Here is a 72,089-nt window from a genome sequence, read left to right on the forward strand (position 1 = left end):
TGCAATCGTCAGCGGAGAAAAAAATTAATTATGCTGCATTGTATGTTTCTACTTGTAGCTATGCATGGTGCTAATAAAGGTAGCGGATATATCGAACGAGGCCCGTCCGCTGGATGTCGCCGAACCATGGTTGGATCGGTTGCTGCAGGAATTCTTCGCTCAGAGTGCCGCCGAGAAGTCGGAAGGGCTACCCGTTACACCATTCATGGACCCCGATAAGGTCAGCAAACCGGGTAGCCAGGTGCGGTTCATAGGGCTCGTATTGCTACCGTTGTTTGAGGCACTCGGCGAGCTACTGCCAGAGTTGACTGATTTGATAATTACACCTGTTCGGGTGGCCCTCGATTACTACAAGTAAGTTGTACTCACACAGCGAAAGCCAATGGACGATATAGTTCAATTGTTCGCTTCCTCCGTTTCAAGAAAACTCAACGATGCTGCCAACAGAACACGCCGATCGATCGCGGAAGCTGAGCAGTCATCGGAGAACAGCACCGGAACAGCAGGAACCGGCACCGGGACGGCAGGCACCGAGAAGAGTAGCCTTGGCGGTGGTGCTGGTACTGGTTCATCGGGTTCACCACAGCTTCCGCGGTCGCAGAGCGGCATCAGTGTCAAGTCGAGACGTAGTATTCCCTCGCAGAAATCTGCCTCTAGAATCTCTGTTGATGAGCCTATTTTAATTACAGCCGAACTGCATGATCTTCCGGAGGGTAGTGAGAGCGGTGACTCCGAGACGGCCACCGAAGTGGATGTAAGTATCATATGGGGTAGCATTGGTTAGGAACCCCCTCAATTAATCGATAACCTTCTCTTACGCCAGGTTGCGGAGAAAACGTCCAAGTTCAAGGTAGATACGGAGAGCAGCAACCGCAAACAGTCGCACCCGAGCTCTCGCAAGGGGAGCCGCGAGAAGCGCCCGTCAATGATCGGCGAATACTACACGACAGGTACGCGCATTCGTGGCTCCCACGGCAACATTCAGCATACTAATCGAACGTATTTTGGTTCAAATCGCGCCATTAGTTTAGACCAGTACAGTAACAGCCGCCGGATGTCCGACGGCATACAGATACAGACAGTGGTGTCCGACAATAGTGTGTATTACCATCAACGCCAGCACCGTAGCCTGGAGCATGACTCCACCGGTATGTACTCGTCGTCGGACAAGAGCACAAGTTTGAACAGTAGCAATGATCAATCGACGCAGCAACAACCGCAGCAGCAGCATCAACAACAACACCAACAGCCAATCGGGCCGCCGTCGTTTCAATCTAGTCATCATGCGCATTTACATCACCATCACTACCAACAGGCTGCGGCTGCATTGCATCAGATGCGAGCGGTGCAAGACTGTGAGAACATGAACATTAGCGTGCCACCGGCGGCAACATCGGGTAAAATCTATGCAACATTCAACAACAACAGTAGCAACAATAACAAAAACATCGGTAAGAAAATGAATTGGAGTCAGCAACAGAAGCTCGAGTCACTTCGGAATGGTAGTAATAACAATAACAATGGAAATAGTAGCGTGAAGGGAAGCGGTCGGGAGGGTATGAGTGGAACAGCTGGGAACGGTAAAAGCGGCGGTTGTAACGGTACCAGTGGAACCACGTCGAAATCAATCATATCAAGACTGAGACAGTTGACGGGGAGATTGAGCTTCAGTTTCGACCCGAAGGAGTCGAAGAAGCTGCAGGTGATAGCGACTAGTGGTGGGGAAGGCAGCAACGAATCTGAATCCGACGGATCGGGCAAAGGAAGTTGCACTCAGAGGAAGACTCGACTGTTGGAGAAATCGAAGACTGTGGACGTTGGGGGAACGGTGGCGATTTGCGGCGATAGCGTGGAAGGCGCTGGCGATTTCTGCGGCGCTGGTGGGATGATCCTGAATCAACCGAAGTCGATCTCGCCAATTCTTATGCAGCATCGGAACAGCGATGTCATCAACACCATCAATTCGGCTCGGAACCGAGCGTACAGCTTGGATGTCCCGCTTTCAAGAAATTGCTGTCGTAGTCTCAGTGGAAGTACGGCTGGAGGCGGTGGATCCAGCTGTGGAGGAAGTCAAAAGAGTATAACATTCTCGTTAAACAAATCGCTCAACGAAGAAGTGAATGACACGACAATTAGTTCTGGTGGTGGCGGAGGAACCGGCGGTGGCATTCGTCTTCCTTCGCTTGATGATGCCATCAGAAATGGTGGCAGTGTGGGTGAGACCATTTGACAACACCCCTACGAACCGTCGTTACAGGGAATCCTGCTAGTTTCGAGCTCACTGCAAACCGACTCTCTCGCCACACCGCTCTCGCATCAGTCTCATCCGCTGCAGCTGGCAGCGGCTGGCAGTAGCTCGGGTGGCAACTATCCGCGATCGTTACAGCGAAAACGATCCTCCCAAGAGGACGGTGCCATTAGCACTGGCACAGGTGCCGCTAGCGTTGGTAGTGGAATGCAACGAGCACCGTATGCCGAGTCGGAATCGATTTCATCCAAGCACACATCGGCCAGCTACTGGACCTGTCTGACGGAGCGGTTAAGCTCACTGATCTGCAAGTGCTGCGAGCGGACGCTTCCGCCGGCGGAAAGTGTTTGAAGAAAAAGCGCAGGGTGATTTCCATGTTGGGGATAGTAGCGGGTGGTAGGATGAAGTAAGGGAAGTAGTAGTTAACGGTTGGAACTGGTAAACCCTTCAAACTTTTTGCAGTCATTAGTGTTCTCAAAGTATCTCCTATCTGAATCTTCTATAACCTACGGGGGGTAACCAAAAAATTGAAAGGTTGTTCCCGAGGCTCGACCGCACAGTTGATGTAGGCTATTTGTTCCATTTTATTTTTGATTGTTTTTGAACAAAATATGCTGCAGTCGAAAACTTCAGCAACGGCCTTGACACTAATGACTTCAACCTACCCGTGGCGGACGCTTTTATGTTATCTTACTCGGGTACAGAGCACCCGAAGCTTCTTCTCCTTTTTTTGGTGATGGTGACTTTATATCTATCGACATATTTATGTTTGGTGTCCAATTTTCTAGTCCGTGTTAGGGAAACGCCTTGCCGTCTTCACAAATGTGTGTCAAAATAGAAGCTCATATTTCACCATTGAAACATTGAACCGAACCGAACCCCGTTAAAAAAATGGAAAATTTTCTGGTGACGATTAAAGAAACTAAAGATTATTTAATGGGGCATATTTCCCATTAAATATAATTTTTTTGACCATGTTAGAAAAATATCAGTTGGCCAATTGATCGGAATTTTCGCCATTGTTAGATATTTGTTGGCATGTTTTTTAAGTTCTTTCTAAGATTTATTTATTAGTTCCTCCGTTGTTTTTGCCATCCTCCATCACTCTCAGCTTTTGTTTCTGGATCACAGCTTGCTGTTTCGACACGGGCGGTCTTGACTTACGTTTCCATCATCATCTCCGCTAGATATTTTTTTCACTGTCTTGCTCGTTGGTTCGACCTCCCGGTCCAAAGACCGAAACAATTTAGAAACCTTTCCCCCCATCTTCTGCTTTCGCTTCAACTGCAGTTTAAGATTGCGTAGCACCGTCGGACGACAGGGCGGGCGTATCCGGCGGACTCAAAGTACCTGGCGATGTGCACTTTCTTCGCAACGGGATGAAGCTCCCAGTACGCAGAAACCTTGGAGCGCAGTTGCATTACTATTTTCGCCACAGCTTCCGTAATTCAACTGATAGCACTGTCAAATTTTGTCTGAAAACTCATGGGTTACTATGATTAACGATGCACATGTGGTCTCATCACTAAGTGTTGAGGTGGTTCTCGCTACCGACAAACACTGCTCCGCTAATTTCAACTTGTATTTTTTACCAACCACCAGCCACGATAATATTATCTGCCGTTTTGACTCGAGACCCTTCGTCTAGAGATTCCGGGCAGAAATCCAACCTTTTTCCAGCGAGAGAACCAACAACTCGGTCTCCAGTGTGACAACTGCGCGTTCGCTCTTATCATTCATGCACTTTTTTACACCACTTCCAGCTCCGGTCTGTTTTGTATTGATTCCATCCACAAAGGTTGCATCCACGTCGAAATAATCCCGGTCATTCCTCATATGGTATGTAGGGAAACTGCGGGTAATACGGACAGTGGGGAATATGGACAGGTGGTTGTTTTAATTAGTTACATTTTGAATTTGAGATTTCTGTTAATGAGAACATCTTCTACATGTGATTCTATAATATTTAGTGGTTACCCTATGGCAATGAATACTGTTCAAAAATGAAATAGGCGAACACAAACCAAAAATCATACATGATTCCGCGTGCGGATGTAATTTTAGCGGTTTCGATATTAAGCATTTTGAGTGGTTTAATATCAAAATTCAATTCGCTGATGGTTATATTTCGGTTTGCGAGTTAACAGAGAAGCGATATTAGGTATTTACGTAAAAGTAAATTCATTTGTGAGTGTAAAATTCAAATTATTGAAATAATCGTACTGGTAGAGTGGGGAGTTGCCTGTGGGAGTGAGATGGACTGTAAAAAGTCTGTTTAATCTATTCCTAAGAAATGCCCTGCGTCTATAAACGGAAATCAAATCGCCAAAGGTGGACTGTTTAGAACTGGCACTAAAAGCGAAATAGTTGATGGTCTGTCCGTTTACACTGCTGAAAAGCACTATATCACTTCTATGATTAATCGATTTTTTCATCATTTAACGGAAATTCGTGATGAGTTCAGACCTTGTTTGAATAAAATTATTCCTCTCACGAGCGATAAAATTTTACGCTTCGTATATTACAAACCAGTCCATATTCCCCCCACTATATGTCCATATTACCCCCATCGAAAATAATGTTGTACTGCATTAAAGTTTTGGGAAACATGAGTTTCCAAAGATATAATTGAAGTTCGTCTTAACATGTCCGTATTATCCCCACCTCCCCTACAGCCACTGTCATTCGTTCACCCTCCAGTAAAGACGTTACCGGCCATGAAGCACACTACAACACAGAGCACCACCTGCTTCGACGAACTTTGCTTTCTACTTAACTGCAGGATTCAATCCCATCGGCTTACGATACTCATTTGCACTTTATCCATTCTTTTCCAGGAGAAAGTTACGACAATTTTATAGTAACCCGGTTTCAAGCAATAGAAAACTCACTGCTTCTCACTTTTGTCGTAAATCCTCAACGTTTATGACGCAAGATTTGACATTTTTTCATTAGGTGAGCTGGGTATCGTTTTTATAAAATAGTTTTCGCGTTAATAACCATTTTGACGTGACAACGTTTCGACTCACTAAAAACAGGGTTTTTTCTCGCTATCATGTATAAATCATACGATTTCCAAATAGTAAACGATATCAAAACATTTCCTACAAGAATCTTCAGTTGGGAAATATTTTACAGTTGGATTCGCTTGTTGCCAGCCCCATACTTTTGTGACGTGACAACACCTGTCTTTCTGCGGTTTCCGACTTTTGAACATCAATGTTGTATTTTCAGTTTCGTTTCAAAACATACAAATAAACTTTGGTCTATGATTTGTCAACAACAGATGAATGTGGATTTCTGTATTTTATCAAAAGAGTTTATCACAAAATAGCAAGAACTTTGAGATCTCTCTTTCCCCTTCCAAAAGTCCATCCTGTAAGGGAAGGGGATCCTGAACCTACCCCCTTTGTATATCAGGAACGGTGCTTCCTACCGAATTTTAGGTAATGTCAAGTGAAAGGTGTCATAATGCTGACAATTTGATAATATGGTGACTTTTTTCGGGCCTTCTTTATTCTAGCGTTTTTGCACCATTTTGCATTTCGTTGCTTCAAAAACAGAGAAGAAATATGTTTGACCTGTTTGCCAAATTATTTCAATGTCCGTTTAGATTGTTAAACATTGTGAAACAAGGCAATTATAATTGCTTGTGGTATGTTCATCACAATAAGCTACATAAATTCAATCTACCTGTTACCTGTAGTACACGGCATGCCGTTATTTGGGAAAAGTTGGGCTGGTCCTGGACCGAGCCCCAGTTTTTGCATCGTGATTGTTTAACACGTTCACTCTGGTGCTTGCCATCAATGGCTCGCACAAGCCTGGTTCATCTAGTGGTGCTCACTACCGGGGGAACGCATTTGATTTTGCTATGATAATCTTTTGATAAACTTTTTGTATGCATTCGTATGCGTGTGCGCGTACCTGTGCAAGGGTATTTGTGTTTGCGTGTTTAAGGTGACTTTGACTTTGATCGTTGACCGTTGACGTTTGCGTGTGCATTTGTATGTGCACTTTCTTTGTCTAACTCCACACGCGTCGCTCTAAGGCTCAAGTTCTCACCACTCAAATACTATGTCCCTCTCGCTCAAATCCTATCTGCTCACTATCAAAGTTTATTCCCTTTTTCTTTATTTTTCGCGTACCCTTGGATGTATGCTATCGCTACCGTTCACGATCAAATCGCGGAATTTCATGCCATTTTCAGTCTATTAGATCCGTTTTTAACGAACCGGAAGTCACCATCCTTGATTTTAAAATAAACACGATATTCGACTTCCGCTGGTAAGACACCAGCAACCAATACCCAAATCGTATAGGTTTTCATATTTTTTTGTCATTTAATACTATTATCAGCAAACTGAAAGTCGTAACAACGTTATAATCTATATTGTGGAATCTATGTTCATCTATTGTTGACAAAGCATAAAAGAAAGTTCAATTGTATGTTTGAAACGGAACTGAAAATACAACATATATGTTCATAAGTCGAAAACAGCAAAAAGTCAGGTGTTGTGATTTCATAAAAGTATTTGACTGACAACAAGCCGTTCTTCGCATAGTTGTCCCATGTTACCTTTTGACAATTTTCACTTTTCTTCATAAAACGACGTTTTTATGCCTAATCTTCAAGAAAACCACAAAAAACTTATTGTTTGTTCCCAGCTTTTCGAAAAAAGTTGAATTGTCCAATGTTGGTAGTCTAGGCATCACTGTCCTACAATGTATTTTTAAACCGTATTCAAGCTTGGTTGATTCAAGTGAGGGGAACTCTTCACATTTCATTAGACAATCACATTTCATTAGACAATAGGTTACCCGGTGTATTGCCAAACTGAATTGCTTATAGCTTCTGGTGGACAAATATGCTAGAGAACTTTGATTGCGTTCTTCTCAGTTGCTGATTTTGGAACATGGGACAACTATGCGTAGAGCGGCAGTACATGGACTGAAAAGTCCTGGGATTTTTAATGAAAACAATCGTTTTTTGGGCAAAGCTGTATCTGTTCCTCAACATAGTTTCCTTCGAGGACAATACACTGGGTATAGCGAGTTTCCATCATTTCGATTCCCTTTCTGTAGTACGAAACATCTAAGCCTTCGAAATATGCCTCAGTGCCCCTCTGCAGACGGCCTATTGGACTCAAAAGTCTGGTAATTAATCCATATTGCATCCATTGTCACAAAACGTCGAAAGAAGTCCAGTCGATGAGGCTTCAACAACGCCAAACCATCTGTTGAATCATCAACGCGACGCTGGTTTTGGTCGACGGTCAGCAAACGCGGAAACCATCGCGTGGATAGCTTTTTCATGCCCAAAATGCCGTGCAAAATGTATCCCACTCGTTCTTTTGAATTGACTACGGCCTCAGTTAACTCGCGTAATTTCACTTTACTATCGTTTAAATTGAGTTTACTCGTTTTACGGTTTCTGGTTAGAGGCGAAAGAACAGCAAAGTTTAAAGCCTCTCAAAAACAAAGAATGGAATGGAATGGTTTCGGATTCGTAGCCTCGTTTGGCCTTCCAGAGCGAGGTGCATCTGCGGTTCTTGTACGGCACATTTCAAATTCACTAAACCATCGATAATCAGTTGTTCTCGAACGAGTAGAAGTGGAATAACATTTCGTCAACCACTGTATAGAGGAGGGGTTCAGGAGGTTTTCCCGTAAAAAAACAATGTTTGATCAAGATACGTTATTCCTATTTTTCTATTTTCTATACGAAAGCTCAGGTAGTGGCAGATGCACACAGTTGCAGCGATAAAAATAAAACAGTGAAATATTCGCTAGTCCGAGAGGAAACATAAAACACAAAACGAGCAGAGTATGCGACCTTTGTTGTTTCGGGCACAGAAAGATTCTGAGAATTTTCCTTAGAGGCGATGCAATACTTATACGCTAGCGACAGCTTACTTACTATGCAAGGGTGGAGTTTACTTCGCAAATATTCTCTTTTCGCTATCCCCCTTCGTTGTTTCTATTCTAGCGGCTGCATAAGTTGCCCGTTATTGACAGCTCTGTTCGGGAAAGCACAAAAAAGGACAGAACAATACAGACTATTGGATTGTAATGTATAGCATATCAAACAAATCCTACAAAATTCCGATTCCGATTCGATTGGTATGCAAATCGTTAAAATCCGTTTGCAGCAAAAATAGTTATTAACGTTAATTTTATTTCATAGAAACGTGACCTGTTCACTGATTTGGCACCCTTAATGTAAGACGTAGTCCTACGTCAAAAAACAATTCAATAATTGTGAAACGTCAAGCATTGTTCGAATGCACTATGTACCTCGTTTTGATTGTTCCAATTCGTGCTCCGCAAATGGTTACGACCAGAGTAGCAGCGGAGCATAATTCGGATACAAGTAAAGAATTATATTGTAAGCCACTCCCCTTGAGATTCTACCGCCAGTCCAATGACATAAATTTGGCTGGTGCTTTCCGAAAACATAATTTATTTTCTAACCACGAAGCAGAGCTGATATCCTAAGGCCATCGTTCTAGCATGCAGTAGCGGCAAAAGTGTCAGAACTGACAGAAGCGGTAGTGGTGGCAACGGCGAATGCATACCTTTCCGTACTGATCAAGAAGTCTATTAAACTATTGAACGATAAAATCTGCAGTCTGCGGAGACTTCAAGGCCATTGTTCCACGAATATCATCAGCATTGTAACTTGTGAATTATTTGTGTAGGAATGATGTTTTTGGGAGCGCTGGAGATGTAATTTTGCTAATAGTTCCTGAAAAACTTACTCGGATATTCGATAAGTTACCTAAATTGACCACTCTTGGTGTAGTTCTACGTCACTTCGGTTATGTCCCCGACATTACCCACCTGTTTTCTTTTTGACGTTTTGACTTTTTCATTATGTCTTTCGGGAACATATTGGGATACAAATTGAAAATCGAAAATCGTGTACATCGTGAAAATTGTCCAATTACAAACATTTTCATGATGCTCAGTCAATTCATGATGAATTGATGAAATTTTTGCGTCGATCGATTTCGGCACTCCCTAACAATTTTTTATATTGAAGAAAATAATATACGTTATGAAACTAACTATCGAACAATTGAAAAATCTCAACCCCTATCTTAACGGAAATACCCACTTCTGATTGGTCGAAATTGACGACACATGCGGCGGGTCCCTAACAGAAACATCAAAACCAAGCTGCCTGGGAGAAATCGGCATTGCAAATACATGAAAGTAGGGGGAACTTTTATTCCTACCGAAATGTGGTCCCTAACAGAGACATCAAAACCAAGTCACCTGGGGGAAATCGAAAATATGCGATACGATTAATTCTAACAAATAAAATTTGAATTCGGAACTTTAATGTTGGTTGCTTCGTGAAATTTCATATCAATGACCAATATCAATGTATTGTGGAAAATTTAGCACAAGTGTAAGTGTAAAATTGTATATGGTAGCAGTTGTGTTAAAAATAACTTGATATATGAAAAGATTTATTTCAATTTTCATAAATAAAAACTAAGGTGCGCTCGAGAACGGGTCGTTTGGTTTAAGCTGTCTGTTTTGTTGTGTTCATATTCACCCAAGGGAAGTTTATATGACGAGAGAAATTGAAAAAGTGAGGCAATAGTGATTTCCCATATGCCCTACATATAGTATTAGGTGTTGTTAGTCCAATTAAAATTCGCATTGGGTTGAATAAACACTCAATAGTAAAAATTATAAAAGAAAATTATCTTTTCCATTTCAAATATGTTTTCTCTATATTAAAGTAATACTGATGAGAAAAATTGATAATTGTGTTCGGTATTAGTAATTATCTTATATTACATTGGTAAGCTTTTTTTCTTCATTTCGTCCATACATATCACAGGAGGCATCTCGTGTAGGATCACAAAGGGCGGTTTTCATCATATCTCGTTCCACTTCGGTGTCTTTATCTCATACGCACTATCCAACGACTGTTTACCATCCTTCTGTCATCTTCACTCGGTGAACACTGGTGGAGTGAACAAACAAAGCCCAACAACCAAACAAAACGGCCCTTTTCAGAGCATGTTTACCCTGTTATAAACAGTTAAACTGTTATAAATTCTTCAAACATATCCAACATCAACAGATAGCCTAACGATATCCTACGTCAACTATGCGGTCGTGTCTCGGACACAACCCCCCTGTAATTTTTTTGTTGTTGTTGGTACTTTACTTCTTATATCAGGCTTTTCCAAACCAAATTATGGTATATGCATAGTATGCTCACTTGCAAAATAAACATTATGGCACATATGAATTTTATGCAAAGTATGCATTATCTCTATTCATTACGAACGATGCGTCAAATGGGAAAGATTAGATGATGGATTTGGGTTTTATATTCATATCAAATAAAATCATTGGAGCACATTGACTCTAAGACCTTCGAACTCTTCGAATGATAAATGTCTAAAACAAAATTGGCCAAAGGATAGGAAGGTAGAGAAGGGATATTATTTATACATTGTAAACTCATTTTGCATAAGATGGGTAAAACTGAAGAACACTTATAAAAAACCGGATAAAAGTGGATGATATAGAAAAAACTGGATGTTTTTAAAATTCAACTGGATGACTGGATCGTGAAAAAAAAGTTGGAAGAATCCAGTTCAAACTGGAACTTTTTTTTTTCGCTTGAAAAGCCAAGTTTATTCAACATTTGAAATATTTACATTATTGTTAATTTAAATCCAAATGACATTCTAAAGAGCCAATGTCTATTGTGTCATTGAACTCATTAATTATGTATTTCATCAACTTAATTCATGAATGTTTTGAATGAATGTTCATTCCGTTTCATTTAGATGCTGTTAATTACAAAAATCGCAATTAAAGCGCAAATAATAAATAAAAGTCGATTTAAAAAAATATCCAGGCTTTTTGTTCTTCAGCAGACGTTGCTGCAAAGCACTTGGCAGCCTTGACCTACCTGCTATGATGAACTGACTTGACTTCGCCGCCTACTTAGTTTGATGTGAAATTGTAGCCGACTAGTCGCTGATGATGGTATATTTGGACCAGTAAACCGCTATATATTATTTTTTGGTCCGATGACAGATTCTACTCCAGCACTTATGGCTTCGATTATCTTGAACTGGAATTTTGACAACCAAAATTAACTGAAAAGGCAATGAAAATGAACGAATGGACGTTTTAGTCGCCGTTGGAGATTTTGGATGAGTTTGAACGTTTCGACGGAGTCGCTGGTCGTTTTTTTGCTCTCGATTGTGTGGCCAACGGGGTCAACACGCTTTTCCGTCGATTGTGGAGTCGATCTGCGATGACTCTATTTGAATATGTCGAAGTGTCACGAAATTCGTGAGATCAGTATCAGAGGCGCGAAAAAGAACGTACCTCTTACATTTCCAGTGGATACCTCTGATTTCCTTGGGAAATTGAAACACCAACAAATCAATTCGAAGCCCTTGCTCACAAAATTTAAAAAAATACTTTGTATATGACGCACTGGATAGTGCAACCAGCAACATCTTTACCGAAAAATTTTCACCATTTCAAGTTAAACTCTCAACCCTAAACACGTATCGTTTTGACTGCCAAGAACAACCGTTAAAATCTACTTCCCTTTCACTGAAGCTCATGCTCCAAGGGTCCACGTAAGCCTAGTAGACGAATTGAACCGTAAGGGAGTCTAAAATATACTAGAATGGAAGCGTAAATTAATAGTAAGCTAACTGACCAAAAAAGCACAGCGAGTGTTGTCAAGTTTGAAGCATCTTAAGATTAAAAAAACGAACAACCTAACTCATAGCGAAAGCAAAACCATAAAAAAAAAAGTGTAATACTCTGCTCTCGTTGTATCCCGAATCTTAACAGCGTAACAAACAGAAACCAATCCCTATTCGTATAACACATATCATTTTTGGATAAAAATGGGCACAGACGGAAACATTTATTAGCTGTGTGGATGTTGCAGAACAAACATTTTACGAACTGAACAAGCGAGCAGGCAGGGCCGAAATAGAGTGAACCTAACGAGAATCCGAATTTACTTAACGGAGGTGCACTCAAACCGTTTGACCGAACTGGCAAAAAAGCAAAAAAAGCAAGCTTCCTCTCAAACCACACGTGACTTCTTCGAAGCGTAAGCTTTTAACACCGTAAGTTAATTTCCACCGAAAACCTCTAGATAATTTCCAATAATAACACTAGCTGTAGTTTACCGACCTAAATTATTAACTACAACAAAAAAAAACAATACTTTTAACTCTTTATTAACAACAAAAACAAACAAAAAATAGTTCATGTTGCAGGCGACATTATACATAAATTGTCTATATTTAAACACAGTGGAAAACAAACAAACAAACACTAGCGAACTGGTAGCGAATGTGCACACAAAACTAGAACACAGATAAGAAAGTAGATGTGATGAGTGTTACACACAGCAGCAGAGTGTTGCACAATGCCGAAATCGTCCCCCTCTCATTGATGTTGATGTATTTTGGGTTAGTTTTAGGATAGTTACATAAAAACAGAAAAAAATACTAGTTGAATCTAGAATGCAAAATAAACGCCGACAGTTTAGTTAACTGAATACTGAATACAAAACCTTCGAAAGGAAAATGTGACAATTATCCATGAGACTAATGAGCGTAAGTGAAAAAAAAACAAAGAATAAAAAAAATCGGAAGAACAGAAGTCTTCAAACTCATTTAAAAGCCTAACGTAAGTCTAACGAGTCTTCTGCTCATTAATTCGTAGATTAAAGAAACAAAAAACAACAACAACAACAACTGATAGTCAAATTAGTATCATTCAAATTGTGCCACAAGTAAACAAGAAGAGAATCGGATCCTCTCAACAATGGAAAAAAAACACATTTACCCACCACAATGCGAAAGAATTACTCAGAATGGAGTCCTTTCTATCGATTAACTTTAGAGAATAACGTTTTATTTTTCTCAACTTCACACGGACCAAGAATTGTATGTGTGTATGGATGTGTTCTCCGGCGTTTTTTCTAAATCATCATAACGCGTTGCTTGAACGAAACAAAAATGTAAAATCCTCCCTTCACGCATTACTCGTGTAAATAGTTTCGGAAAAAAAACCCGATAAGATATTCACATAAACATCAGAGATAAACCATAAGTGTTGCAAGAAAAAAAAACCCAGAAATCGTACACTCATACTCGTAGACTCGTAAAGGAATTGCTGTCCGGTGGCAGCAAAGTTACACCGGATACTCCCCCCCCACGGTGGACACGAATACAGGTGCGACTCGGTGCGAAGCGTGAGGGACGCGTGACTGCTGTTACTTTCAACCACTGATCTTAATGTTTTAAGCAACCGAATTTGAAGGAACCACGAAAATAAAAAAGAAACGGAAGGATAACCGCGGGAAGACTGTCGGCATTTTGGTAAAATTTAGACAATTATTTGGCTTAGATGTAGGATTTAAAAAAAAACAATGCGATGAAATTTAACAAATGAGCAAACAGACATATGTTGTTGGGTGGTTAGTCCGATCGGACAGATGGGATAATGTTGAATTATTAGGTCTAATATTGTTGGTTAGGAATGGAACTCACACGGTATAAACCATGGACACTAAAGAGTAAAGATATATATATACATATACATGTAATGACACAAATTACTATTTAAATCAACTGATAAGTTATTATCGAGGAGATCAAATGAAATATACTGACATGAATGACTAAATGGGAAAACAATATTGAAGAAATAAAAAAAAAATGTAAGTGACAAATGTGTATTAACCTAACCGTGGCGATGTATCACACCCATATGTAGCGACATTTTACTTAACACGTTTACGCCGGCGCTGTAATTTATGCTCTTCGCAATCTGGCGGCAACGCTTAATGCTTTTCGTTCTTGCAAAAGGCATTTCCCTCAGTGGCATTCGTATGTTGTTACATGCTACACAATGACACAATAACGATGAGGCAGTCTAGTGCGAGCCACGCGCCGGCGTGAACGTATTAAAAGATGAGTCGATGATTGTTGCTTCACTTTAGATTGATTGGTAAATCGGCTATAGTTATCGAAATGAAACCAAATTTTTACAGTGGTTAATGCGTTCTAGAATCATTTTGAATGAAATGTGCAACTGACGCCCTCTATCAGAGCCTGTATTGTCGTTTCCGGTATGTTTTTCTCAGTTTTTTCCACTTCCTGAAGTGGAGAGTTTGCGGGCGCGTTTTGGCAACACTTTGCTGGCTCATAAATAGATGTCAACGAGTAAGAGACTTAGGTGTAGTTATAGATTCGAAACTAACCTTCGTTGATCATTATAATACAATCACAGATTTATTTATTTATTTATTTTGTGTTCAGTCTTCGATGGACTCGTACAGACTAATCATAACTTAAGCTAATAATTTAAGTCTACATATAAAACATTGTCGGGTGATATAAAAATCGAATTGATCACAAACAACACTAAAGGCCTTAAGACAGGAACAGAAAGAGCTGTTGAATCCATAATTAGTCCTGTGTCTAGGAATGGCGATCAAAGCAGAGTGTCGCAGCTGTCGCGGGGGTACGGTAAATGATATTTCTTGTAGAAGATCAGGACAGTCAATGTTATTCGTCAGGACGTCAAATATGAAGAGCCGCTGTAGTCTCAACCTTCTTACCGACAGGAGCTCAAGATTGATCAGACGGCAACGATCTTGGTAATCAGGAAGGTTTGAGGGATCATTCCATGGCAGGTTCCGAAGTGCGAATCGTAAAAACAGCTTTTGGATACGCTCGATTCGTATTATCTGGTACGCGTGTTAAGGTGCCCAAACCGGAACAGCGTATTCTAAGATGCTACGTACTAAAGCGCAAAAAAGCGATTTGAGTGCATACACATCAGTTAGCTGAGCAGCATTACGGCGAATAAAACCAAGCACGGAGAAGGCTTTTGCCGTAGTAATGGAAACGTGCTCGTGAGATCGAAGTTTACAATCCATTATCACTCCCAAGTCGCGAATAGACTGTACGCGTTCCACAGAAGCACTGTCGATCCGATATTGGTGTGAGGATGAAGATCGACTGCGGCTAAAAGTGATCACTTTGCATTTGTTTATGTTCACACTCATACCATTCTCGTTGCACCAGTTCAGGACGATGTTGATGTCGGTTTGCAATAAAAAAGAGTCAATTGGAGATGCGATGACACGAAAAATCTTGAGGTCATCGGCAAAAAGCAGCTTTTCGGAGGATATACGAAGACAGACATCGTTGATGAAGTGGACAAATATCAAAGGGCCCAGCACACTCCCTTGCGGTACGCCAGACGGTATGTTGAATGTGCTGGATCGTGATGAGTTGAGCTGTACAAATGCCTTTCGATCCGTTAGATACGACAATAGCCAGTCCGCAATCCAAGTCGGAAAACCTATGTGTTGCAATTTATGCACTGTGTAAGCGTGTGGTACCGTGTCGAAGGCTTTCGAAAAGTCGATATAAACAGAGTCTACTTGATTTCGCCGTTCGATCTCAAGAAACAGAAACTTGGAGTAGCACATTAAGTTGGACACAGTGGAACGATGTGGTATGAATCCGTGTTGATGATCTGAGATAAACGGCAGTGTTGCGTTTAGTATGACGTTATGCATCAGGGATTCAAAAACCTTTCCCAAGCAACTGAGAATCGAAATTCCACGATAGTTGACGACATTGTACAAACTGCCAGATTTGTGAACTGGAATCATAGAAGCGGTTTTCCATAAACTCGGGAAGCATCTCTGTTCAATTGAGCTGTTGAATAGCATCGTCAAAGGAACCGCCAACGATGCCGCACATTTTTTAACTAACAACGGCGGCAGAGCATCCACCCCGGCTCCTTTTGAAGCATCCAGTTTAACCAGTGCACCGAGTACTTCTTCGTTGGAAAAGCTGAAGATCGGAAGGTGGATATTATGAGTTGGTACGTTGTTGAAACATCCCGGCCGAGGTACAGGTGAAGTAGAACAAAACACACTTTGGAAGAAGTCAGAAAAAAGATTGGTGGCTTCGTCAGCTGTACTGGCTGTGGAGTCATTGTAGACCACATTGATTGGCACGAGGTTGGTAGCCCTTTGTCCTTTAACGTACCTCCAGAACATCGATGGGTTTTGTTTCAAGTTAGATTCCAGTCTGCATATATATTGTTGATAACTGGAAGTGTGTAATTCGTTGTATGATGATTCAATTTGACGCAACCAGTCTTTATTCACATCTGATCTGAGAGCAGAGAATCGTTTACGTGCTTTCCTTAGTCGGTTACGCAAGTTGCGCAGCTCAGCTGTCCACCAAGGTTTCCTGCTAACGCTGCTTAAGTTACGACGACGGCGCGGGACATTTGAGCGAATAATTTCGTTAAGTTTGTCGTAGAACAGAAAAACATTTGCGTCAACAGACCGTTTGTTAAGAAAATGCTGCCAGTCGATGGACGAAAACGCGACGTTCAGCGAATCAAAATTGCATCGCCTGAAGTCCATGTCGTTCTCATTCGAAGCTGGGAAGATTTGGTGGCAAGTGACCGAGCTTTGTAAGTCCACGAGCAGGATGAATGGAGGGTGATGTGCGTCAATGGGCAGCAGTGGTAGTGGTGGCTGAAATACCTCAGTGATATCCGGAGAACTCGTGAAGGCTAAATCCAGAAGCCTGTTGTTCGAATTGACATGCGAATTCACTTGAACCAAGCCACACGACGAGATGGGATCAGCTAGATTTGTCTCTTGTTCACTGGACGCGTTTGATGGTAAGTATCCGTTGATGTCCTCCTCGAAACACCATTGTAGATGAGGAAGATTATAATCACCAATAAGCACGATAACGTCGTTCGGTGATGAACGATCCAATAAATATTGAGCAGTCACGGCGTGAGCTGAATATAGCCCAACATCTGAGCCCGGAGGAATATAGACAGCAGAGATAAACAGCGAACGGTGAGGAAGTAATATTTTTACAGCAACCTGTTCTAGCTGATAGCAAACAACTATGGACACCGCCGTGCAGTGCAGTGTCGGTTTCACAGCAACAAGGACGCCACCTCCTCTCGAGTGGTTACTAGTAGCCTCGTTGCGATCGCACCGGAATACGGTGTAGTCCGATGTAAGCTCTGTGTTGCAGATATCGGATTTGAGCCACGTTTCGGTAAACACGATTATATCGTAGTCACAGCACGATAGTTTCAGCTTTAGTTGTGTCGTTTTAGTGCGAAGGCCTCTGACGTTCTGATAGTATATAGATAAAGAGCTGTGATCAGGTTGAGGCACTCCGTTGCTGACGCTGATCACCATGTTCGAACACAGGGCCGGGACGACTGCGGCAGGAACCGATGAAATATGGCTCGACTGTGCTGAAAGGATAAGGGCTGTCCATAGAGCCTGTTTGTGCGCGTCCCGGGTTGACCACATTGACAGATTTACGTGCTGGTTGATCGTTCTTTACAAGTTCTAAGTCGAGTTTTGACGAGATGAAATATGACCGTTTTTTTGGTCGTGATCGAAAACACGAATGTTAACTCCTTCTGGCCAGTACCAACCATCGCCGACCACGTTGGATATAGCTTTATTAACGGTCACTTTGAATGATACAAACGATAGATCATCCAAACATTTTCCACGAGGAACCAGCTTGACCACCTTGACCAGCGTTGAGTCCACGTTTGTGATGTCATGAATGTGTTGTTTGATGTCACTTTCTTTCTGGTCTGTGGTGAATGGTGTCACGTAGTAATCTATTATATCGTCAGTAGTCTGCCTAACTTTGGCAACGCTTAGAGTTCCAGTTCTGTGCTGATTAACATTGTCAGTGTTTTGATTGTCGTTGATGGGTAGGGTATGACCGGAGATAACTGAAATAGACCGGTTACTATTTCCTCCGTTCTGAGCGTGAGGTGGAAGTTCGTTGCCGGATAATTCACAGGGCTTTTCGATTGGTGCTGCCGGTGTGGATGCAGTCGCCTGAGAATTGGACCTGGAATGATGATTGGACAAAATTTTCACACGTCTATTTCCCACAACGAGTTTGTCAGGTTGTGCAACTGAGCTGTTGACTTCGTCCAGAACTTCGAAAAACGATGATTCTTCACATGATCGCGAGCGGTTAATAGGATCAATGGTGTCATCTAGGTTGAGCTGATCGATGTTGTTGAGAAACGTTGACTTTTCGAACGATTGGCTGGTTTGTCTGTGTTGCTGTTGTGATCCAAAGAGTGTTTCGTTGATAGTGCGGAGATTGTCGCCGTAGTTGCCTAAACGTGTGTCCATGGAGTCCGTGCGTATTAACAGCTCACGTAACGCTTTGATGATAACTTTCTCTCGATTGTAAGTAGCAGGGTTGAAATGCAGTCGACAGGAGTCGCAAAACCAGAGTAGTCCGACTTTTGCTGACCATGCTGAGTAGTGGTGCTTAGCTAATCCCACACAAGTGTGGTGAAAAATAAGGACAAACGAACCACTGCACGTTATCACCTTTCCGGAACTCAATGGTCGTGAACAAACTTGGCACGTATCCATATTACAGAGCAAATTTGAAGATCACAATGTCAGTTGAATTACAATGTCTCACTGGACGACGGTGACAACAGTTGTTCGCAGCGCCTACAGTTATGCTGTCACAGAGAGACAAGCTTCCAAGATTTCAGCGCTACCACGATTTGCTACCAGGTGGCACTTCGAGACGATCAGAGATTTCGAACGGGTAGAGATAAGCGATGGCGATGACAAATTATAAGAATATGCAAAACACAAGGCACAAAAACACTCATACACAACAATACAGCACAATAAATAAACACAGGAATGTGATATTGTTGACTTGTTATCATGCGTCCGAACACGTCTGATAATATACGACACGGAAAAACCTTCGTATTTAGCGAGAAAAAATGCGACGAAAACAAGCAGTGAACTGACGACACGAGAGCTTCGAGATGATGATACCTCTACATAGAACAAATATTAGGCTGTCAAAAAAGTCCTGCGGTATTTTTTTTGAATTTTCATTTGTTCATAAAATTAGTTACAATCATCTGTTTTAAGTCAAATATGCGCCGTTTTGTTCGATGACTTGTTCCCAACGAGATGCCAACTTCATAATACTCCTGTTCTAGAAGCTCGCTTCCTTATTGGCAAAAAAATCGGATAGCCAATTTTCATAGGCCTCTTTTGTGGCTAACTTCTGACTACCTAGCTCGTTCGCCATGGACAAAAACAGGTAGTAGTCACTTGGTGCAAGGTCCGGACTATACGGCGGATGCAAAAGAACATCCCATCCGAGCTCCCGGAGTTTCTGGCGCGTCACCAAAAAAGTGTGTGGCCTGGCGTTGTCCTGATGGAAGACAATGCGGCCTCTGTTTATCAAAGATGGCCTCTTCTTCATGAGTGCTTCAAGCGGTCCAGTTGTTGGCAGTACAGGTCCGAATTGAGCGCTTGGCCATAGGGAATCAGCTCATAATAGATTATTCCTTGACAATCCCACCAAACACACAGCAGAACCTTCTTGGCCGTTAATGAGGGCTTGGCCACCGTATGAGCCGCTTCAGCGGGCTTCGACCACTACCGTTTGCGCTTCACGTTGTCGTAAGCGACCCACTTTTCATCGCCAGTCACCATCCGCTTCAGAAACGGGTCGATTTTGTTGCGATTCAGCAGCGATTCACATGCGTCCATACGGTCAAAGATGTTTTTTTTTGCGTCACCGTGTGTGGCACCCATACATCGAGCTTCTTTGTGAATCCAAGCTTCTTCAAATGGTTAATAACGGTTTGATGACTTATCCCCAGCTCTTGGCCGATGCTAAGGCTGCTACTATGCCAGTCTTTCTCGGCTAATTCAGCGATTTTGTCGCAGTTTTCGACGACAGGCCGTGGCGCATCTTCGACGACCTCTACACCAGAACGAAAACGTTGAAACCATCGTTGTGCGGTGGAAACGGAAACTGTATCGGGTCCATAAACTGCACAAATTTTATTGGCAGCTTGAGATGCATTTTTGCCTTTGTCATAGTAGTACTGTAAAATATGTCGGATTTTCTCTTTATTTTGCTCCATATTTGCGACACTATAACTCACGAACGACTTAACTAAACAAAACACTGTGAAGGACTATATTATAGCGCGCAAAAATACCTTTCCAACAAGCTATAGTATGACTCGATACAATGAATACAACTAGAACTACGCGCTTACAACGACACCTCGCGGAAACACCGCAGGATTTTTTGACAGCCTAATATTATGTTGAGCTTTATTAAACACTTTAGCTGCCATTTCCAGGATTCGTACACAAATAAAAACATTTTCCGTAACATACGTCAGATCAATTCTCTAGTATTGTAGTATTTTATGGTCCCCCTACATAACTTCACACGAAGACAGAATTGAATCTGTACAAAAACAATTTTTATTATTTGCTCTTCGTAAACTAGGCTGGTCATTTCCCTCCATATGAGGCAGGTTGCATGCTAAATAGTATGAAAAGCTTAAAAGAACGTCGCAACTGTGCCACAATTCTATTATTATTGACATAATATCATAATATCAGATCTACATAGCTAAACCATGTAATTAATACAATTAGATAGAAATTTGAAAAAGGAACACAATTTTTTCATTAATATTTCCGAATTTTAGACATCCGAGTGTCGTAGTGATTCTCAGAGGGTTCGATATGAGCGTCGTTGTGATAACATCACAGGGATGAGTTCCAATATGCACATATGAAACGGCCTCCAGATATGGAAGGTAGGTGCGAATACAATGAATATGTACCCCCGAACAATCAGCAGCAGTTAGTTAGGGCCGGGAGATGCGTAGTGGGCTCTACACAATCTCCCCTAACGACTCCAAAAAGGCGAGTTGACGCCGCCATAAGCGTCTCAGCCCAAAAAAAAATCGGTGTGTCTGATCTCCAGGAGGAGCAGCCCAAACAGCGTCTGTTTCGGAGCGAGCGGCTTAGAATGAAATGCTGTATCCCGCCAGCTGCACCTAAGATGGCAGCCCCATCAGCAGGATGTAGGTATCGCAACCCTGGTAAGGCAGCCCATCCTAACCACGAACAACGAATTTAGAAATACGGAACGGATTAATCGGCAAAGACCTAGGCAACGAACACGGAACACGAAGAAGGTAAATGATTGGAAGTTAGGTACTTGGAACGTCAGATCTCTAAATGAACCGGCGCGAGCGGGCTCGCTTGCTCGAGAATTACAACGGCTGGGAGTAAAAATCGCAGCAATTCAGTAGGTTCGGTGGCCAAATTCCGGAGGAAGGGAATTCCGTGCAGTAGATTCTATTGCACACACTTCTTTCATGTACCAGATCTACTACAGTGGGGGTAAAGCAGCGGAGCGGGGCGTTGATTTCGTGGTGCTGGGAAAACAGAAAACATGAGACATCCGGCGATGACGTCAAAGATGATTTCTACTAAAAACTAGAACGAACCTATGGCGAGTGCCCAAAACACGACGTGGAAGTCGTCACCGGAGATGCAAACGCACAGGTTGGGAGGGAGTAATTGTTCCGTCCGGTCATTGGAAGGCACAGCCTTCACTCGTCAACCAATGAAAACGGCCTGAGGCTGATAAACTTTGTCGCGACCAGTGGAATGGCCATATGTAGCTCCTATTTTCCACGATTGAATATTCGGAAACATACCTGGAAGCACCCAAATGGAGAAGCCTGCTCCCAGGATGTTACTAATGATAGGTCTTTCCGCGGACCAAATATTGACACTGACCATTATCTCGTCGTTTGTAGGATCCGCGCACGGTTGTCGAACGTGCTGAAATCCCGCACAGAGAGGACGATGCGGTTCAACATACAGCGGTTGAAAGCTGATGGCGTGGCAGAAGAATACGCCAGAGAGCTGGATCAACGGATCGCAGAACAACAGAAGGAACCGGATATAAATGGGCTGTGGAGTACTATTCACGCGTGCCATTGAAACGACTGCGAGAGAGGGGTAGGTACGACGCGGGAAGACAGCGTAACGGCTGATTTGAGGCTGAGTGCCAGAGAGCGATAGACGAGAAGAACCGTGCCAGGAGCCGCATGCTCACTGCGGCTACGCGTCAGAACAGAGAGAGATACAGGAAGGCAAGAGCTGCCGAAAATAGAGTCCACCGTCGGAAGAAGCGCGAGTACGAGGAGCAGGTGCTCGCCTGCCCAGAAGACAACTTTGCTAGAAACGACGTGCGGAGCTTCTATAGAACAGTCAACAGAGTCAGAAGCAGGAATTTCCCTGCGCCAGTGATGTGTAATGACAAGGACGGCAACCTGCTTACTGAGGAACCGATGGTTGCATATAGGTGGAAGGAGCACTTTCAGGCGCTATTGAACGGTGAGAAGCAAGATGAGCAAAACAGGAACAGGATGAGGATTATGGATGACGAACAAGCTGTGGAGCAATCATGGAAAATATACCGACGTTGACGGATTTTCTAACCTACTTGGAACAGCGAGCCTACATCATGGAAACTTCTCACTTGTCGTCGACGAAAATTGTAAGCGAATCTTCATCAAGACAGCACGCACACAGCAACGGTTCTACTTAGATGAACAGGATACAAATGATCATGTGTGGCCTTTGTGGTGAATCTGGACACGAACAGTTCTTCTGTGAACATTTCAAGGCGCTACCCGTGACTGAACGTCTTAAATGGGTTACGCAGCATAGTCGGTGCCAGAATTGCCTTTGTGAGGTACACGAAAATCACAACTGCTCATCTGGTACTTGCAAGCGCTGCAATCTGAGGCCTCATACTCTTCTCCATGAAGAACAACGATACCAGACCCCTCAACACTTCCGTGGAGTGCGCAATCATCTATCCTACAACAACGCATCTTGTTCTGTTTTCCTGGCAACTGCAATCGTCAATGTGATGGATGCCTGGGGAAATCTTCGTCCAGCTACAGCTCTTTTGGATTCAGGTTCGCAAACATCTTTCATCACCTCATCATTGTCGAAGAAGTTGGGATTGCACAAATGCAAAGTTGACCTACCGCTCACAGGGATCTCCGGATTAGCGACCAAGATCCGCGAAGCAGCATCGCTGACAATCCAGTCCCGAAATTCCGACTTCCGAGAGCAGACGGAATGCGCCATACTTGATAAAATTTCTGAACCTATCCCATGTCGAGCGGTGAACGTCGTTCAGTGGGAAGGTCTAGCGGATCACGAGCTGGCAGATAAGTATTTTAACATTCCAGGAAACATCGACCTACTCATTGATGCCAGCATGTATTATCACCTGCTTGAATCGGAAAAAATATCGCTGGGTTCATTTAAACCAATACTGCAAAAAACGAAGCTGGGCTGGATAGTAGCTGGATCTCACGAATCGGGTGAGCAAACAAGCCAATCTCATTCAACTTAGGAACTCAAGTGGAAACGAAGAGAAGAAATCGTAGATGCAATGCGATAAAACGTGACGTAACGCTCACCCACTCGATGCAACGCAGATCAACGCCAACCAACGAAGCGCAATGAAAAACAACAAAACCTTGCAAAGTACAACAAAACGCTGCTCTAATTCAATCATCGCAAAACCAAACGCAAAATCACGTCGAACCACATCGCTTACATCAACTCGTCACGGTGGGCGGTAGCTGCACTACCCAACGAACAACAGCATCTAGACTTCAGCAACAAATCATTCGGAGCAATAGATTTTATTCGCTTATGGTGGGCGGTTAGCCACGAGCATGGGATTTTCATCAACGAGCATAGATTCCCCGCCATATAACAAAAAAAAATTTGCTCAAATTTTTGTGGCCGGAATGTTTCGGCCAACCGAAGAAAACACTTCAAAACTCGCTAATAACCCTTTATTAAGGCCCATTTATACGTTGCTAGTAGCTGGCTTCACAATGAGCAGCTACTGACCCGGTGAACTCGCTTGACAAATGGTTGACTCGCCTTGTCCGTTCACACAATGTGAGCTGCTGGCAAGAAACTAGATACTACGGCACAGGTTTTCCAGAGATGCCAGGCGGTTTTTCAAATGTCCATCAAATCGTCAGAAACAGCAATCAGATCCGAATTTGTCAGATGATTGATCCGAAATCGACTTCTTTATTGGCAGTTTTCGTCTTAGATTTTCAGTTGAATTTATCATTACACAATTTTATCGCTAAACACACACTGGCCGTGTTTAAAAATACTTTGTGCTGAATTTCTTTGAACTGAAGGTACTATCCGGAAAAAGCAGAAAGAAAAAAGGATTCGGTCCAGGAATTGGATGCAAAAAAAAGGAGCAACAAATACAATATTGAAGTAACTCTACGATGATGATCCCCGAGAGTACAGAGCAGTGTTGAGAATAACACCTGAAAAAGTGAAAAAACTGTTGGATTTAATTGCTCCACAAATACAACGCAAGATACACTCATGAGGGATGCTATACCTACATAAGTGAAACTAGAAATGTTGTACCTTTCTTCTGGAATATCGTTCAGATTATTGTCGATATTTTTTTAGAATCTCGAAAGCATCCATAGCTAAAATAATTCCGAAAGTATGTAGTGCTACAAATGGCAGTCTAAAAGATTTTTCAAATTTTGAATTATTTCGCCTTGACAGCAGCTTCGTGTACCAATTTGTGAAATGAAAATGATAGTAGATTTGCAGGAGGAATGAATACGCCTCAAAAACTAAAATAATGAATGAAAATCTACTTTTTTAAATGGAATATGTATTCTGTTTTTTAGAACAATACTTTTTTTGGAAGTTGTGAGTGAATTTCGAATGAAAATTGTGCCCGATAATGATTTTATATTTAGAATCCCAAGAAAACTATCTCAAAAAGAAAACGTGCCCCACCAGCGTGCAAAACAAAATAAAATGAGTAAAAAAACTTTTTAAGTTAAACGGTTTATTTGTGATTAAACATAATAATGTACTAAAAGCTAGAGAAAATAATTAGGCAAGTTGCAGTTAGTAGTTATCACACCTCTCCTTCATTAGTCTAGGGCATTGATAAGACTAAAATAAAATAGTGGGACATATGATGAAATCACTAATTGTGGATAATGAAAATGAATGGATTTTATAATTTAAAAAGTTTTTGTTTACTCATTTTATTTTCTAGTTTTTAGTACATTATCTGTTTCATTAGAATATTTCTCTACAATAAAGGCATTGTACTGTATTCTATCAGTCAAAAAATTTCATTTGATACCGATATTGAGTAGATTGCAGAAAATACATAGTGTGTTCTCCAAGTCAAGTTCGTTGGTTTGATACACATATCTCAATCAACCTTTTTTTTTGAGATGATATGGAATCAGCGATTTTGAGCGGAGGCCAAATTGGATTTTTCAAGATAAGCAGTTTTAAAATGACAGCAGTTCCTATCCGGTCAGTTCCTATTGGTCAAATTTCTATTACTGTGGGACAATCCTACAGACATACATACATACATACGAACAGTTCAAGCTAAATAAAACCGTTTAATAAAGTATATTGCTATTTTGTGATTGCGGCCATCTTGGATTTTAATTTTTCATGATCTACTGTGATCTACTATTCAAGCCCTTTCATTTGATACCCATATTAATGGTGTTTTGACATAATATGTAGTCCGCCATTTGGTAGAATTTTGATGGATTTGCATTTTTCATAAATAACCGTGTTCTGCTAGTCAATCCCTTTCATTTGATACCCATTGTTACGGGGGTTTCGGAGGTTCTATTCAGCACGCGTTTTTATCAATGTATAGCGAGCTCAAAGCTGTATTTATTAAGAGAAACAATAATTAAACAAGAACTTTACATTATTAGGTTTTACCTACATTTGATCTCCTCGTTTTAAATTCAAAGCACGACAGGATGATTCAATTATTTAACAATTTGGGAATTCAACTTTATTTTGGGTTCTATCTCTACTCCTTTTTTGTGATTAGCAAAGAATGTGTGGTACGAGAGAAGTTTTCAGAATGACAGTGATGACAGCTAGCTGTCAATGATTGTCTGGGTGCGTCATGGAGTGGCACCGTCCGGATGCGCAGGTTCAGATCAAGTCATCAGTGGCGTAGTTTGCTTCCCCCCAACACCCATATTAATGAAGTTTTGGGAAACTATGTAGTCCGCCATTTAGTAGTGGCAGCCATCTTGGATTTGCATTTTTCTTAAATAACTGTATTCTGCTAGTCAAGCCCTTTCATTTGATACCCATATTGATGGGGTTTTGGAAAACCCACATTGATGAGGTTTTGAGGAAGAAAGGGATCCGCCATTTTGTAGCGGCCTCTATCTTGGATTTACAAGATAATGAAATACGCAGTTTTGTAATGACTACAGAGATAAAGGTGTGTTCCAAATTTCAGATCAATCGGTCAACAAGAAGGGGGTCAAATTTCTACTAATGTGGGACATGTTACAAACATACAAACAGATTACAGGGCAAGCTAAATAAAACCGTTTAATAACAACGATTCCGCTTAGAAACTATGAGGGTTTTATTTGTTTTTTCAATAATTTTCAAGTCTATAATAATCTTCGCATATTTTCAAATATCTTAAAAATAGAGACATGTAAAGACAATGTAAAGATTTGGCATCCCTGATTCGAGCGCTAAATTCTGTTTTTGACGTTTTGAGGGATGCGAGTGCGAGTAAATTCAAAAAAATTTGAAGTAGCTCGCACGCCGAATCACACATGACACTAACTGGCATGATGTGTTCACACGGTGTGAGTAGCTGTACTGCAGTAACTGACTAGACCGACTCGTATGCTTACTCGCACCGTCTGAACCCGGCTTTAGGCTAGGCGCAAATTGAGAAGCGTATAGCGCTCGTAAGCGAACGCGAAACTACCAACACGACTCATACGTGCCACGAACGTAGCGTGGTGGAGCGCATATTGAGTCGCGGTTTGGTGTAAATAACATGCCACTCGCATACAATGACTGATTAACACAGAGTTGCGCGATATATTTATTTACTAACACAATCACCCGACCAGCACAGCCATACAGTGTCAAACCCACGGCGTTATATGATTGTTCACCAACACAACTACCACAACCGGCATGACCAGCACGAGAAACTGTGGTTCAGCCACAGCGTCGCGCGAGTCGTGTCTCACGAGCGCTCCACCATCTCGCGTCATCTGGCCAATTTGCGCCGTTCTATCTGTTTTCATTAGCCACAAAAACAGGCGCTATATCGCGCCAAGTTACTCGCGCTATATGCGTCTCAATTTGCGCCTTGCCTTAATATGACAAACACTACAAAACAAAAACAACTGAAAACACTGTCTAAACACTACACTGAGAGGAATATTTAGTAAATATAACGAATTTTTTGGTAAATAATACCAATCTATAGTCATTTTCGACCGTACTAATAAACACGTATGTCAAGCAAAACCATGAATCGTAAGCCCAATATCGGCTACATTTTCCCGCTGAAAATGCACGTATCAGAATTATATCCATATTATACCTCCGTATTGCATTATGGCAACAATGAAAATGGTTAATACGCGTTTTTCTCACCAGTTTTCAGATATGACATTATTCAGGTTTACAAATGTTATCGAGTAAAATGTACTAAACTCTTGTAGGGATGCGGGTTTGTTGACAAAATGTACAAAAAATTTGTACATTCTACTAATTTTGCATTACCAAATGTATTTGGTAGTTTTCGACCGGGAATTTGTAGAACTAAACACTAAACGTAAAACACTGCAACATTCCTGCAAAGAAAGGGAACATTATTCGGATAAAACTAGCTATTGATTAGTACTTACCTCATTATTACCTGTAAACAAAAAGCAATTTAATCAATGCTAAAAAGGTGATAGAAATCCCAGCCGAATGGCACCCGCCATGTTTTTGATGCCAACATCTCACACGTCAGAAGTATTTGTTTTCTTCAAAACAGCGATCCGCGTTGACGGCAGTGAGCTTCGTTTACTAGTTTAGGGGAGCGTCAAAGAACAGCTGATTTTTAGTCGGAGTGAACGTTTTCAAAATTAAAATTATGAATGAAAATTAGCTTTCCCATATCAAATTAGTATTCTGTTTAAATTAAAAACATTTTTGTTTGCAGGTGGGGAAAAAGTCTCATACGAAAGTTGTTTATGAAGACAACTTTATATTATAAAGAAAAAAATCAGCAACAATGTTGGAATTGTATGAATTGTTGAATGAAAGTCAGAAATACGTGTTTCTAATAATTGAATAACATAATGTGAAAGTTTTCATTCAAATTTTCAAATTTGAAAACCGGCTTCGTGTCTTCTAATCTGGTAGAGATTGCACTAACGATTTTGGGACCCAAATTATGACTCAAACTTGAAGTCGCTACCAGACGTCGACGTTATCACGAATTACCAATTTACCACCATCTGACATATCGTGATGTCGATGATGAACTTTTACAGCAGAAGGATAGTGAGATAGGCGGTGACGGTAGGTAGAGTGAGATAGCGATAATCGTGTCATACACCTGAGAAATCCACTTACCTTTTAGCAGAGACAAACAATAACAAACAATCATATGCTTAGTTTGACAGAAACAATATCGCTATAATATTCAAAGCTCAATTGTTATAGCGAAAGTTCGAGAAGAAACCCGACCAGAAGAATAATCACTATAGGCCATATTATTCAAACGACCAAAGGGAATCGTATAAATAGGGCAAAGCATGTTCAGTAGGCTCAGTTTCAAATAAACCATCGATCGATACACTTGAACGGTGAATTTGATTGGTGACTTTAGTTCGAGTGAATCTATCTGCGAAATTCATCGAATCTTCAGACCTTAGCCTCTGCTCGGCTACAGCCTCATATGCCCAATCCACAAGAAGGGCCATCGACTCGATTGTAGCAACTATCGAGGCATTACGTTGCTCAACTCTGCATACAAGGTGCACTTCAGTATCCTGTTCTTCAGATTGAGACCGCTAATAGAATCCGTCGGCGAATACCAGGCTGGTCTTCGACAGGGGCGTTCCTCGACGGATCAAATGTTCACCCTGCGACAGATTTTCGACAAGTGCCGGGAGTATAACTTGCAGACTTACCATCTGTTTGTAGATTTTAAGGCGGCATACGACTCAGTGAAAAGAAACGAGCTGTGGCAGATTATGCTGAAACACGGTTTTCCGACGGAACTAATTAAGCTGAGTCGTATGACACTGGAAGGATCGAAGTCATGCGTACGGAAAGCTGGCGTGACATCAGCCCCGTTCGTAACGTTAGATGGACTGAAGCAGGGGGATGCGCTCTCCAACTTACTGTTCAACACAGCCCTTGAAGGAGCAGTACGAAGAGCAAACGTGCAAAGAAACGGTACGATCATCACGAATCAATCACGAAATCGCACATGCTCCTTGGTTTTGCGGACGACATTGATATCATCGGTATCGACTGTAAGGCCGTGGAGGAGGCCTTCAGGCCTTTTAAGAGGGAAGCGGCGAGGTTGGGACTTATCACCAACTTGAGCTTGAGCTTGAGCTTGGGTAGACTGTACAATTCGTAGTTGCTCTCCGTCATTGACCTGAACCAACCAAATTGCACAAAGAACCCACAGAATGACGCTTGGGACTAGCAAATCATTCTCGTTGTGCAATTTTCGGTGATTCGAGCTTTAAATGGTCAATAACGACGCCGGCCACGTCCTTACAGTCACCAGGGGAAGGGAAGGAATGTTAGTATGATAATCGCCGCCCGAATGCCAGAAGGGTCACCTCTATAACGTGGTTCCCTAGCGATTATCAAGGAAGGGATTTTTGTTAGTGGGAGGAGGTAAGAACCAGGATTCACGGTGGTAAGTGATGTGATTATATTGGCGCGGACCCTAAGTGACTCAATTAAAAATAAATCTGAAAATCGAATGTTTAGAGTTACAATGGATTATTAATATACATAAGTTACCTAAGTTACCTAAGATGGTAACCGGAAGAACTCCTCTATGATGGTTCCAGTCGACGATATATTATGAGATTGTTTGCGCGTAGTGCTCTTTTATGTTTCCTGAAGGTTAGATAATGGGCTACTTTAGAAGATAACCAAAAGAACTCCTATACAATGACTATAATCGCCGACTTATATATGACTTTTCGCGCATAATACTCTTGTATCCTCGAAATGTGACGCCGGAGATTATTGTTAAGCTATTTGAGAAGGTACCCGAAAGAACTTCTCTATGATGAATTAAATCGGCGACATATTCTATGAATTTATTAAGAATTTAACAATTGAAGAATAAAAGAATTTAAAAATTGATTCAGGAATTTTAGAATTGAGGAGTTTAAGAATTTTAGAATTGTAGGATTTTAGAAATCCAGAATTTTAGTATTCTATAATTTTATGATTTCATAATTTTAAAATATATGAATTTTGGAATTTTACAATTTTAGAATTTTTAAAATTTGAGAAATGAAGAATGTAAGAGCGTAATATTTCAGAGATCGATCCACATCTCTCTTAAATTTTGTTCACCTTGTTCACCTTGACCTTTCCTCTCTGGGAGAGCCCGAATCGGTTTCATGATTCCTGTTGGAATTCTTGAATACCCATTAACCACAATCATAGCACAAACTTATAGAGTATGTAACGAAATGAGAGTCATTTCATCCAAACACAACACTAGAATAATAACGAGAGAATGACGGGAGAATATGCTGGATGCATCTCGTCTCTCTATTCTATCTCTATACTTAGGTATGAAATATAGAAAAAGAAAATCAATTTGACACTCATTCTTTGTGTGGACACCGACTGGACAACATCGTTGCTGGACGGGCTGGACGGCGAGGGATCGAGTGCCTTTCTCAAGGCAAGAGGGCGGAGGGGGTAGCGCTGGAGTAAAATAGAGTAGTGTTTTCAAAGGGCCTTTCTCAAGGCTAGAGACGAATGAACTGCAAAAGTTTAAAGTCTCTCTAATTCATTACCATTACCATTACCATCAATTTGAAATACAACTCTGAGAAGAGCAGTGATGCATCATGATGCGATAATTTCAATTGGAAAAAACTGAAAGGACTGACAATGATATTTGATTGTAACAATTTCTGGATCCCGCTGGAAATGCAGAAAAATAAAAATAAAAACTATGGATGGGTTATACCTATGATATAACCGCAGGGTTGACGTAGGACTGCCGTTGGCTTAGTAATCATTTGTGTTTTTTCAATTAGCAATAATCGCACTTCGAATGTTCCTCACTGTGTACGATATCGCCGTTGCGCAGTGCTGTCGATTAAATTATTGATTAAACTAGTGAATGAATGAAATAATTTATGAATTCAATTGCAAACAAATCCCAATTTAGGCCAATTCATGCATTATGGTAGTGGTTATCGCAGCAAATAGCTATCAACATTTTGCCTAATCATCAAACGGTATGCGTAGAAGTTCAGTGAGCTGGCCACATGAAGGGACATGCAGTCTTGAAAAACCGAGCCAAAGCGTTGCATTTGTACCTGCTTTTGTAGACCGTGTTAGCAAAACGCATTTGTAACAAATCAGAACGCAGAGTTTTTGTTTGAATAATGTCTGACTTTCTGAATTGTTCGATAGTTAGTATCATTCAATATATAATATTCTTCATTGGGATAAATTGCTTGGGAGTGCCCATATCGATTGATGCAAATGTCTCGTACATCCATCAGGGACTGACTGAACAATAAGCGCTCGAAATTGGACAATTTTCGATGTCTAGCGGTCCATAAAACACACTAAGCTATTAATTTTGCAGGATGCAGCTCTGTTTCGATTCGATAACGGCTCTGGGATTCTTTGCACTCCAAATGCAGCAGTTTGCTTATTGTCGTGTCGCTTGAATCAAAAAAGAGATTCATCGATGCACAGAATTCTCTTTCAAATTCACCATAAGTTTCTCGACCTGAACCATGGTGTTCGTAAAAAAAATCCGCACAATTCGCAAGCGTTGTTCAGGTGCCAACCTATTCATGAATTGGTAAATCAATCTAAAAACGAAATGTGTTCATGTGTTCAGATATTAGTGGTATTGCAATTCTTCTTATTCCGTGGCAATATCAGTTCCAAAAAAAATGCAATTATCAGCAGCTTTGCCAATACGTTTATGATGTAATGCAGATTAGGTAAATAGCGATAACGCATTGATAAGAATCGGCTGCAGTAAACAAAAATCGCCGGTTCACAGTACAAATTTATTCACCACGATACGCGCGCCAAAAGTTATCTTCGTTCAACTTTGGGAATGCAATCCATACCGATTGGATTTTACTTTGCACCGACCCACTCGATAAGATAACGAAATTATCACCAGATCCATCATTTCGGAAGTTTTTCTAGTTCCCGCAGTGCCCCGAAACCATGAACTTGAACAGGATCACAGCGACGGATATTCAATCCCAGCCATACGTCGCCGCGGAACCGCTAAGGCCGATTCCGCGCGCGGAAATGGTCTGGATCGTTCTGGAAGCCTTGTTCGATTTGATCGTTTGCTACTTCCGATGTATCCCTCTGTGGATTCGTTTGGTGCTGGACACATTCCACCCACCGGCGCCGAAAACAATCAGCGGTCAAAATGCTTTGATTACAGGCGGAGCGAATGGAATTGGCAGGGCGATCGCCACTGAATTGGCAAAGGAGGGATGCAATGTCATCATCGTGGACGAGGACCAGGTCAACGCGGAGAAAACTGCAGCAGAGCTGAAGGCATTCAATGTGGATGCTTTCTCCTACAAGGTACTATAACGCTGGGAAAGTAATCAGATGTATTGATCAGTTTTTTTTTTCTTCAGTGTGATGTCGCCGATTACGAACAGGTTAAGGAACTTCGCGGCCAGGTGGAAACGGACGTCGGTTCGGTTGATATACTGATCAACAACGCTGGTATTTTGTCTTTTCTGTTACCGAACGAAAACAACCCATCGATGATACAAAGGATGATGGAAGTCAATGCTTTGGCTGGATTTTGGGTTTAATCAATATGCTTTTGCTGTGAGGCATCCTCTCTACAGTCGGTATGTCTTTTGCAGACGGTGGAGCAGTTCCTGCCAGGGATGACACGCCAACGCAGAGGTCATATAGTTGCCATTGCGTCGGCCTCGTCCTACTTCCCAGTCGGATGGATGAAAAATTATGTGACAACAAAGTACGCCGTTCGGGGTTACATGGAAGCACTGGATGAGGAGCTATATCTTGCCGGACAGTCGGATTATGTGAAAACAACGACGGTATTTCCTTTTGTAGTCAACACTCGGAAGCAGGTTATGGATGCGATAAATCGGAAACGGTAAGAGAATTTTAGCTATTGGTTGAAAACACTCGTGAATTATTGAATCTGTGATGTTCCAGGGGTTTATCCAAGATGCCAAAATATTCGCCCGAAGAAACTGCCGCAACGGTGCTCAAAGCAATCAAAAATAATCAACGCAAGGTGGTCGTACCTGATCGATTGAAGGCCTGGCAGTTGAGTTTCTACGAGTATGAATCTTGCTATTATCTTTGAACGAATAATCTGTAATGTTTCTTTTGTTTTTTGTAGACATATTCCTATCGAGATTCGGCGAAAGCTCGATCTTGCCGTGATGAAGGAGAAACCAATTGTCCTAGACTAATAATATAAAGATATTGAATATTGATTCCTATATTATTTTTAGAATGCTTTGTGTTAAAATCATTCCTGGTATAGGATTTTTTTCGTTGAATGAACCCACATACTTCTTCAATGTCTACAAGTTATCCATCGGGGGTCAATCTCATCATGAGTGACTTCCAATAAAGTAACTGTTTAGGCGTTTTGAGACTTGAATGCGAATGTGTAACTCGAAGAGACTTCCGTTATTCAGATGCATTTCAAGAAATTGCTATTCGCGTTGATTTAATGCCACTCCGAGTTTGGGAAACGGCAATAATGGATTTTCAGGTGGAATGAAAATTACAAATGTAAATAAACTTCTCCGAATCGAATCTGTACTCTATGTTAAAGAGTAATGCCGGATTTACAATCCTTCACAATGAGCGCGATTTTTTTCTTCAATAACGATTTTTATTCGTCAACCAATCAGAGCAAAGCGCGAAATCACCCATGACAGTGCGAAAAAAGATAGAACTCTCCAAGCTTTGGCTGCGAAAATCGCGTTGCTTTGATGAGAGACACTACATACATCAGACAGGTGGAACAAAATATGCTTGATGGGTGGAACAATATATCGAAATAAATGTTCAATTCTATACATATGAGACACTTCATAAAGTGAGAGCTGAATCGATTACCTATTGCAAGTGTTTTGCTGCATAATCATAATTATTTTTACGCATTTTTGTTAATATTTGATTGAATTCGTTAGTTTTTCAATTATTAATTATCTGGAGTTATATACTTGCTTTCACATTTCTAGCGATATGATTTTGTTCCACCAATTTAGTACGACCTTGTCCATAACAAATAATGGCAGTATGATTAGGGAGACGCAGGTTTGACAGACAGATTATGACAGATCATCTCGCGATATCGCGCACCATTGTAAAGAGCTGAACTGAAAAATATCGCGAGTGAGTATATCGCATGCGATTAAAAGCCTGCATTGTAAAGAAAGCATAACACGTTTTTTTCGCAAATTGTGAAAAGATATTAAACGAAAAATGTGATCGATAATGTTTTCAAATTATAATCATGAGTCTCAGTGAAAATATTAGAATAAATCCCTATTATTCTGAGCAGTGAATGAATTGAGATGATTTAAGTCACGGTGTTCCCGAAGGCGACTGGCGTGACTATAGAATGTCACTAGATGAGATTGGAAATCATGTCCTCATATGTTATCGCCTCGCGTATCAAATAGAAGCTGAAAAGTAAGGTGGCTTTCACAATAAAACGAGAATCTTTGCTATCTCACGTCATTCGCCGCGCAGAATAAAGGGGAAAAAATCGACAAATGGTTGAGTAAAGGCGGAATTCGACCTATTCAACATGATACATGCTACAAGTAAAACGTAAACAACAATGGATATGATACTTGCGCGTTTTTTTAAATGTTGTTTTCACCTCAGCCACTACATAGTGGTGTGCGATCGCGCACTACTCCAACATATGTCTTAATGTTATTATTTTTATAATCAATAATTTTGTTGCTCCATTATTCTGGTGAATTATGATAATCGTCAATAAATGACGTAGTTGCCCCAACATTGTCGTGCTACACACGCCGCACCGATCCGCAAGCCATTGGATAAGGACAACATCGCTCAACAATACCAATTATGTCGTAAAATGATACACTCCAATAAGCAAGAAGCATTGACTTGTAGTATGCATCAAATCGAATAGGTGGAATCCCGCCTTAAGGGTCAGGACTCCAGGTTTCAAGCAATCTGGTCCTGGTTGGACCATGGCGACCGATAGTGGACTTTTCTAAAAATCATTTTCTAACTTTATGATTGCTATTCGGATTTAGTCGGTTCTTTCTATGGCCCACTACAGAATATTAATAAGAAACTATTCTGTTTTATAATATGAAGACGGTATAACGGTAAAATTGGGTGCTCTTTCAGTCTTGAAAAAACTTATTACAATATATTTTATTTGAATATAGAAAATGCAGAAATGCAAACAAATTCAACGCCGTGCCGATTTTGCCTAGACAACCTTTTTAAGCCAGTTTATTGGATGCTAGAGGTTGCTATGCGAAGCGAATTTTCCAAATAATATCAGTTGTTTTGCTCATTGATTTCAATTGCACTTGTTTCATCACATAGAACAATTTCTCACAAATATATGTGGATCAAAATAAAGGAGTAATTAAAACAGCTTGTTTTCTTAGTTCTGGAATCGCGCTTCTTGAACAAATTTAGAAAAGAAATCCAAATGATTATAGTTACCAAATTTGTCACGCTGTTCTGAATCACACTGCATTTCAATGAGTTCCATCTGCATTTTTCAAGGGAAATTTTCATCAAGGAAACTGAATGGAATAGAAAAAATGTTGAGAGTTCCTTCATGTGCTTTGAAGTTTTCAAATCTGCGGGAAAAATCAGCCTTCATTGCCTGGTACAACGTTATTTCTAGTTCACGATACTTTGAAATTTTTCAGTGTCAGAAAATGGGCAAAATTAAATCTTAAGTTTGCTTTCGTTTTGACGTATTTTGACGCCACCAATGTATGGCTCTGTATGCATGCCATGTTGAACGCTTGTTTGGTGCTGATGCTGACGTTGTACGAACGATGTGTAGAGATGCGATTCCACTGAGACAATACTAAATGTAGCATGATACTTACAAGTATTGTCATTGTTGTTGTTTTCATGCGGTGCCAAAGATTGATTGATGTAGTAATGAGATGTGGAATGATGGTGCTGGTGCAACAAGTATATAATCGACTGTAGGCGAGTGCATGTCAATTGAGAAAGAGGCCTTTTTCAATTCATTGACATGAAACACTGTGACATACGATCAACTAGTATATTGTTCCGCGAGGGCAAACATGAATCATCAATTGATTATCGTCAACTAATTCTACAATAAACAAAACCATTTCGGGGCGACCAAACCATTCTACTAAACAGTTTCTAAAATCTCGCAGCTTTATATAATAGTATCCGAAGTTATAAACAAGCGACTTGTATAAAATAACAGCGTAGTTCTACGTCAACAATGCGGCCGGGTCTTGGACACAACCTCCTATAACTTTTTTAAGCTGGCTGAGTTGTTCAGATAGCTTGTAACGATTCTGAGAGAGCAGAATCGGTGACGTGATTATTAGCACGTCACTTGCTTGGACTGTTGTATCCAGTTGCTAGGAACACAATCCACGAGGATAACGAGGATGTAATCATGACGGTGATGGCAAGCTGAATCCCACTGTTCTCGATCCTTTTCCTTATCTCTTTTATTCCCTAAATAAAACTTCACAGTCCTATCCCTACATCAGCTGTCATTTGTGAAATGGCTCTCCTCGGCGAAAGCCCAAAACGACAGCCATGACAGGGCGAAGAGTCCTGATGGTGGATACGCGACGAGTGACGTTTTCTTCTGGATTGAGCCGTGAGCGAGTCAACACGTTAATCGACATCCTCATTTGATTAGTTTGTCGAAATTTGCCTTCTCCATTGTAGTTCCGCGAGTGGAAGTGGTGTACTAAGTAGAGGCATCCGTTGATCGCCGTAGTCAAACGAGCCAACCCGAAGGGGTCGTGGGTGGACCGCGAGGATAACCGCCAAGAAGTCATCGAGTCCCCACAAGTGGAAGCAGCTTCCTTCAAGACGTATCCTGAACCGACGGGAGCGGTTGGTGGAGGTAAGCCTGAACCTGATTGTGACCTGAATCAGCGTCCTCACCGAGCGTGCGAGGAGCGATTAGGTACAATCAGTTCCTGTACTTGACGGGTGAACGCTGTGTCAGCGTGAAATTCTCTCTTTTCGTTGCAGACCCGCCCTGCCCTCATAGCTCTACCGACAACGCGAGATGCTTTCGAATAAGAGAGATAGAACGAACAAAAGAAATCCGCACATGCTTTTGCATGTGACCAATTAAGTTTATTAAATTAATTAGATTAGTTATTACTATACGAATTAATATACACTGAATTCAAACACGATTTACATCTGCCGAATAAATCGAGTTTACTCGCCCAACGTGGGGCCCGAACCCACGACCCTGAGATTAAGAGTCTCATGCTCTACCGACTGAGCTAGCCGGGCTGTCTGTTTTGAGTACTATTTTTAACATTTGTTGCTGCATTTGAAGTATCTGTGTATTGAATAGTTGTTGTTGCTGAATTAATTGCTGGATAGAGCGAGACGTATCGATACTATTTTGTAACGTCTGCTCTAGTAAACAGAGTTCGCGGTTTGACGTGTCGAGAATTTCGCGCTTCTTTTCGTGTTGTTTGTCGGTTTTGATAAAGCTTGCAGCACCAGATTCATGGCTATCGGCAGCATCGTCATGTCTAGCATTGTGTGACGATACAAGATCAGCGAAATCCTCACACTGCTGAATCAAGGTATTTTTTTTCTTTTTCTTGATTTTTATTTAAACTTCGTATGCGTTCGAGTCGATTTATCAAGTGGATTAAACGTGAATTGAAAGTGTTTAAATCGTCACTGCTTATGTGAATATCTTGTTTTGGTAGACGTTGTTGAATATCGGATAGCTTAACACGTCATTCAATAATCTCAACACATCCATTATGATTTCAGATTTTGGTACACAACGGAACAATGCAACACGTATTGTATGGAACTGATTGAAATGAACTTGAAAGAATTGCTATTCAAAGTAATTGTTAAGGTATGAATTCAACTTTAGTTTCCTTTTATTCTCAATTAAGTTTTATTTGTTTCTTTGTTTTTTTAGGTTCTATATACTCCTGAATCACCGTTAGATTCACCGAATTCTACACTACATCGACGGACGTTACCTGATTAGGGCTTTGTAGCCACTCAATCTTCCCCCTCCGGCTTTCAAGCACGAACCCGCTCCACCCTCACAGGTCTATGGACGCGACGAGCTGCTGAAAACACGCGACTGAGGTTATCCCGATAACGCGCCGTAAATCACACACGTTGGGCGCCACTGTAACTCGATTTATTCGGCTCATGTAAATCGTGTTTGAATTCAGTGTATATTAATTCGTATAGAAATAACTAATCTAATTTATTTAATAAACTAATTGGTCACATGCAAAAGCATGTGCGGATTTCTTTTGTTCGTTCTATCTCTCTTATTCGAAAGCATCTCGCGTTGTCGGTAGAGCTATGAGGGCAGGGCGGGTCTGCAACGAAAAGAGAGAATTTCACGCTGACACAGCGTTCACCCGTCAAGTGCAGGAACTGATTGTACCTAATCGCTCCTCGCACGCTCGGTGAGGACGCTGATTCAGGCTTACCTTCACCAACCGCTCCCGTCGGTTCAGGATACGTCTTGAAGGAAGCTGCTTCCACTTGTGGGGACTCGATGTTACAGAAGTATTTTTGGCATAATCCGTGCTAGGATAATTGAGTAGTCAGCGAGCGTGTTTTGTATAGAAGCAAGCTACTTAGTAGCGGTAAAAAATGCTGCTCGATCAAAGGTTTGACATCGGATAGTGAATTTCTGAATGAGTGTATGGAGGCAGCGGCTCAAACGATTAGCATATCACGAAACGATTTGAGAACATAGCAGAAGATTTAATTTAAAGGTTGAAAGTAATATCTGTTGACACTGTATTTTATTCAGTGGCGATGGATGAGAATACAGATTTTTTTGATACAATCTATTAGCTATATTTTTTGGGACATACCTAATGAATTTGAAGCGACGGAAGAATTGATATGTCTTTTTCTAAGAAAGGAACAACAAAATGCATCGATATCTTCAACGCACCGCGAATAGTTCAGTGAAAATTCGATACATTGTTGAAGAGAATTTCAAGTGCAGTTGCTCCAAACCAAAGCAGTGTACTGCTGAGGAGCAGATCAGTACAGCAGTAGGAAATACTTTAGAAGAAGTACCATCAAAGTTTCAATCGTTTCAGCATCTTCGCAAGATTCCCAAAACAGCAATATAGCAGAGTATTCCCGAGCGTACAACATTGAGCTATTCAACAAGGGAATCGCCGGTATTAACGTTTCACCAATAATGACGAAAAGACTTGAACAGGCTAGTTACCCCGAACAAAAATTCAATGAAATTTCTAATGGTATTAAAAGAAATCTATTTTCCTTTTCACATGAAGAAGACGAAGAGTCGAACTTTAAACAAAAAGCAAAAGAGTTTGATGAGAGAATCAATCAGCTCAAAGAGAAATTCGACCACACAGAGACAATAAGATCAGAAAAAGTTAGAATTTTAACAGTTTTGCCTAAGTCTTGGTTTGTGCAAAAAATGGAAGAAGATTTTGGCGTTAATAAAGATATGGCAATTCAAGCCAAAAAAAACTGGCAAATGAAAAGGTATATTGTCACACATAGCAAATATGGACCAAGTTTAAGTGAAGATGTTAAAAATAATGTTTCGGAATTTTATAATGACGACGATATCAGTCGATGATTACCTGGAGAAAGACTATGTTTCTGTAGCCAAAGATGGGAAGCTTCAACACATCCAAAAAAGGTTATTAATAACATCATTACGGGAAACCTCCAACAGATTTAAGGAACTTAATCCAAATTGCAAAATTGGATTTAGCTCTTTTGCATCAATGCGTCCGAAGCATTGCAAATTGCTGAGTAGTTCAGGAAATCATAACGTTTGTGTTTGTACATTCCATGAAAATGTAAATATTATGCTTCATAGTCTCAAAAAATATTCATTTAACATTGAATGCAAAGAATATATGGAAAAAATACCATGTAACATATCAAATAGTTTAAAATACTATTACCTTCGTGAATGTAAAAAATGCCCAACAATGGACGATTTGGAAACTGGTTTCTAGATGAGCTTCAGGAACGCAATTTAATTGAAATCACTTATGCACAATGGATACTGGTGGAAGCATTTGTATCGTATTTTTACGAAAAAATAGAAAAATAACTTACTCATGATTACATTAAAACACAACAGTCCACATTTCTTAACAATTTGCAAGAAAATGAGGTTGTTGTGATTTGCGATTTTTCAGAAAATTATTCATTTGTGCTTCAAGATGAAGTTCAAAGTCATCACTGGAACAATGATCAAGCAACAATCCATCCATTCGTTGTTTATTATTTATTTATTTATTTATTTATTTATTTATTTATTTATTTATTTATTTATTTGAATCATCTGAGTCACATTTGGTCTAAATGATTATTTAAAACTAAACGTCACAACTACATCAATGCTTTAGTCATACAAAATAAAAACGATACAAAATACAGAATAAGTCATCTATGAATGAGTCGTCTATAAAAGGTGTCCGATGAGATATTGAAGTCAAATAAGTCGAAAACTTCGTTGAAACGGACTGACATGAAACGGACAGGATTATGCAACGCATAGTTCACACTGCGTCCTTCGAGATACAGGAAGTTTCTGACACGAAGAGTACGTACTCTTATTGTCAGAAACAGAAAAATTATATTGATTTGTGTCAACAGTACAGGGCAGTCGATTCCTCCGGTCAAAAGTTTAGCGACAAACATAGCTTGAACGTTGAAACGCCTTCTTTTCAGCGTCTCCAGTCCCAAATGTTGACAACGCGCCTCGTATGGTGGCAAGTTTAGAGGATCCCGCCACGGAAGGTTCCAGAGAGCATGTCGTACGAATTTCCGTTGAACAGACTCAATCCTTGAAATCCAATTTGCTTGAAATGGGCACCATACAACTGCGCTAAGTGCACCCGTGGCCGAGTGGTTAGCGTCTCACATTATCATGCCGGGTGTTCGGGTTCGATTCCCGTTCTGGCCGGGGGATTTTTCGTCAAAGAAATTTCCTTCGACTTGCACTGTGGTCATGCGTATTCAAGAGCTTGCCCCTCGGAATACATTCAAGGCGTGTTATTTGGCTTAAGAAATCTCGACCAAGTATTAATAAATGACGCTAGTTAATGCATACGTTGAGACGGCAAAAGTTCCACAAGGGAACGTTAACGCCATTCAAGAAGAAGACAACTGCGCTACACTCCAGTATGGATCGAACTAGGGAGCAGTAGAGAGATCGGAGACAGTGTGGATCACGGAATTCCCTTGTAATTTTAAGGATGAATCCTAACTGCCGGTTGGCTTTAGCGATTATTTCACTGAAGTGTAGTCGAAAGCTGAGTGCATTATCGAGTGTCACTCCAAGGTCTCGGATATGACTTACTCGCGACAGAACTTGGCCACAGATGGAGTAGCCAAACACAATTGGCTTTAGCTTACGATGGAACGAAATGGTACTGCATTTCGTGATGCTGAGCGACATTATATTTCTTGAGCACCATTCTTCAAAACAGTCGACCATGTTCTGAAGTCTAAAGCAATCAAGAGCGTTCCTGATAACCATATATATTTTCACATCATCGGCGTAAAATAAGCGGCAGCCAGATGGAAGTAGTAAGGACACTTCATTGATGAACAATGAGAACAATAGTGGGCCTATGTTGCTTCTTTGAAGCACTCCCGAAAGATTGGAGAAACTCGCAGATTGCGCAGATCCAATTTTGACACACATCCACCGATCTGTTAGATAAGAGTTCAACCATATCGTGAATCTCGAGGAAATGCCTAGTTTGTTCAGTATAGAGGTTCTCTGGCAAATTTAAGCTTTGTAGTTATATCTGAAGTTTTAAGTCATGACACAATAGCTATGCAAGTATTCATTTCTAAATTGGTAACATTTTTGAAACAACAAATGCAGGTAAAAAGAATAAAATTCATGTCGGATGGTGCCGCATCCCAGTATAAAAATAGGAAAAATTTTGCGAGTTTATGTCAGTTTAAATCGAAAAACGACATTGACGCTGAATGGCATTTCTTGGCAACATCACACGGCAAAGGACCTTGTGATGCAATTGGTGGTACATTAAAACGAATGGCAACAAGAGCTAGTTTGGCTAGGCAGCATGAACACCCGATTACGAGTGCAAAAACGTTATTTGACTGGGCTAGCATGCGAAAGGAAGACTCCAAGGTCTCGGATATGGCTTACTCGCGACAGAACTTGGCCACAGATGGAGTAGCCAAACACAATTGGCTTTAGCTTACTCTTACAAAATTGTCATTTGAAGTCACATATATGAAAAGATGATCAGGGTGTGGAAGAGTTGAGTAGCATGTATGATAACACCAAACAAATTCCAGGCACCCAAAAGTATCATTCTTTTGTACCTGTATCCGAGAATGAAGTAGCAGCAAAGTTGTACTCTAACGACAGTGCAGCAAGTTATCATAATGTGTATAGAAATATAAGAAAATAGTGAAAAAAATTAATTATGTACAACAAAATTGTTAGTTGATAAAAAATAAATGCTAAAAATTCTAGTATTAGTATTAGTATCTCTTAAACTCAGATAAATATAGGAATTTTTTGACCAAATTGTAGAGAATTATATTTTTTCCTTTTATAAATGTTCTGTTCTGTTGGCGCAACATGTATAACATGTTAAAAGTTTGTATTGAGATAAAAAAAACATTTTTTAATATCGCTACTTTTTATATTAACCCACATGTGTTCAAATGATTTTCAACGTAACTCCTAAACATATATTTTTACCATGATGATGTATTTGGAAAAGTTGTTGAAAATTATAAGCAAATTCATAAAATTTCATGAACATGACGGTATAACACGACAAACATATTAAAAGGGAATATTTACTATAAAAAAGACAATAAATTAGAAATATGTTTAAAAATATCTGGAGAATAGCTGCATTTAGAAGGAGATTTATAATGAGCTTTTTAGTGTTAAATCACATCAGGAATCATAATTTGTGGCTAATAATGATTTTTCGAAGTTTCGAAAATTCATAAAAATTCGATGTTCCACAAAGTTCGTCAAAAATATTTTTACCATCTTGGACCCATTTTTGTAATTTTCTACATGACTTCTATTTTATTTGAAAAAATCAAAAAAATTAAAAATATGTATTTTGGATATTGCAAATTAAAGTTTTTTTGTAAATAAAAAAAGAGTACTAATTTTTTTTCAGAGTATATTTTTTTCATGTTTAAACATCAACACTCTATAACTCTTCCTAAGACACTATTTCGGTACGACTCATAGTTTTTGAGATATAAATTATCAAAGATTTCTCGTACTAAAATCGATACGCCCTTTTCAAAAGTTATGCTTGAGTCAAAAAATTCCCAATTGCTGTGGAAAACTCATATTTCCTTCAACCCAAACGGAATACAAACTTTCATTCGAATCAAAAATACTCATGTTTTGTCATTTGTCGATTTCATTTGGAATTGCTCATTAGGTTAAGGCAGTATTCTAGCCTAGAAATTTGAAAAAAAATCAAAAAAAAATCCTTCATATTTCTGTAGTTTAAGCATTCAAAAATATATCCTAGAAGAGGCTTATCGAAAACCCTGTTATTTAACGAGTTAGAGCCATTTTAGTGATGCGAGATCTAACCTGGTACGACCATAACAATGAACTTCAAACGCGTTTTTTCTCGAAACTAGTTTTTTCAAACTGGCGTACACGAAATCTCAGGTTCTACCGAACCGATTCATGTCGAATTTATATGGATACAATCTTCAGGCATCTATCGCATGAACCTTCAAAAAATAATATTTTTTTAATTTAAAAACGTAAGAAAAAGCGTTTTAAACCGCATTTTGTGTTTCAAACGGCCGAGGTTCATGCGATAGCTTAAGCATTCTGTAAGCTACATGACTGTTAAACAATCATACTCGAAAATTGAATTTTATATGAATTTCCTGTTTTTTTCAAAACAATCTCCTTTGATATTTTTTGTATATTTTTATTGAAAAACTCTTCCAATTTAACGAAGTATGAGGCACAGTGGTGCCGTAGCAAACTTACCGAAATGAAGACATGATTTTTTGGAAATTTATGAAATTTCAATACTTTGTGAAATCGTGACCGTTCAAGAAAATAGAATCTACATGCGATTCTACATGAAAAACTATATAATGTTTTATTCTAGGACTAACAGTTCTCGAGATATGACCAGTTTTTATGGCGAAAATAATGTTAGAAAGCTGATCTTCTATCAGCAACCTTCTAATAAATGATCTCAATATATGTTCGAAGGAAAAATGAACAGTAACCCCTACATTTTATTGCTTAACGTTTAATTGGAATCATAATATACATAACTTCGAGTATAAGGACTGAGTATAACAACGTAGACTCGTCAAGGTCTAGAAGTTGGGCCAAGCGCCACCGATGAGATTCTTGCCTCGGTAGCGGAATGAGAACGTTTTGATTGTGAACTTCTTGCCGTTGTACGACAGTGGACATTCCGTATCCTGTCGCATGTGGAAACACACCGTGTAGAGGGCAATCTCCAGCTCGGGTGAGGTGGCGATGAACAGTGAGTTGGACGGTTTGTGCAGTTTGTCAAACGTCAGCCGAACCTTAGCGATCTCCCCTTTCTGTAAAACGCCTTTCGAATAACATCAATAAGTTACAAAATTAATCAACCAATACTAACGTTACTAAGATCCATCTTCTTCAGATACCCTTGGTAGTCCAAACGACCCGCCTTCTCCTGTTCGTATAAGTACACCCAATTGTGCAGGCCAATCATCGTACCATTGCTGATCTCGTTCAAAAACACATGCTCGAAGCCGGAGCTTCCAATCTTTCCGTTACCCCGCGAGTACAGCTGGAACCAGATGGTCTTCAGCAGCTCGTGGTGCGTTTTGGGATCGGCCGTGACGACACCCTTTTTCTGGAGGAATAACATAGCGGTACGCATGACATTCGTCGCCAGCAGGGCATCAACAAAGTCGTTCTCTTCCTTCTTCTCCATCGCCGTGACGTGCTCGTTGACCATCGTGTCGATCTCATAGTTGTTGAACAGGGGGCGCATTTTCTCGATCGTTGGGTACGAAAAGACCTGCTGCTCATCGATGGTAAGCAAGCTGGAAACAGTAACTGCATGGGATTCTGGGACTTTTTGTAAGAAGCAAAATGAAACTCACGGATCACTGGCTTCGTCGACGGTGGACGACGATAACGTCTGACGCTGATAGTTTGCTCGTACGTGCTTGTTCAGATTGGCATTATCCTTGGCGAACAGCTGCTCAGAAAGGGCTTCGAGTTCCTCGTCTGTTGCTGTTGATCCTTCGGTGAACTTTGGAGTGGTCGATCTAACCCCATTGACTGGTGGTTGGGTTGGAACGAAACTCACACCAGGCTTGCCGGCAACAGGAGAGGCCGGTGGCTGACCTGGAAGAGGTTTGTTCCAGGCACTAGCAACCGTTGATGTTGGAACGGAAGCTGGTGTAGGACTGCCCGCTTTTGGAGGTAGCGGTGGGAATGCATCAAGAACTGGGGATGCTGGAGATACTGGTTTAGGTGGAACTGGTGGTTTCGTTGCGGAAGCAGCCGTTGTTGGAACCGGGGGAAGTGGACGAAAAGCGTCTTGGGATGTGGGTGTCTTAGGAATGGTTGGGATTGATGAAGATGACACCGGCGTTCCAGGCTTCACGGTGCTAGTAAGGCCAACTACAGGAGTCACAGAAGAACCGGGCTTCACGGTTGATGTTGCAACGGCAGATTTAGCCGTAGTCGTAGGGACGGTTACTCCCGCTTTGGCAGTTGTGAGTGGAGCAACCGTTGTTGTGGTCTTGTCTTTTTTACCGCCGAATAGGCCTCCGAAAAACCCACTGGATTTTTTCGTCGTTGGAGCTACCGTTGTGCTTTTGGTAGTAGTAGTTGGCTTTGGAGTAGTTGTAGTGGTTGTGGTCGTTTTTGGTTCCTTCTCCTTCTTGTCACCACCTCCGAATAGGCCACCAAAGAAACCTTTCTTCTTGGTCGTAGTAGGGGCCGGAGTGGTCGTTGATGTAGTACTGGTTGTCGGCGCTTGCGGCGGTGGAACCGCATCAGGGTCAATCGGGTTATACGAAAGCAAGGCCACATTTGGCTCCTCCTCCTTCTTCTTCTTACTGCCGAACCATTGAGCGTCTAAAAGTGAGAATGAAACATGATAAGCGAGGTCAGTGGGGTACACGAAATTGCCGACTCGCATCAATGTTATCTCGACATGCAGTTGATTTTCTAATTCTGGGAATCGGGCTGCACGCGAAGAATTCTCGATTATTATTGTTTCTAGAATTTCCATTTTAAACAAGAGTCAATTGAATCAATTTAAATCGAAACTTGTTTAGTTTCCATTGAATTCAAACGCGTTTAATTGAAAATAAGTAGCTCACATTCGAGTAGATGACATCATTCATCTGTGGTGCAGACGATGATTCAATCACGACAATAAGTTAGGGAGATAAATATCGGGTCAAGGTAAGATGCCCACAGACGTGAAAAAGCACCCATATCTGACCTGCGATCAATAAGACATCGCATGTCAGAATTCGAATACCTAAAGTAAAATGATGAGTATCTAATTTGAATAACGCTCATCCACTAGAAAAACAACGCAGCGTCAACTAAAATCTTTTTTTTTTTATTATCTTCCTGTTTGTTGTTCGAGTCATTCCATCCCAAAAAAACCGGCTTACCTGTCAGCGCAATACAAGCAATTAGACAAACCAAACCGAAACAGATCACCTTTGATGACTTCATGATCGCAGCATAAACGGCACGCGCTGACCCGCGGCGCTATCTTTAAGTGTATCACAACCTTTCGAGTGAAAGTAATTATCACTCAATTTAAACTACAACGGTCGCACCTCGCAGTGATCACGTAATTGTTTTAAACAACGGCCTTCAGAGACCTTCAGCAGCTGCGTGTGCCGTTGGTGACCTCCGAGGTGTGATAATAAATGGTGATTCGCGAAACCTAGCCGGCGCGAAACGACAAAAACACTTGCGAACACCGAGACGATCACGAAAGAACTGAATACTGATGATCAGTTCCAGAAAGTTGAAGTGATCGATAGGAATCGAAGTGGAGGAAACAGAAATACAAAAATAAAAGCAATAAAACGGAGAGCGTAGAGCGAAACGATGAAACGAGAATTGATCGGACACATAGATAACCCCTTCGATGCCAAGCGGTCCCAATCTGGTATTCTGTTAATTATAGCTCGATTATTACTTGTGATGCGTAGCCATGCCGAATTAACGCGTGAAGGCGTTCATTGAATTGTTTTAAAAATATTCTAGGTTGAGTGTTTAAATCAATTGCGTGTAAATTTTGAAATTATGAAACTACTTTTGAACTATTTTGAATTTCATATAAAATTCAAAATCATTATGCTTTTATTAGAGGTTCAACGTGTTTTGAGCGATTTACAAAAGTACAAATAACAATTGATGCTTTTGAGTAGGGTAAAATCATAAAAGTTCGAACGCCTACATGACACGAAATTCACCAAGAAAATATTGGGGCGCTTCACTACCCACAGGACATAGTTGCATTCTACTAACATTTGTTCCTGTCGTTAACTAGTGATCTGGACCAACAGCACTTCTCTTTTCACGAAGAGCCTGAATGCAGCTGTATCCACGTGTATCTATCGTGCATATCTTCAAGACGACTCTTACGATTTCGCTTGTAGGCCTAAATTATCTCACCTTTGAACAATTAACTAAAACCACAAACCAAAAATGTCATCCAAGATGATCACGATATTGCCTTCATCTACCGACCATACCGACTGAAATTATTTTGATCTGCGAGCAAGTATTGATAGATATTATTGAACCTCTCGTTTTCAGAACTCCTTCAGGTACTTTTTGCAAGTCGTTACTTGAAATTTTGGAAGGAATATCTCGTGTTCATTGACTTTCAATACACTAAGCCAATTCACGTTGATTCAATATTTCGCGGTTTGCACCTATCGATTTTGTACCATCTGCCGTACTGAGATGGAGGAGTGTGGTGTGAGCATATGTGAAACAATGCTGTGTAATATAGGCGAACAAAATCTTCGATCATTTTTGTATTGTTGATTGTTTTGTTAAATTTTTGATATGACGCAATTCGGGCGCCCGAAATTGTGACATGTTCTCTTTGCCACTTAATTACTTTGTCTGCGGCACTCAGTTAATTGGAACTCAATTCCATTCCGAAATTTCAGTGGTTTTCGAATAAATGTAACATGTGGAATGCTACGAATTTGGTATAATTGCGATGAACAGAGAACATCTATTCTGATTCCCGATCAATATATTTTCGACCAAACTTAAATCCATTCTGCTCGTGAGTGGTGATCACTTTCGATTTTTCTTTACGTATCTTTCATTTGATGTTTGATGGCACGTTCATCTACTTTACAATATGTCCATTTGAAGCAAAAATGCACAAGCATTCTCCACCAGACAACATGAAGCCGCCGATTTTAATATGCAAACTTAATCGCACCGTATTGTGCTGCATTTATTTTTTTATTTAAAACACTATATCGACCCCATTCTAGAGGTGTGCAAATTAGCTCATCATGATGAACAGCTCTGATCATATCAGCTCATCTAAATGAGCTGTTCTTTATGAACAGCTCTTCAGCTCAGTTGTCAGTGCCGACTTTCAATTTGGGTCCCAAACTCGATAGCCACGAAGCCAGTTTGAAAATGTTAAAATTCAAATGAAATTTTTCACACCATATCATTAATTACTTGAAACACGTATTCCAGACTATTATTTACAACAGACTCGGCGAGTACAACATTTCCGACATTTTTACTGAGGCTTTACATTACAATAGAAAGTTTTCTTCAAAAAAAAAAAAATCTTATGAGATTTTTGCACCGCCTGCAAACAAAGTGTTTTTCATTGAAATAGAATACTCATTTGATACACAGAAGTTAATTTTCATTAATAATTTGAATTTTAAAAACGTGTTCATTCTGCCTGAGAGCCAATTATTATTTTTGGCGCCCCCTAAACTGGTAAACAAAGCTCAATGCCGTCAACGCGAATATAACAGTTGAAAAGACGAGGGACAAATGAAACTAAACTGATGTCTTAACACGAAGAGCGAGAGACGGTCAGTTCATTTGAATCTTACAGCTCACACACTCTCTTCAATTCTACAGCTCTTTTCTCTCCTTCATCATCATCAAAGTGAGCTGAAGAGCTGTTTGATTTTTTTTGCGAGCTGTTCCGCGTCAACTCACTTCAAAGAGTCGATTCTTCGGAACAGCTCATGAGCGGATGGCACATCTCTACCCCATTCGCTATCCAACTCTTGACGAGTAAAGTTCAGTGTCGTTATTGTGCGTTGCCACTTTTACTATTGTGCGATTGGTATAGTGTACGAGTGAAGGTCATTGCTGTCCGCTTTCGAATTGACCTTTTGTGAAGTGGAACAAAGGAAGCAGCGCTCTTGCAGCTTGCAGCCCTTGGCGGCTGTTGAACATTGGCATAACGGGATCGCCATCGTGTGGCTGTCGTTAACGGGAATTATCATCACGTGACCGTGTGAACTATTCTTGCGCTATTGTGTTGATCCATAGCGCGTAGCCTCTGTCTCTCCCTGGTTAGGGCAGTAGAGCGCAGTATCGGAACAACTTTTATATTAAGGTACACATATTTAATATTAATATTATTGTTCAACTCATATGTTCATTGCTTAATATTATCATCATAATTTTTTGTTTGTTTGTTTTGTTATTTTTTTTTTTTGAGATTATTGTTAAAATCAATAATAGATTAGAAATAAGACAAAATTTTTTGTAAAATGGAGAATAGTGGAGGATCTCCAGAGATGGAGATCTCCGATAATGAATCCCATTCAAGATCTGGGAAAAAACATAAACGAGTCCCTCAAAAAGAAGATAATTCTTCTGGGGACGAATCTGCTCATCCTTCCAAGCCCCCCTCTAAGAAAATAGCAAGCCTCCCTTCTGAATCCACTGTTACTTCCACTCCCCCTCTCCCATCATCGATTTCGCTTCCCCCTTCTGATGTGTCCGATCCAACCCAATCCTCGTCCTCGTCCTCGTCTTCTCCCTCTGTTGTCTCCGCTCCACGTGTCAGAGTTTATCCAGAAGATGCACCTGGAACTGGCCCGTGGGTTGTTTTCCTCCGGCCAAAACCAAAAGGAAAAAGCCTTAACGTGATTCAGATCATGAAAGATCTGGCCAGATACACTTCTGTATCTGAAATTCGCAGGGTTAGACCGAACAAATTGCGGGTTGTCGTGAATGAACGGAAACACGCAAACGAGATTGTTGCTGACCAACACATCACTCTCGAATATAGAACATTTATACTCTCCCATAACGTAGAAATTGAGGGGGTGATAACTGAAACGGGTCTGACGAGCGAACAAATAAAAAAAGAAGGAAAAGGCAAGTTCAAGAAGCTTCCCTCAATGGAAGTAAAGATCTTGGACTGTCGCCAACTCGGGAAACTCTCCCATGATGGGGACCAAACTAAATTTACGCCGTCAGACTCGTTTCGAGTCACCTTTGCTGGTGCCGCCCTCCCTGACTACGTTATGGTGGACAAATTGAGACTACCTGTGCGACTCTTCGTGCCAAAGCCTATGACTTGCAACAAATGCAAGTCAGTTGGTCACACTTCAGATTATTGTGCCAACAAGGAGCGCTGTGCCACTTGCGGAGAGCAACATGAGGGGAAATCCTGCAGTGCGACTGAGCATAAGTGTCCATATTGCGGAGGATCCCCACACGCGCTCTCAGCTTGTGAAACTTACAAGAGTCGCTGGGAGAAACAGAAGCGCTCTTTAAAGGAACGCTCGAAGCGCACTTTTGCGGAAATTTTAAAGGGCGCTTCTCCACTGGCCCAACAACAACAACAACCAATCTTAACACACAATATCTTTTCCACGTTGCCAGTTGATGAAATGGAAGCGGACACAGCTAGCGGGGGCACACCGTTTATTTTCAAAGGGAATCCCCGGCGCAAAAATGTGACCACTCCCAAAGTTCAAGAACAAGTCCCCCCGGTGATACCCCCAGTTAGCTTGCCTAAAAAATCGAGTTCAGCGGACAAGCAAAATCAGGTTCCTCCTGGCTTCCGTGGGAATAGTTCACCTTCGAACGACCCAGCACTCGAGGGGACATCAAAAACCCCAACTGTCCCTGTTTTTCCGTCCAGCTCAACTTCCCAATCGGGATTTATAAAGTTGTCTGACCTTTTGGATCAAATCTTCAAGTGTTTTAATGTTTCCGACTCCATCAGAACCCTTGTCATCTCAATGCTTCCAGTATTAAAGACAATTTTACAGCAATTGATGCAAACATGGCCCCTCCTTGCAATGATTATCTCTCTTGATGTCTAATTTAGATAGAGAGGTCGGAGATATCACTGTTTTTCAGTGGAATTGTCGTAGTCTTATCCCTAAATTGGATACATTCAAATTTTTAATTCATAACTTCAATTGTGATGTTTTTGCTCTGTCCGAAACTTGGCTTTCTTCGCGAGATGATATCTCTTTCCACGATTTTAATATTATACGCTTGGACCGTGATGATAGATACGGAGGGGTGCTTTTGGGGATCAATAAGTGCCACTCATTTTTTCGAATTGACCTTCCACCTATTGGAGGGATCGAAGCTGTTGCTTGTCATGCAAACATCAGAGGCAAAGACCTCTGTATTGTCAGCTTGTATTGGCCTCCGAGAGCTGCGGTTAGCCGCAAACAACTTGATGACATGTGCTCACTCCTTCCTGAGCCACGATTGATCTTGGGAGACTTCAACTCTCATGGAACTGCCTGGGGGGAACAGTACGACGACAATCGTTCATTGTTGATATATGACCTTTGTAACAACTTCAATATGACCGTTTTGAACACTGGGGAAACAACACGTGTGCCTAAACCTCCTGCTAACCCAAGTGCTCTTGACCTCTTGCTTTGCTCGAATTCACTATCGTTAGATTGCAAGTGGAATGTAATCCAGAACCCCAACGGTAGTGATCACTTGCCAATCAAAATTTCCATCACCATTGGGTCGAATTCTTCTGAATCTATAAACATGGCATATGACCTCACAAGACACATTGACTGGAAAAAATATACGGACGCGATTGCTCTAGCCATCAATTCCAGAGATGGTTTACCTCCATTGGAGGAGTATAACTTCCTTTCTCGTTTGATCTATGACAGCGCGGTTCGCGCTCAAACGAAACCCATCCCAGGTTCCACTATTCGTCGTAGGCCTCCCAATCTATGGTGGGATAGCATATGTTCCAAGCTTTATGTAGAAAAATCGAATGCATTTAAAGCTTTTCGGAAACGTGGAACCCCTGAAAATTTTCAGACGTATTTGGACCTTGAAAATCAATTTAAAAACTTGATCAAAGGGAAAAAACGTGCTTATTGGCGAAATTTCGTGGGAGGTTTGTCACGAGAAACGTCAATGAAAAAATTATGGAAAGTGGCTCGAAACATGCGAAATCGCTCATCAACGAATGAAAGCGAAGAATATTCACATCGATGGATTTTGAATTTTGCACGGAAGGTTTGTCCTGATTCCGCTCCTGTGCAAAAAATTGTTCGAGATATACCACAAGATAGGTGCGATCTTGATTCCGAGTTTTCGATGGTAGAATTCTCTCTTGCTCTCCTTTCTTGTAACAATTCTGCTCCGGGATCGGATAGAATTAAGTTCAACTTGCTGAAAAATCTCCCTGATGTGGCGAAACATCGCTTGTTGAACTTATTCAATCGGTTTCTGGAGCATAATATTGTTCCAGATGATTGGAGACAAGTACGAGTTATAGCTATTCAAAAACCCGGAAAACCCGCGTCCGACTTCAATTCGTACCGCCCAATAGCAATGCTGTCTTGTATACGGAAATTGTTGGAGAAAATGATCTTGTTTCGCCTTGATCGATGGGTTGAAACGAATGGCCTACTCTCAGATACACAATATGGGTTCCGCAGGGGCAAGGGGACGAATGATTGTCTTGCGTTGCTTTCTTCAGATATTCAAATGGCTTACGCCGAAAAAAAACAAATGGCTTCAGTATTCTTGGATATAAGGGGGGCCTTTGATTCTGTTTCAATAGAGGTTTTGTCAGACAAATTACACTCTCGGGGTCTGCCGCCTCTATTGAATAATATGTTATATAACTTGCTTTGTGAGAAACATTTGAACTTTTCTCACGGAGATTCGGCAGTAAGTCGGGTCTCTTACATGGGCCTCCCCCAGGGCTCATGTTTAAGCCCCCTTTTGTACAACTTCTATGTAAGCGACATCGACAATTGCCTTACACAAAATTGCAGCCTAAGACAACTTGCAGATGATGGAGTGGTGTCTGTCGTAGGATCAAACGAATCCGACCTGCAAGGACCCTTACAAGATACTTTGAACAATTTTTCAACCTGGGCCATTGGGCTAGGGATCGAATTCTCCACGGAGAAAACAGAGATGGTGGTTTTTTCTAGGAAGCATAGACCAGCAAAACCAAAGCTTCAACTTTTGGGTAAACCGATCACTCATGCTATGTCATTCAAGTATCTTGGAGTCTGGTTCGACTCCAAATGTACTTGGGGGGCCCATATTAGGTATCTGAGTAAAAAATGTCAACAAAGAATAAACTTTCTCCGTACAATTACCGGCACCTGGTGGGGAGCCCATCCCGAAGATCTTATTATGTTGTATCGAACAACTATTCTCTCAGTGATGGAGTATGGCAGTTTCTGTTTTCAATCAGCTGCCAAAACACACTTAATTAAACTCGAGCGAATTCAGTATCTTTGTCTCCGTATTGCGTTGGGATGTATGCCCTCAACGCATACCATGAGTCTCGAGGTTTTGGCAGGCGTACTCCCACTAAAAGATCGCTTCAATTTATTATCTCTTCGGTTCCTCATCCGGCGTAAGGTTATGAATCCATTGGTGATCGGAAATTTTGAGCAATTGATCGAGCTAAATTTTCATTCTGGATTCATGAATTCATATCATGAATTCACCTCTATGCAGGTTGTTCCTTCTTCGTATATTCCCAACCGTGTTTGTTTTCCTGACTACATCAATTCCTCTGTACATTTCGATCTGTTCATGAAGGAGAAAATCCATGAAAATCCAGATTATCTTAGATTGGGGTTCGTTCCTACAATATTCAATGCAAAGTATGGGCGTATCAATTGTGATAATATATACTTTACTGATGGGTCCTCTATGAATGAGTCCACAGGATTTGGAGTGTTCAACGAATTTTTTAGCACCTCCCACAGTCTTCAGAATCCTTGCTCTGTGTATATTGCTGAATTGGCAGCAATACATTGGGCGCTGGACAGCGTCGCCTCACGACCTGTTGAACACTATTACATTGTAACGGATAGTCTTAGCTCTGTCGAAGCTATCCGTTCAGTGAGGCCGGAAAAGCACTCGCCGTACTTCCTTGAGAGAATACGAGAAATTTTGAGTGCTTTATCCAGACGCTGTTATGTCATTACCTTTGTCTGGGTCCCTTCACATTGCTCAATTCCGGGTAATGAGAGGGCTGACTCATTGGCAAAGGTAGGTGCAATTGAAGGCGATATTTATCAGCGTCAAATCGCCTTCAATGAATTTTATTCTTTAGTTCGCAAAAATACCATCGCTAACTGGCAACGCAAGTGGAATGAAGATGAATTGGGCCGGTGGTTTCACTCGATTATCCCTAAGGTTAGCCTCAAACCGTGGTTCAAAAGTCTAGACTTGAGTCGGGACTTTATCCGCACCTTCTCCCGACTCATGTCCAATCACTGTTCGTTAGATGCACTACTCTTTCGTTTCAATCTTGCCAGCAGCAATCTCTGCGTTTGTGGCCAAGGTTATCACGACATCGAGCACATTGTTTGGTCGTGCGAGGTGTATCTGGTCGCCAGATCGAATTTAGAAAACTTCCTTCGGGCCCGAGGAAGACAGCCCAATGTGCCGGTGAGAGATGTGTTGGCTCGGTTAGATCTTGATTACATGTCCCATATATATGTTTTCCTTAAAGCTATAGATCTTCGTGTGTGATTGTCCCTACATCCTTATACCCTCCTTTCCTTCCTTTGCGGGTAATTCGTCCCCTTGCTATAAATAGTAGAATAAGTTGAAATGTAAATAAACTATAGATATACGAATAGATTTAAGAATTGAGTGCTCATCAACATTGTTACAATTTCCTTATATCCCATCCTTCTCCTAAAAATATGTCACCCTTCTAAACTCGAGTACACCGCGAGTAATCGGTTTTCCACCTTACTAACCATAGATGTAAGAAAATTGTTTCTATATATATATATATATATATATATATATATATATATATATATATATATATATATATATATTTAAAAATATATTTAAGAATTCGGAAACTTAAGTAACTGAGCCTGTAAAAATAAACGAATTAAAAAAAAAAAAAAACTATATCGACCCTCCAAAACTATTTTTCTCTCGCACTTCGTGTCAAGCAATACCACTGTGTGTGACATCACCATTAATAAAGTCTGTTGCTACTCTGGTCTCTCTTCAATTGTCGAAAGTCGGTTGCCCTTGCAACAGCGAGACTGTGTAGTAGCAATAGTGAATGGCATATTTAATCTTGACCCGTTAGAAATGTTCAAGGCGCAAAAGGGCGGAGATTAAGTAACAATATATCCTCTCTCCATAGTGTCGATTGGTATGCAAATCATAAAAGTCCGCTCTCAATGGAAATAGCTATTACCGTTAGTAATAATTTTTATAGAAACTTGTCATGTTTCCCAAAAAATTATGAAGTTCGCCAAATAGAAAGCATCGTGAATTCAGGGCTGTTAAAGCAAGAAAACATGGATTTTTGCATTGAATCTAAATTTCCGATAGAGAAAAACAAATATTAGATGACGTATTGGATCGAAAACATAAATAACAACCTGATATGTAAAATAAAATTGAGCTATTTCATCAAGATAATTAATCGTGTGACAAGTAGGTACAGTCAATCGCAAAATTGAGTATACAACTCGTGCTGGTTTGTTATTTTTGAGTTTTTCGGTGTCAAAAAGTGAATAATTAAATGCGACTTATATTCATCGAAAAATCGATCCATTTTACTCTCATGTTGTAGTGATGAGAAAAAAAAATTAAAACAGTCACATGTCTACTTCATGTTTAAAATACAAACAAAAAATCTCCAATTAAGACGTGGTAAAATTGAGTGTACAGTTCAAGTTTTTCTTAGAAAGGAAATTAAAATCAGTTCAGAAATGTTAACAGATAACAAAAATCAATTCCCTAGTATTTGGTATGATAACATTTGATACTCACAATCCGATCGGCCTGGGTTCAATCCCAGCTGGCGTCGTTGGGATTTTCTGAGGCGAAAAATCTCTGGTTACGTCTTCCTTCGGAGGGGAAGTAAAAGAAGTTGGCCCGGCTCATGAGTTGTTGAGTCTGATAGGTAGGAACAGGTGGAGTCGCCTCCCTGTTGTCGGTGATTGGCACTAAAGTGGCGGAAATAGGCCGACGAAAAATAAGCGAAGATAAAAAAAAAAAAAAAAACATTTGATAATACTTTTCACGGCCAGCACGACCTCTCAGATTGTTCTGTATGCTGCTCTCCGGACAGTCAATTTAGGAATGTTTGTTTCAGGGTTCTTTCGAAATGTTCGCACAATTACCCGTTCATCATCAGAAGATAGGATCCGTTTGCGGTCTCTACCGGGAGATTTTCCATGGTTCCTTCGTATTTTCACTTGTTTAAAATTATCTTTACTGGAGAGTGGGTTCTTCAGACAGCAGCTACTATTTCCAGCAATGTCTTTCCTCCACAATTCTTACTTATTATTATTGTAGTGTAACAATATCTATTTCTTTCCTCTTACTTGCCATTTCGATTAAACACTGTTTTAAACATCAAGGAAAAACATATACCAACGCTGTCCAAGTAGTGGTTGACAGTGTGACATTACACATTGACAAAAAAAGTACGCTAATTTGCAATGATCTCACCTACAAGGTTTGTTTGTTTGGAGAAATTTAAAATGTAACACGGTAACACGGGGTGATTTGGACCACCCCTTTATCTCAAAAAGTACGGCTCAACTTGGATTTTTTTAATGTCATCTCCTTTTATTGTTGAACTGTATGTACCGTTCCGAATCATATTTCGGACAACATCATATTTCGGGCACTTTGTTCTATTATCTTGAAATGCTTGATGCACCGATGATATAACGTTTGCTTAGCGTGGGCACGTAGAATTTACCCCTTCATCAATATTTAAATTTCATCAGTTCTCATCATCGTTATCAGGTTACTGTAATTGCTTGGTAAGTGTTTCGCAGTTGACTATAGAATTCAACCAAGTGTAATATAATTTTCGTTCAAAAAACGACAAAATTGAATTCAATCTGTCCGAAATTTTATTTTTTTTATAAATGGTGTCCGAAGTTTGATTCTTATTCGATTGATGTGAAAAGCATTTTATTCGATGAAATTTTTTTGTTTTCAATGAAATAGGTACCAAAGTAGAAAGCTTAAAGGCATATCGAACTAATTTATTAAAAATATCATCCAAATAATACCTGTGCATGAAGTTGAGATCTGTTTTCTGCGTCATATGCCTTAAGCGTCCGAAATATGATTCAGAACGGTACCTAACGTATAAAAACTTTGGTGAAATTCGACAGGTGGAATTGCCAAAAAATGTGAGTTCTCCGATCGTGTTTTTAATATTTTTCCCGCAGATTAAACAAACTTTTCGTGTGTTGTGCAGTAAAGTTCTGTTCGGCTACAGAGGAGGAACAATTTGATGCAGCGAAACTGTAAGTTTCATAACAATAAATGAAATTAATTGCATTTCAATTTTTGCATGTTGTGTGGGGTGAATTGGTTCTACAGGTTTGAGACTTTTCTTTGGTCTGATTGATTCAAGATGGCGCTGATTTACATGAAGAGGATGGGCAGACAACGTTGGAAGAAGGAGGAGCTTGGAAGAGCAACGTAGGCCATCAAGAAGCGATTTTCTTTGACCGAGCATGTAAAGTGTTTGAAAATGCTCGATGAACAGTGAAAAGACCCATACAGAATTCGAGATGGTCTCAATGGTCAAATTATTAACCTTTTAGGGTAAAATAATTAGCCAAAAAACTTTTCGCGGAATTTTATTGCGCGTATAGCTAGTTAAATGTGTGTGTGATTAATATGCATAAAAAAAATAAATGTATTAAAAATATTTTGTACCGAATAAATGTATCGTCAAATAGCATATGTATACAGGTCGAACTCGATTATATGTGATTCGATTATATACAATTTTGAACTGTATATAGTTTGAAAAAACATCTTTTTTATATTTCAAATTTGACTTATTTCAAGAAAAAATGTAACCTTTCAACGTTAAGGTAAGTGTGACTGTTACATATACAGTGGGGTAATAATCGTGATTTTTGATGATTTTGTTTGAATTTTCACCAGGAATTGTTTATATCGATATTGCAGCCAAATTAAGATTCAGATTAATTGATAGAAACAATCGAGTTTAATATAAAATTTTAGGGTGAAATTAATAATAACTATTATTAAATACTATTATTTTTAAATATTATTAACTTTTAAGTTTTTCTCTTCCAAACTATTATTAGGATCCACTAATTTAGATGTTCCACTACCATATTTATACTCAATTTTCTCATCTTTCAAATGAAAGCAACAGAATCGTCTTCTGTAGCGTACTTATTAATGTAGAGGCAATTTGAAGCAACAGAGTCCGAAACAAAAAAAAAGTTCTATAAGTGTGTTATTGTTGAAACTCGAATATATACGTAGAAGGATTGTTTTCATCAAATATGATCGTTTATCACTTCCTAAGAGAATCTGAGAAGAGATAAATTTATGTTTTCATGTGAGAAAGGTGTTTTCTAACTTTAAGGGAATAAATTAAAAGACAAAATCTTCTTTTTTATTCAAAAATCGAATAATACATGCATAAAATAAAAATAAGAAAAAAAACAATTTTTTTACTCGATTATATACAGGATTCGATTATATACCGTGATAAGAAATCAGAGACTGTACATAATCGAGTCCGCGCTGTACTCAATTTTGCGATTGACTGTATCTCAATTGTACACCGAATGTATAAAATAAAATTGTATTGGAACAGTCCTGCCCAAATATGCATGGTTGGCGTAAGCGCCAACTGTGATTTTTAATTGAAATAAAATAACAAAAATCAAACAACCCCCTGGCCAACTTTTCGCTGTTAATATTTATTAAATAGAGGCAGATAATTCGATATAAATTGTTTATAGTCATGATTATTCAGCTAAAAACAATAAAAGTGCACTTCCCTTTACTAAGTTACATTGTTGCTTACGTCAACCCTGCATATTTGGGTAGAGTCGGCGCTTCGTGGAATTGGGTCAATTTGTTATGCCCTTAACGCAGTAAGACGAAAGGACTGTTCTTTTCCCATTTTGTGTTTGTGTCTGAGATTTTCTGTTTACCTGAGTCGTGATAAGACTGTACTATTGGAATGGCTGCTTCCACACATACACTATTTCCACTCGCAACATTTCATTCGGACTATTCGATCCAGCGTTGCTTTTACCTGCACCACCACAACGCGTAAGAAAAAAGCGTTAATTGGAAAATGCGCGTAAAATCTGCGTTAATTCGAAAATCCACTAAAACAACTCGTAAAATAACGCGTAAAAAATCTGTTATAAACTTTTCAACCAGCTTTCATTTGATTCCAATAACCTTCTTTTAGCACTTGTTCGCATATTGTACCAGACATACAAAGTGCTATTCGTACCTTCGGAATGAACGATTCATAGGGTAGACTCATTTGCACAACGATGATTGAATCTAAAGAACTACGCTTCATATTAGTTTCCTACGCATTAGATTCTCCATACTCCATGCTTATTACTTCATTAGCAAAAATCTTAATTTAAAATTTGAATAATTTTAAACTGCCTTTGGTAACCTGATAGAGAATAATATGCTTCCTTAAACGGATATCACTACCACTCGTCGACACTGTATCAGATACATAACATATTACATATGAGGGGCTTAGAATGAAAGGGGTGTAAGTGATTTGATCGATTTCTCTACATCCACTCTCTCTTCTGGTCATAACTTAGCTGCAAATACATTCCCAGTTGTATTTGACAATGTGGAAGATAGGTCAGAGCCTCATCTATCGGATTCTATAGCAACTTAAATTGGAACTTTTTTGCAGTTGAGTTATTAACTAAAGAAAAAGTTGATGAAGAGAAATCGATCAAGTCACTTACACCCCTTGCATTCTAAGGCCATCATATTAGATAAAAAAAATATTTTTCATTCATAATTTCCATTTCGAAAGTGTGTTCAGTCACATTTCGTGAAATATCCGAAAAACAAACCATATATGATTTTATTGTGTTATTCTGTAACTGTCAGCCTCAGTCAGTCAACGTTTCCTTACAAAAAGCTCAACGTCAACCGTTAGGGACCGACGCGGGGCTCAACGTGTTAAATCGCAGAAGTTTCTCTGTCCTCGCTCATTGCCCGTACAACGAACATTGTGGGCCTGATTCTCGAATACACTTCACGGTGGAAACGATATAAACGGCACGCCATTGAACTACGTTTTACGAGTTAGTGAAGTGTCGAAGATAATAATGAGTTTTCAGGCAGAATGAGCACATTTCAAATAAAAAATCATTAATGAAAATTAACTTCTTCGTATTAAACTGGTATTCAATGTGAGTGGAAAACTTTGTTTTCTTCATGTGATACAATAATCTTGTACAAAAATTACATCTGAAAATAATTTGATATTATAATGATAAGTTTTAGTGGGAAACTAATTTCGTATCCAGATGTCGACACCGTACCGTTGTCATCGCGGATACATTTCATTCCGTTTCCACCGTGAAGTGTATTCGAGAATCAGGTCCTGTATTTAATTCGTGTATCACGTATATGTCAGCATCTTTCGGATCTTCTACAACAAATTACTGATGAAGAGAGTCTGTGAAAGCTATCAGCGCTTTTCGATTATTTGGTTCCGTCCTAACTTTTCGATTGAACTGCGTAGTCAACTCGCATCCTTACGTCCTTCTCCTTTCCACTCAGACATCAACCAAAAACCATGAACAGTTTTGCTCCTGTATTTCGCTTGAAGTGGAAACGAAATCCAGCACATACCACAGTTAGGTTATCCTACTGGGATTTGAATTCACACTTTTATGAAAGATACGTTGTATCTAAATAAATGCAGTGTATGTCAATATTCTACAATTCTGGATATCCTCCCATATCCGGACAGGCACAAAAATTTCCCGAATACTGAGACACCTAGCAAACGTAGCAAACTCAGACACAGAGGGCTTCCTCTTCTTCTAGGCTGTGTAGTGTATGCGAACGAAACTGCAATATCTTTCATTCATTCCATTTTTGTATCGAGATGTGTGTGTATAACAGCCGAACTGATATGTGGGTGGAATCAGCTTTAGGAATAAATTATGTCCGCTCGTTGTATTGTACTGGCTGGTTCGCTCGCAACTGTGGTTTCATTCCATTCCATAGTTGTTATTAAATTTCTTCAGTTAATTCGCTTCTAGCCCTGAGAAGGGCCCTTGTATTTACACATCAAACTTTGATGAATTATTAAATAATAACTATTTGTACTACACTTAAGTATTATGCATTGAAAGTAGTTCAAATATGTCTCCTACTAAACGGTTCACAGCTTTCAAAAATATTCGCTATATTTGCCAAGATATTACTAATAATAACTTCCTCCACTTTGACCCAATCTCACCCCCATCGACGGCACTTACTGTTATACGTCTATATAAGATAAATGACTTTGGTTTGTCCAGTCGAAAATATGATCATGGTTTGTCCACTTTTTTGAATAATCTAATTCAGCGCACCTGTGTCAAAAAGAATCGCGGCATTTTCGTCTTACATTATTTTATGAAAAGGAACACTGACATCTTCCGGAAAGCCAACAGTAACTGAAGACTCCATCTGTTGTGTCTAACATTTAGCATTCCATTAGTTTAATAACCATTTCGAACAATTGTGCCAACCCCTCTTTTTTCATTGCGCATAAGCGAAAGACAGAGCTGCCAGATGTGAAGACATGTTGTACTTTTTAAGAGACTTTATAATTGTATGAATATGAATAAGAGCAACATTGGGCCTGAATACACTTCACGGTGGAAACGAAATGATATGTATCCACGATGACAACGGTACGGTGTCGACATCTGGATACGAAATTAATTTCCCACTAAAACTTATCATCATAATATCAAATTATCTTCAGATAAAATTTTTCTATGAGATTATTATACCACATGAAGGAAACAAAGTTTTCCATTCACATTGAACACCAATTTGATACAAAAAAGTTAATTTTCATTAATGATTTTTTATTTGAAAAGTGCTCATTCTGCCTGAAAACTCATTATTATTTTCGACACTTCACTAACTCGTAAAACGTAGTTCAATGGTGTGCCGTTTATTTAGTTTCCACCGTGAAGTGTATTCGAGAATCAGGCCCATTGTTTCGCACCGAAAATTGTGTACTTTTGTCTACTAATCGATTGAGTTTCTGCGTGATGCGGTCATTTTTTAAGATGGCGGTTTTCCGACAACAAAACATGGTGAGGAGCAGGGCTCGGCATAGTCATAATCAACTGAGAATAGTAAGCTGATTATCTGACTGACTATATCCGTATACAGTCGAAAATGACTTTTGCTCCTTCCCACAGTTTCTCCGCCAAAACGACTAAACAGTCAGTCGGGCGTTTAGTCACTCCCCCCCTCTACGACTCGACTATCTCATTTCATTCTTCCCAGTCAAATTGTCTTCATTTCGTTTTGAAGTGACTTCCCCCAAAACGAATTCATTCCTCTCTCTACCATGTATCATATATGCATGCATCGATGTTTGTGGTCAACGTGATTTGACATACGATACAGGTGAGCTAGATTTTTTTGTATCGTACACGAAAATTACCCACACGTATTAAATAGCGTACAGTGTGTGTGCGCCATTTACTAAAACCAACGAGAGGACGTTTATAGCATACTTGTTAATGTCTAGGTTCGTTGGTTTGAAATCACGATGGGTAGACAATAGACCTTCCATTGATGAGTAACTACTTTTTTGCATCAGAAATCAAGTTTTCGTTCCTCTTTATATGGACGTAAAAAACGATTGCGTACGTGAGTATACAATTAGTGTCAGTGGGAAATGGAAGTGTGGATTGAAGTCAGTTGAATGAAGAGGCAGATTTGTTTTCATTAGTCACGTCAGTTAGAATAACCACCGTCTGGACTAGTTCATCAGTCATCTTCGCTGGTCAACGCTAGTCAATTCGTTTTGACGTAGGACTACGTCTTTCATTTCTATACCGGGGTGTAAAATCAAAGTTTCGAAAACGAAAGCGTTACGCCGGAGACCGAGATTTTGAGTGTTAATAGCTCCTAAACAACTGAACGAAATGGTATGATAAACACTTCATTCGAAAGATAAAATGTCTACGCGTTCTATACTTGTTACTTTCTGATCCAAAAACTTGTTTCAATAGTCTTAAATTTGCTTTCGAAATAGGCTATTAAAATCACCAATCGGTATATAAGCGAGTGCCGCTCGGAAATCCACTCAGTTCTAATTGAACAGCGATTGGAGCATGTTGTCGCTGTTGTGTTGAAGCTCTTCATTTATCATGAAAGCGCGGATGAACGGTGTCACCAAGAGCCTGTTTGTGCACCTTAGGCCAGAAGGGAATCCATCAGGAGGAGAGTGATGCTACAAACGGTTCCCCGGGAAGATCTCGAAGCAGCCGCTACACACATACACGCACGGAATTCTTTCCGTTTGGATCGAGAAAGATCCGGAAAATAATCTGCCAGTTCCTCTAGGAATTTAAAAATACATTCATGTGAAAGAGTTTATTTGAATGTTTTCTATCCATGTAACACTGTGACCAAATATGTTTCAATCAAGTGCTATTAACAGATGGTTATCGAGTTAGCATTAACCACTGGTGGGCTTCCAGTATCGAGGAAAATGTGGAAATATCTAATCGTTACTGAAAATAATCTGCCAGTTCCTCTGGGAATTTAAAATTACATTCATATGAAAGAGTTTATTTTAATGTTTTCTATCCATGTAACACTGTGACCAAATACATTAGGTTTTGTGATTTTTCAATCAATCGCAATCAACAGGATAGCTTCTGAAGATTATTCTTCCCCATCAGTAGGATATTTCCGTATCCAATATTGGATGCATAAAACCTTGTGCCTCCAACGTAACGCTCTCGTTTTCGAAGTTCTCCAAATATTCATTCATTCAGAATGAATTCAGATTCAACTTCATACAAATGATCTCTAAATCAACGATAGTCCTACGTCACCCTTGCGGTTATACCATAGATATAACCCACTTCCTTTTTTTTGTTGACGGCGACTGCCGAAGCAGTTTTAGTCGAAGGGAAGCTACCGAGAGTAGAGTTGGTCTTCATTCTTCACCTTCGAAGATTTCGGGCCCTGGTGAGGAGATGTGATGACATTTTTTGTGTCCTGCTAAGATGTTTGAAAAGATCGTCTGGCATCCCTGGTGAAAAGTCTTCGCCCAAACAAGGTACGTCAATACCCTTAACGAAGTTCATTGTGTGGGTACAATCGTCAGTCACCGTACTAATTCGGTGTGTTTGTGTGAGTACATCTCTCTCATGTTGACAAACATTCGACAGTACGATTTCGAACTCGAGCTCTGTAACAAAACGTGTTTCGTCGCAAGATCAATGCTTTCTCTGTAGCATGTTCAACGGTGAGAATAGTGTGAGAGCAGATCTATAATTCACCTGGAAGCACATCGACAAGCGTCGAGTTTCAACCCAGTTTGCGTTTCGGTCTGGTGTGATAATCATAGTATAAGCAATATGATGAACGTGTTTTGCCGTTTACGCAAAGAATGAAAATATTCCAATCAGAATCGATGCACTATATTCCTTTTGCGAACACAGTTTGCGAGCCTCGTGTTGATCAGGTGTATGTGGTTGTGTGCAATGAAGGGAACGGCATATGAAAGCCGAATGATATAAAGCGGAAAGGGGAATGTTTACCTGAAGCGGGATGAATAAAAGTGCAACATTCCATATTTTCTCATCACATCTGTGGTATGCAACTGATACAAGTACTTTACTTGAAACCATGTGATCTGCGAAACATTAGCAACAAAAAGGGTTCTATTGAAAAAAGTTTATAAATCACGCACAAAAATATTGTATATAATTTACTAACAATCAATAATTCGGGTGTTGGCCCACCATATTTAAAACACCATGGTGCATAAATAAAAAATGTGTAAATGTTTGTTTTTGTTTGTTTCCCGTGTTTTGCTTCTCGAACAAAGGTGGCCATGGTTGCCAACAATTACATTCTGAGATCCTGAGATCCTGAGATCCTCGATATTCTTTGGATTTCTTGAATCGATGTTGTGTGTCCAAGAATGTGCTGGGAGCATAACCTAAACACGCTGCTGGCCAATTCTTCCTGAAATCTGATATGTTCCGAGACACATCTTGAATATGGTCGGTGTTAAGTCAGACCAGACCATGTGACATTTTTATGATTTCGAGAAAAACGAATTTGAAGTTTAGTGCTCTGCAATTTCCAAAGTGTTTAATTTTTTCGTTCTATATTGTTCTTAGATATGTTAGCTACTCTCTGGCAATACTTTGACGTATGATAATTGTTTTAAAAAACATCAAGTATCATGCCAAAACAGGCAGTTATTTGGCTTCCTATACGTACATGGTCCACTCTGACTGAACCAAATGAAGCATTTTTTATGATTTGGTTCAATATGACTGAAAATTAGAGCGAGAAGGAGTGTGAGATTGGAACTGCATACACATTTGGTTGCGTTCCGCATAAAAGCTCTGCCATCTATTACAGGCATGAATATGATTGCACGGCAAACATGTTAACCCCTTTCCGTATTATTTAATACGTCACACATCATGTGACTTCACTAGACTGCTGAGCGTTTTAGTGCCCTATGTTATTCAAGTACCCACGAGTGAGACTCGATGTTGTACGGGAAAGGGTTAAAGCATAAACACACTCAAGACCAGTATTTTCACTGATTCGTTCAGTCAGAGTGGACCAAGTAAATTTCTAAATATACTCAGAATGTGCACATTTTACACTAACGGGTTCAAGCACATTTCAACAGTGTACCTATTAGCTTCGAGGAAAAAAGTTTTAAAATGAAAATCCTAATACAGAACATGCAGGAAAAATAATGAATTTCGAATGCTTACAACTCGAACATTTCTCAATAGATCGGAAAGATTTTTGCATCAATTGACAATGAATAAAAATTGATTTTTCATAAGATAAACAATTGAACAACTGTGAAATGTGAAGCGTTATTTAAACACCCTGCCTGCCACGTTTTGATTGGTCCGATTTACGGTTCCCCCAACATAGACTTCAAAATCGATGCACCTGGGAGAATCCGTATTGTAAATACAGTGACGGCTCGATTATATCACTGGGCGTTTTTATCACGTCTCGTTTATATCACTGAAAATGTTTCGTTTATATCACGTTTTTAGAAACAAAAGAAATAATATACAAATTTCAATTCGTCGTTAAGTTATTGAACAAACAATGAGGATTACGCAGTATTCCTATTTACAACACCTCCAGTGATCAGTCGTATTCACGTAGCTCGCAAAAGGTTTTCTTAATTTGGGATTTGTGGCGAATATTGCGCATTTCTTTCGGAAGCCTCTCGTACTAATTTCATGAGCTCAGAGTAAACAACTATGGATGATTCTGGGCAACTTTCTCTTTGATTGTTTGGAATGAGATGTACGACCTGGGACGTTTCCCAAGTTTGATCCGTGTAAGAATCAGTAGTACAGTATTTGATCTCGTCAATTGTTGAAGTTTTTTTTGAAGGTAGCCGGTGATACATTTTTGTGACAACTTTTGCGAATTGAAGTTTGTATTTAGTCCTTTGGAACAACAAATAGGCGAGACAAAAAATCCTCCGGGACGTGAGTAAAATCAGTGGTACGTTTAAATAAATGGGAGAAAGAAAGTGGAACGAAGTAACCACTTCCATACTACACTTACGTGACCCGAACACCAGAAAGTTGAACATCAAAAATAACATTTTAAAGAAACCAAACATACAAACTTGCAAAAAAAACTAAAAAAATCGTATGTTATTTTGGAGCACTTGCGTCGTTCTTGTGAAGTAGTGCTTTAATTTTCAAGAGTTTCGGCATTCGTTAACTTCAAATATTGTTTGTGGCAAAAAGTTTTCAACTGATTTCAAGGTAGTGGATAATTTCAATCAGGTATGTAGTCTCGATAATCGTGACGAATCTAGTTTACTTTTCAAAATATTAAAACGTTACATTAACCAATTCGGAGAAAAAAAATGTTGCAGAAATCATTACTGAAAAAAACGAATAACTTTCATATCATGTTCCTATTTTACTGATACTCTATATATTGCTCAACCAATGAACCCGGGAAAAATTCAAAATATAAAACTACCGAGAAAAACAACGTTGAAAGATGTATTATTTTGTTTTTATTTACTATTCGAGTCTTAGCACCATGTTTATGATTCCATGTCAAACGTGTTCTTGATTCCTACTTCTGAGATTCGAATAGTTGTACGGGAACTTGAAGAAGAAAAAATGTGTCACAGTGTCACATGTTATCATTATAGAGAATGACCAATTAGAAAGGATTGAATATATGGATTTGAGAAAGATGAAGAAGTATGTGAATGCATGCAGATATCAACTGGAAATAACATCTCTTAAATATGTGATCGTATAACATCAGCACAAGACCATCCACACAGTTTGACAGTAGATAATCCGAGTTATAAGATTGAACACGTAGAACAAATCACGTTTATAGTATACGAGCATTTGCAATGAAATTGTTATGGGGAAAGCTTTGCAACAATAATCTCGATATGTTATGTTGCACTGTGTAATAATAATTTGTATTACAGCTCACGTGATAAATAATGCAATAAATAAATTTCTATATATTTTGCATGTCACAGGGAAAAAATATTTCGATTATAAATATTGGAGACTAGCTGACCTGACAAACTTCGTCCCGCCCAAAATTTGATTTTTGTTATCAATACCTTCAAACATTCACGTTTTTTACTAAGTCAATGGGTCCAATCGCATAACTGTACATTGATTGATCTTCTAATCGACCCCGTTAAAATTTACCTTTTACTATAAAATTCCTAGTACTTCTACCAAAACTCATCATTTTAATATCAGATTATTTTCAAACACAATTCTCGTTCAAGATTTTTAAACTTCTTGCAAATAACATGTTTTTCCGTTACATGGAATAAAATATGATAGAATAAAGACAGCCCTAAATCGGACAAATCCTTCCTCGAGTTTCGCTCCTATCAAAACATTCGGCAATCCATTTTTATTGGTGTAGATGAAGATATTTCGTTAGCGCAAACATCAAATGGACTAACAACGCTTATCACTATGTAATTGTAGAAAATATGGGAATTTAATTTTCCGAATTTTCTCCATTTCATTCAGAGTTTTTCGGAAGTTTTCAATTGTCATGTTTGATTGGGATATTTTTGGTTGAAATATGTGTAATATTTTTACCCTCCATTCCAGAGGAGGGAGGGGTGTCATACCATCATAGAAACATTTCTCATACCCAAAAACCCTAACATCCCAAATTGTGCTTGATAAGTTCTCGAGTTATGCACGAGTTTGTATTTCATTTGTATGGCAGCCCCCCTTATAGGGGGGGGGGGAGGAGTGTATTCATCATAGAAACGTTTCGTGCCCCCTAAAAACTTCACATCCAAATTTGGTCCACTTGCTTGATTAATTTTCGAGGTTATGCAGAAATTTGTGTTTCATTTGTATGACCATAGAAACATTTATTGCACCCTCAAACCTGCACATGCAAAATTTGCTTCCATTTGATTGATTAGTTCTCGAGTTATGCAGAAATTTGTGTTTCATTTGTATCACCTCTCATAGAGAGGGGAGGAGTGATTCACCATAGGAACGTTTCGTGTCCCCTAAAACCTTTGCATGCCAAATTTGGCTGCATTTGCTTGATTAGTTTTCGATTTATACGGAAATTAGTCTTTCATTTGTATGGCAGTTCCTTCTTAGAGAGGAGGATGGAGTATCTAATCACCATAAAATCATTTATTGCACCCTATAACTTACCTATGCCAAATTTAGTTTCATTTGCTTGATTAATTCTCGAGTAATGTAGAAATTTGTGTTTCATTTGAATGGCAGCCCCCCTCAGAATTAGGGAAGGGGTCTCAAACTATCATGAAAACCTTCCCCGGCCCCAAAAATCCCTACATAACAATTTTAATGTCGATCGGTTCAGTAGTTTCCGAGTCCATAAGAATCAGACAGATAAACAGATAGAAATCCATTTTTTATATATTGATGATAAAACATATTTTTTCATTACAAAAAAAACTGTTTCGAATATATCACGTATATCACGCGAAATTTTTTTTGAGCGTGATATAATTGAGACGTTACTGTACATGCAAGTTGGGGGAACTTTTGTTTCCATCGAAGTATGTTCCCTGAACATACCATTAAAAACCAAGGTGCCTGGGGAAATTGGCATTGCAAATACATGCAAGTTAGGAGAATTTTTGTTCCCACTGAAGTGTGTTGCCTAATACAGCTTTCAAAACCAAGGTGCCTGAGGAAGTTGCCATTGCATTGCATTTTCTATCATTTTGAAGCGAACATCTTATTGGATTTGCAGGTGGAATAAATGCACTTTAAGAATAAAAATTACGATGTATCGCATAATAATTAATATTATAATAATGAGTTTTTATGAAAAGAGCAGAAAATGTATAAACAAAAGACGGGTGGGTAATGTCGGGGACATAACCGGAGTGACGTAGGACTATACAAAGGGGACCGATTTTGTTAAATATATATTTTAAATATATTGTTTTATTTTCTTCTCCTACGTGAATACCTACCTATCTACCTGAAAAATGGATTACAGTAAATGTTTACTCTTTATGAACATGTTGGTGGTTCTGAAAAGAACCTTTGGTGTTGTGTTTTTGTTATCACTCGATATCCCCATCTTGTTCGGTTAAACCTTCCTGTTTAGCTATTGCGTTTGCCACTCGCCACAGCTTTCACAGTTGGAAAATTTCTTCCCATCCAGCTTGTGACATGTTGTTCAGTAAATTACATTTAATGGCACGTCGCATTACCACCACTCAGTGTCGGATTGGAGGTAATTTCAACCTGTAATTGAACATTTGCGATGACAGTGGTACAGTGTCGACTTTCAATGTGGGGTCATAATTTGAACCCCGAACTCTATGTTTACAAAAATGTCCAACTAAATATGTCGCATTACTGATCCGTCCAATTAGCTAAATGTCGAGCTAAATAGAAATTACTGTACTTTTAATCTAGAAGCAATTTAAGAATTGGTGAAAATTGAATAATCGGGAAAGTCCCCAACCATCAATAAGCTCAGAACAACTGCCAAATTCACATACTCATCATATCCTGGCAAACAAATTATGAAAAAATCAATTTGTGTTTTATTATTATTTCGGATGTTGTTTTAGAAAACATTGAACTGTATTTCCTCAACACTTTTTTGGAAGGTTTAATGGCCCTGAAAAGCGCGTTGTTTTATGGAATGGTTCCAATTTAGAAAACTTTGTACTCGTGGTTTTGAAAAAAACCATTTCGAACTCTATCGATACCGCCTTGTTCTGGATTTGCCACCAAAGCAGTTTGTATAAAGAACAAACTTTTTTCTTCTGCTACCTGCTGCCGTTTTGCGATTGCGTTTACCACTCGCCACTCGCTGCAACTGTCTGTTGTTGTCTTGATGTCCACCGAACTGAATGTGTTCGGTTCTGAATGCGGGTTTTTTTTATCGTCGCGAGCAGCTTTGCCAGCCAACCCACTTCGGCGTCCGAAACTATATAACGCCGGCTAGGTGGACTAGTGCACAGGTACTAACGCGCTTGGCCTAGCTACCCTTGCGGGGAACTCCAGACCAACACGGTTCGAGCGGGATTTTGCCTTTCCCTTCACTTTTCCTACTTTGCCATATCCAACCATGGCTGCTTGTGTTGGTTTGTTGAGGTGATGTGATGCGAAACGATGTGGTGTACGGTTTGGATGAGAATGATCGTTACGGCAGCGGAGCGGGGATTTTTAAGCTGACTGGCTGGCTCGAGAATTACGCATGTGTGAGACTGCGACCAATGTTTCGTTCATTTTTTTTTCCTTTCCAATCGTGCTTCATTCTATTTCGCTGCTGCTCTGGTTGCCCGTTTTGGTCGGTACGATTTGAGGAACACAAAATGGACCAATCAAAAATGGGCACATAGGGCATTTGGACAATGCTTG

The 72,089-nt window shown here is 39.9% G+C and overlaps 4 protein-coding genes, 1 long non-coding RNA gene and 1 other non-coding gene across 8 annotated transcripts in view; 3 read left to right on the plus strand and 3 right to left on the minus strand.

Moving 5' to 3' along the window:
* Nucleotides 1–13,008, plus strand: part of LOC129779694 (high affinity cGMP-specific 3',5'-cyclic phosphodiesterase 9A) — a 446,325-nt gene extending 433,317 nt beyond the window's left edge. The window contains exons 11-14 of one of the 3 annotated variants that reach the window (XM_055787324.1): nucleotides 59–354; nucleotides 424–629; nucleotides 690–754; nucleotides 824–13,008. In XM_055787324.1, the coding sequence (XP_055643299.1) occupies nucleotides 59–354; nucleotides 424–629; nucleotides 690–754; nucleotides 824–2,230 (1,974 nt within the window). In that variant the 3' untranslated portion in view covers nucleotides 2,231–13,008. Of the gene's footprint in view, nucleotides 1–58; nucleotides 355–423; nucleotides 755–823 lie in introns of all 3 variants that reach the window. The other 2 variants (XM_055787325.1, XM_055787323.1) reach the window with 2 other exon arrangements.
* Nucleotides 13,009–22,809: 9,801 nt separating this feature from the next.
* Nucleotides 22,810–23,610, plus strand: LOC129774532 (uncharacterized). The gene has a single exon (XM_055778281.1). The coding sequence runs from the start codon at nucleotides 22,810–22,812 to the stop codon at nucleotides 23,608–23,610; it is 801 nt and encodes a 266-aa protein (XP_055634256.1).
* A 1,773-nt stretch (nucleotides 23,611–25,383) lies between these two features.
* Nucleotides 25,384–26,162, minus strand: LOC129778218 (uncharacterized). The gene is made up of 2 exons (XR_008743401.1): nucleotides 26,026–26,162; nucleotides 25,384–25,964 (listed from the first exon to the last, which is right to left on the minus strand). It is a non-coding gene; the product is annotated as an uncharacterized LOC129778218 (long non-coding RNA).
* A 6,230-nt stretch (nucleotides 26,163–32,392) lies between these two features.
* On the plus strand, nucleotides 32,393–35,713 carry LOC129778367 (estradiol 17-beta-dehydrogenase 11-like). The gene is made up of 5 exons (XM_055785235.1): nucleotides 32,393–32,918; nucleotides 32,975–33,151; nucleotides 33,212–33,468; nucleotides 33,531–33,659; nucleotides 33,721–35,713. The coding sequence occupies exons 1-5, from the start codon at nucleotides 32,544–32,546 to the stop codon at nucleotides 33,791–33,793; spliced, it is 1,011 nt and encodes a 336-aa protein (XP_055641210.1). The 5' UTR covers nucleotides 32,393–32,543; the 3' UTR covers nucleotides 33,794–35,713.
* A 2,088-nt stretch (nucleotides 35,714–37,801) lies between these two features.
* Trnak-cuu (transfer RNA lysine (anticodon CUU)) lies at nucleotides 37,802–37,874 on the minus strand. Its single transcript has one exon. It is a non-coding gene; the product is annotated as a tRNA-Lys (tRNA).
* Nucleotides 37,875–44,840: 6,966 nt separating this feature from the next.
* Nucleotides 44,841–47,632, minus strand: LOC129779229 (endoribonuclease CG2145). Its single transcript, XM_055786586.1, has 4 exons — nucleotides 47,280–47,632; nucleotides 45,744–46,728; nucleotides 45,251–45,683; nucleotides 44,841–45,191 (listed from the first exon to the last, which is right to left on the minus strand). Exons 1-4 carry the CDS (start codon nucleotides 47,341–47,343, stop codon nucleotides 44,958–44,960), a joined length of 1,716 nt encoding a protein of 571 aa, XP_055642561.1. The 5' UTR covers nucleotides 47,344–47,632; the 3' UTR covers nucleotides 44,841–44,957.
* Nucleotides 47,633–72,089: the final 24,457 nt, after the last annotated feature.

This window comes from Toxorhynchites rutilus, chromosome 3, assembly GCF_029784135.1.
Source record: "Toxorhynchites rutilus septentrionalis strain SRP chromosome 3, ASM2978413v1, whole genome shotgun sequence".
In the NCBI taxonomy this organism is placed as follows: domain Eukaryota; kingdom Metazoa; phylum Arthropoda; class Insecta; order Diptera; family Culicidae; genus Toxorhynchites; species Toxorhynchites rutilus.

What these genes read in the sequence shown, in the direction of transcription:
- LOC129778367 (XM_055785235.1), top strand. Translation starts at nt 32,544, where the DNA reads ATGAACTTGAACAGGATCACAGCGACGGATATTCAATCCCAGCCATAC. An exon ending in ATGCTTTGGCTGGATTTTGG is followed by an intron (nt 33,152 to 33,211) that starts GTTTAATCAATA and finishes TGTCTTTTGCAG; the next exon opens with ACGGTGGAGCAGTTCCTGCC. An exon ending in TGGCAGTTGAGTTTCTACGA is followed by an intron (nt 33,660 to 33,720) that starts GTATGAATCTTG and finishes TGTTTTTTGTAG; the next exon opens with ACATATTCCTATCGAGATTC.
- LOC129774532 (XM_055778281.1), top strand. Translation starts at nt 22,810, where the DNA reads ATGTGTGGCCTTTGTGGTGAATCTGGACACGAACAGTTCTTCTGTGAA.
- LOC129779229 (XM_055786586.1), bottom strand. Translation starts at nt 47,343, where the DNA reads ATGAAGTCATCAAAGGTGATCTGTTTCGGTTTGGTTTGTCTAATTGCT. An exon ending in GTCGACGAAGCCAGTGATCC is followed by an intron (nt 45,684 to 45,743) that starts GTGAGTTTCATT and finishes TACTGTTTCCAG; the next exon opens with CTTGCTTACCATCGATGAGC. An exon ending in AGAAGATGGATCTTAGTAAC is followed by an intron (nt 45,192 to 45,250) that starts GTTAGTATTGGT and finishes GGCGTTTTACAG; the next exon opens with AAAGGGGAGATCGCTAAGGT.